Source organism: Pecten maximus, chromosome 3 (genome assembly GCF_902652985.1).
Source record: "Pecten maximus chromosome 3, xPecMax1.1, whole genome shotgun sequence".
Taxonomy (NCBI): Eukaryota; Metazoa; Mollusca; class Bivalvia; order Pectinida; family Pectinidae; genus Pecten; species Pecten maximus.
This window is the reverse complement of record NC_047017.1, coordinates 16833074-16905162: the sequence shown is the minus strand read 5'-3', so window position 1 is coordinate 16905162 and position 72089 is coordinate 16833074. Positions and strand designations below refer to the sequence as shown.

The following is a 72089-nucleotide window of genomic DNA, read 5'->3' as shown; positions in this document are numbered from 1 at the left end:
AACCCCCTATAACAACAAATACCCGCTACAACAGCATACACCCGCTACAACAGCATATACCCGCTACAACAGCATATACCCGCTACAACAGCATATACCCGCTACAACAGCAGACACCCGCTACAACAGCATAAACCCGCTAAAACAGTATATATCCTCTACACAGCATATAAATGTTACAACAGTATATACACCCTACAACAGCATATACCCGCTACAATAGCATATACCCGCTACAACAACATATACCGCTACAACAACATAAATTTGTGACATATTCCATATCTTCTTTGAAAAAGAAACTTCTCATAATATGGCTTCGATCCATCAATTCTGTATGAAGTACACTTATGATGGTGGAAAAATGACAATGCGCTATAACGGAAGAAACATCTTTGATGAAGGGAAGTTCACGATTGATCAAACGTTCTTGAAACTCATGTTATGTTAATTCGCCTTAGGGAACATACATCGTCCTAATTCAGCATATTTTATATAATCCTTTGAGATTGATGGATGGTAAGCACATCTGAAGTCCCGGAAGTTTGCCATTATCCTGACGTCAGGTTGAAATTCCCACATAAACATGTACATCTTGTTCTTCTGAAATCATCCAATAAAAAAAAATTTGACATGCGATAAAATGAAATTGAGGTTTTTTTTCTTGTTTCATCCCTTCGCGAGATCTTTCTTGAAAATAGCATGAAATATATTCAGTAATATTCAGAAGATAAATAGATAGATAATGTTGATATTTTGGACATGCACTTGAAGTTTCCATTTTAACATAACAATGTGAAACTATGTAGTCATCTCTACATAATTAAAACGTTAAAACTGCAACGTACAGTATAATCATTCAATAACTATTCAAATCTTATTTTCTCTTTCAGGCACCCCAAACATATATAACGTATTTAGATATAAATTCTGTTTTAAGTTAGACCTAGGTTATAGGCAAAGTTTATATTTTCTTTTTTAGTAGATTTATTTACATACGATTTACTCGGAAGTTTTATGAAATAATAATAATTTTTATGGATAGCCTGGTTATTTGACACTACCACCAACTTACCACATATGGTATATATGTAACATCACCACTGACAAAGAAACTATCCCTACATGTGTAACTTATTGAGATAAGAGATAATGATATGCTTATATATAATGAATAACTTCACATAAGGAACTTCTTGTGGACAGATGGTGTCGATATTTTTTTGATTTGTACTATAGATATTATGATCAATCGACTGGAAATCAAATAAACACTGCTCATTGAAATTTAAGCTGTTCGGGTGCGAAATCTGTCACGAAAGAAGTACTTGCGTTCGATTTATACCTACAAGCAAAGTTCACACATAGGGGATATATGAATTAGAATTTGTGATTTTGTGATTGGTTTTATTTATCTAAAAAAAAAAAAAAAAAAAAATTACTGTAACCGTTCTTTTTCAGAATATCAACATTTTATATCTTATTATGGTTACGATGATTGATCCCCGTTATTAAACTGTTTTATACTTTGTAACTATATACTTGTACAATGTAATTGTGATATATGACACTTGAATAAACAAAATTGATTGATATGATATTGATTTATTTGCTTCATCCTAACAAATAAAATCTGCACCAATAAAAACATTGCTTGATCACAAACGAAGTCACAGCATAGGCGATGATAAATTGATAAAACTGATCATAAACCTTTGTTAGCATTTTGATAATAAATTCATCTTAAAAAATCACAATCTATTGAACGGAATTGAGTATAAAAATATAGATTTTTATTTTAAATTTTTATAAAAGTAAACCTATCGTTTACAATATCTGTTTGTTAACAAACGTTAACAAATTTTCAGTACACGAATATCCTTTGATTGGGTTTGAGTTAGAATTACGGTTTAGTTTACAGTTCATTGTGTATTCTGTTTGTTTTCATCCAATAAGCAAACCATATGTTATACGAAAAAAAATAAAATAAATAGATAAAAAAAAAAATAAAAATAAAACCAACTGTAAGTCAATATTTGACAACCAAAAATGTTGCGTGTCTTTTGTTCAAATCTTAACATATTTGACGGAATAACTATGCATTAACGTTCATTGTTTTGCTTTCTATTGTCCTACTAAAGTTCTGTTTTGGTAACTTGTTCTTTCGTCTATTTTTAGATTATTCAACTTCAGTATGAGATGCTAGTATACTAAATCGTTGACCATATGGAATGGAGATGTCATCACACGTGTTATAAGTGTACCTTATTGAAGGCTTAATCCACAACTTAAAAACTTACTAACTGCGAACTTTCCTTGTCACATCGGCCAATTTCAGAACGCTAGGAAATGCAGGTAGTAAGATAGTACTGATAGAAAATGAATATACTTTTTGAATGACAAACAATTTCAAAAAAATCGTACTTGAAACGACATGCAAGAAATTTGCATCGTTTGACGATTTAAAAGATTTTCAATTTCATTTCATTTAAATGGTTCAAGTAAGAGAGCAGCAGCTGTTTTCGGTTTTGATAAGAATAAAGTATACATGCAAACTGAAAAGGTGATTCGATGAGTTGGCATACAGTATCAATTTAATATGCATGATGAATTTTGTCTCCCCACTACATTTGGCGAATCAAAAGCGATTGTGAGATCGGAATATTTTTTAGAAGAATTTATAATTCCTTTAGATTTTTTAAAGTTTGAATTCATTATAAATCATCTGCCGTCTTATTTTTTTTCTATTTTCGGTCTGGCAAACAGAATTAAAGTTTCGGGTGTGAAGTTTAAATTGACATTTACATGCTTAATGCAATAAGGTTACTATACAGATGTATTTATTGATATCCATCCATACATACACACAATCTGTGTTTTCATCTTAATGGCGCTGACACGACAGATTGCCGCATGCAGGCCACCTGTACCACGTCTAACTTCCGCTTACTTAGTGACCTCACACACGGACGTCATGATGAGCATATTATCTCGTTCAACCAGACTCTTGATCGCTTCACATGCTCGTGCGGACACAAAGAGTTTTGTTGATCGAAGCTATTACTACATCTTCATACATCATCTATCATTTGTAGCAATTGGTGATCTACAAATTGTCCAAAATAACATTAGCATTTAAATATTTTTTTCTGTATCCGGTTCTTACCCATGTATGTTATGCATGGCATGTAAAAATGAAATACAATTTTGTTTTAAACTTAACTAAACTGAAATGTCCAAAAACGTGATACAAAATCCGTTTTGTTTAAATTGAATGTGTTGATGTCTTCGACACAGGGAAGACAAAACAAGACTGTCGTGCATTCGATTCATTTTCAAAGTTCTTAAAATTCATCATGCTGAAAGAATGATAAATAAATCATAAACAGTTTCAATTCAAAAATGAAAAATACACGTCTGTATTTCTTATTTCAAATTCCGTACCTAGTAAATGCATACAAGGTTCGTGGCTGTGCCTTAAAAAATTATCTAATAACATGATCCTTTTCGGCTATTTAATTATATCTTCTGCTTGAAAGAAGAATGAGATTTGTTTAACAAAAACTAGGAAACACTACCTACAAAGACCATCCTTGAGATACCATACTCTACACTGTTAAATCACTACCATTCTCTACTCTGTTAAATCACTACCATTCTCTACTCTGTTAAATCACTACCATTCTCTACACTGTTAAATCACTACCATTCTCTACTCTGTTAAATCATTACCATTCTCTACACTGTTAAATCACTACCATTCTCTACACTGTTAAATCACTACCATTCTCTACACTGTTAAATCACTACCATTCTCTACTCTGTTAAATCACTACCATTCTCTACACTGTTAAATCACTACCATTCTCTACTCTGTTAAATCAATACCATTCTCTACTCTGTTAAATCAATACCATTCTCTACACTGTTAAATCACTACCATTCTCTACTCTGTTAAATCACTACCATTCTCTACTCTGTTAAATCACTACCATTCTCTACACTGTTAAATCACTACCATTCTCTACTCTGTTAAATCACTACCATTCTCTACACTGTTAAATCACTACCATTCTCTACTCTGTTAAATCAATACCATTCTCTACTATGTTAAATCACTACCATTCTCTACACTGTTAAATCAATACCATTCTCTACACTGTTAAATCACTCTGTTAAATCACTACCATTCTCTACACTTTTAAATGACTACCATTCTCTACACTTTTAAATGACTACCATTCTCTACACTGTTAAATCATTACCATTCTCTACACTGTTAAATCACTATCATTATCTACACTGTTAAATCACTACCATTCTCTACACTTTTAAATCACTCTGTTAAATCACTATCATTATCTACACTGTTAAATCACTACCATTCTCTACTCTGTTAAATCACTACCATTCTCTACTCTGTTAAATCACTACCATTCTCTACTCTGTTAAATCACTACCATTCTCTACACTTTTAAATCACTACCATTCTCTACACTGTTAAATCACTACCATTCTCTACACTGTTAAATCACTCTGTTAAATGACTACCATTCTCTACACTTTTAAATGACTACCATTCTCTACACTTTTAAATGACTACCATTCTCTACACTGTTAAATCATTACCATTCTCTACACTGTTAAATCACTATCATTATCTACACTGTTAAATCACTACCATTCTCTACACTTTTAAATCACTCTGTTAAATCACTACCATTCTCTACACTTTTAAATGACTACCATTCTCTACACTGTTAAATCACTACCATTCTCTACTCTGTTAAATCACTACCATTCTCTACTCTGTTAAATCACTACCATTCTCTACACTGTTAAATCACTACCATTCTCTACACTGTTAAATCACTACCATTCTCTACTCTGTTAAATCACTACCAATGCACCCAAAAATTCTAAAAGAGATCAGAAACAATATAAGTTCACCTTTGGCAGATATTCTTAACAAATCATTATCAGAAGGAAAACTACCCCAAGCTTGGAAAGAGGCAAACATAACCGCAATCTACAAAAAAGGATCAAAATCTGACTCGGGTAACTACAGACCTGTAAGCCTGACAAGCGTAATGGTTAAGACACTCGAAAAATTAGTAAGATATAGCATTGTTGAACATATGGATAAAAATAACTTTCTAAACCCCAAACGCTTTGGTTTTATATCTGGAAGGTCAACCCAACTACAATTGCTAACAGTACTGGAAAATTGGACAGAGATAATAGACAAGGGCGGGGTGCTAGATGTTATATACATGGATTGCATGAAGGCATTTGATAAAGTGCCACACCAACGTTTATTGAGAAAATTGTCAGGATAAGGTGTTAGGCTTCAGGTTGTTAATTGGATAAAAGACTTCATGCCAGCGAGTAATAGTCAACGGAGAATCCTCTAAATCGTACCCGGTAATGAGTGGTATCCCCAAGGGAAGTGTATTGGGCCCAATATTATTTGTTGTATAAATCAACGATCTACCAGAAATACCAGTGTCCCAATCGCCGCTCTTTGCTGATGATACCAAATTATACAGACAAATAAGCAATAGCGAGGATGTTAAAATACTCCAGAACGATTTGGATAATCTTCAAAATTGGTCCGACGAATGGCTACTGAAATTCCACCCTAATAAATGTAAAGTTCTTTCGCTTAAAGAAACTCAAAAATGAAAATACTATATGGAAGGATCGGGAGGAGAAAGAATCCAACTGGAATATGTTAAGAACGAAAAGGACATTGGTGTCACCATAGATGTGGATTTAAACTTCAAAACGCACATACAGTTAATTGTCAATAAAGCTAACAGTATAGTTGGACTGATAAGAAGATCTTTCGTGTATCTGGACGAACTCATGTTCAAAATGCTATTTAAAGCTCTAGTTATACCCCACCTTGAGTATGCTGCAAGTGTTTGGAACCCATCAAAAGTAAAAGATATAGAACTCATTGAAAATATGCAGAGAAGGGCAACAAAACTGATCCCCGGATTTAAAAATATCTCGTACCCGGAACGGCTACAACGGTTAAATCTCCCAACGCTACAGCACCGTAGGACCAGAGGAGATATGATTAACGTTTTTAAGATAGTAAATAACATATACGATAGTAGAATAACAAAAAACTTTTTCCAAATGGACAAGATGAGTAGAACCAGAGGTCACGATAAGAAAATATTCAAAAAGCGATGTCGTCTTGATGGAAGGAAACATTTTTTCAGTTACCGAGTTATTGATTTATGGAATAGCTTGCCACAAATTGTTGTCAATGCTGATTCTGTCATAAAATTTGAAATAATGTTAGATGATCATTGGAAAAATAACCGTTTTTATTCATGAATGTACAGGAACTAATATAAAGCCATTTAAAATTACATAGGAAATATTTATATTATACTATGTATTGATATTGATATGGATATAGAGGCTACAAGCCTGCGTCCATTATTTATGCTAATAAATAAATGCTAATAAATCACTACCATTCTCTATACTGTTAAATCACTACCATTCTCTACACTGTTAAATCACTACCATTCTCTACACTGTTAAATCACTACCATTCTCTACACTGTTAAATCACTACCATTCTCTACACTGTTAAATCACTACCATTCTCTACACTGTTAAATGACTACCATTCTCTACACTGTTAAATGACTACCATTCTCTACACTTTTAAATGACTACCATTCTCTACACTGTTAAATCATTACCATTCTCTACACTGTTAAATCACTACCATTCTCTACACTGTTAAATCACTACCATTCTCTACACTGTTAAATCACTACCATTCTCTACACTGTTTAAATCACTACCATTCTCTACACTGTTAAATCAATACCATTCTCTACACTGTTAAATCACTACCATTCTCTACACTGTTAAATGACTACCATTCTCTACACTTTTAAATGACTACCATTCTCTACACTGTTAAATCATTACCATTCTCTACACTGTTAAATCACTACCATTCTCTACACTGTTAAATCACTACCATTCTCTACACTTTTAAATCTTTTTGAAGAATGTGGGAAAAAAAGATTAATCTTGAACATCCAGTTCTTTAAAAACTGTAGACATTTTTAGGTCCAGGTCCAGGAACGCCTTCATTTTCCTTATAAGATAACTTTTATTTCACTGAAAGGCAAATGGCGATACAGGCAAGTACTATACTGGAGAATGTACTGAAGATGAAATCGCGACAATGCTGATTGAAATCATCTTTGTCGAGCTTGATGGCCAGATATTTGTACACTTAACAAAACAACTGTGCGGGTCTCCTTTGCTTTAGTTCCATATTAGTTTTAATTCACTGAAGGGCTTTTCAAAACATACCATGCCAAGCCATGATCTTAACATGCAATATAGAGTGGTCTAATTGAGGAATATATCACACATTCGTCTTTCATCCAGGACCCCTTCTCGATTCTCTCATCTGACTTGAAAAAGTATGGTTTCATCAATACACGTGGATGGATGCAAGTTTTGAATAATTTTTTTTAATTGATTATTTCTTACAATGTAACCCAAAATGTAAGCTTTCCATTAATGTGTTTTATAAGCGTGCTGATTCCATTTCTAGATAGTAACATGCCAGCTTGCCCAAAATGATGTTTTCACAGGTTAGCGTTAATTCTATATTCACGGATAAAGTATAAGTTTTGAGAGATGAAGATTGCTAAAGATTATGAATTTAATTATCATTATTATGATTTTTTTTGTGGAAAATGTTCCTTTTTACGATATATGTACGTTTGTCGTGTTCAGTACTATTGCTGTTACTCGCGAGGACGTTACGTTACCCGGATTCAAACATTTATCTTTATCATCATATTTTGCTCTAGTTTTATTGATTTTGGATTATAATTTTTTTGACACGTTGGTGTTAACTTTTTTTCTCACTATGTGTCTGTCCAACTGGATTACTAACAATAAAGTAAACACGTAAACATGACTGACGTCAACAACCTGAAAAAAACGTCATGCCTATTTAAAATTTGTATTGAGGCTGATACGGGATTTTTGATTAGTTAACGATTTTTCAATCCCGCAGTGAAGTGTCCACGTGCACAGTTTACTTCCTGGTAATATTAACGTCATAACATTAGAGTATACTAATTAACATGGACACCGGTCATATTTTTCCGTTTCCTTTTTCCTTTAATGAATATAAATGTAATAAGAATATTTATTTGTTTAATATATCAAATATGTTTATTGATGAATCTTACAAGAAAAATACCTATTATATTAGAATTCTAAGATATCAATTACATACTTCAGGCAAATTGCGTGTGGAATGTTAAATGTCTTACTCTACATATCTTTCATGTGCCCAGGTTTATAAATACCAGATTGTACATAGCATATCTGGAAAAACTCATCAATGTCTGGTTTTCGAGGGAGACAGTACGCAGACGATGGAGTACTCCTTAAGGTCAAGCCAAACTATGACGGTGAGAAAAAAATGAAATATAAAAACTGCATTCTACACACCAGAAGAAAACCAAAAAATTAATTCATGTACTATTTATTTGGACTGTAACTACAATTGCTCAAACAAATGTGTCTTTGTTTCACGTAGGTTTCTTTAAAATATGAAAAATACCACGTACAGAAATTGCGTCACAGCATTGTGATGGTGACCTGAATTGCTAAATAGCAGTCAGAAGGGTTTATTCAGGTACCAACTTTTTGGGAGGGTTACTATTACGGCAGAAAATGTGTACATGGAAATGTGTATTTGTTTCATGGATTTCTACAAAATATGAAATATACCACCAACAACAATTGTCTGCTAATGCCGTTTAAATATATTCCGTTGCAGACACGCTAATCGCACGTGAGGGAAAACAAGGTGTGAACTCTTATGACAATTTTCTTGAAATGTGACAATTTTAATCGCATCTACAACTCCACACTCCACGCCCTATCATCACAGCTGACAATGGAATCCAGCGTGCTGTATCAGGTATCATTATAACGGATCTATCGATTATCACAAATCGTTTGTCATGTCCAGATCATCTTTCTCTCTCCCTGGTAATACTCAAAATGGCGTCTAATCTGATATCTCGGCAGAGTTGCTATTCGGATGGAGACGTCTGTAGTATCAACATGTTTACATTAGCCATTCTGATGTGCTATCATGACGTCACATGGATTTATTTGTCTTTCTTGCAAAATATACAGAAACAATAACATTTTACATTTTTTTAATGGTTGTTAAGTGATTAATGTCAATCTTTTCACTGTCGTAGGTTAAAAAGTGTTACATTTTCTTCAGAATAAATAAAAAAATACTTATATACAGTGAAATCTGTCTTATAGTGACCACCTGAATTAAATGACTCCCTCTCATATCTGACCATATCCCCCCCCCCCCCCCCCCCCCCCCCCCAATGTTATTTACTATACTAGTTACCTGAACCTGGATTAAGAGACCACCTGTCATATGTGACCTTTTTCATTGCCTCCCTTGGAAGGTCGCATAAGAACATAAGACAGGTTTGACTGTGAAAAAAAAAAAAAAAATTTCATTAAAGCTATCTCAGAAGTGATCTATTTAACTAAGATTTAGATACAAATGTAAATGTAAAAGTAAACGTATAAAAGGTGGTTTTTCACAACAGGAATACAGAACGAAACGTGATTTGCTTGACAAATGATTTTCGATAATTTATATTCAATAACCAGCATAGCGATTCTAAAGAAATCAAAAAGTTCCCTTTGGTATGCTATTTTCTTGCTGAAAGCAAAGATGTCTTCATGCTGTGATTGTGGAAGAAAGCGAGTCTATTTTGAAAAGTGTGAGTAATTTTATGAACTATTTTTCTGCTGCGTCATGGTATTTAGAAGGTATTGCGTTCATCGATCGTAATACGATAGCGATGTCAGTTCATTGTAACGACGAAATCACCACACCTTTGACGAGAACACGTGAGTAACACAGTGAATACTTTCGATAAATATCAAATTATTTCTCTTGGTTGTAATTATTTATGTTTATTTATATGGTCAAATAGTACATCAATTCCACGCTTCTATAATTCTTTCCGAATTCTGATCACACGTGATCCAATAATGTTAGTCGATATTGACATTTCTTAGAAAAGTAAGTTAATACTGGAAATTATAGGGTTGGGACTGGGTTGGGTGATCAGGCGGTAGAAATCAGGCAATGTAACCTCAGATAAAAATCCAAGGTGAGGTATCCATCCCCTAACGATTAATTCATAGAAACTGAGATGACGGATAAACTGAGATGACGGATAAACTGAGATGACGGATAAACTGAGATGACGGATAAACTGAGATCACGGATAAACTGAGATGACGGATAAACTGAGATGACGGATAAACTGAGGTCACGGATAAACTGAGATCACGGATAAACTGAGATCACGGATTTGTCCTCTGCTGTTGTGGTTGCCACCTTGAGGGAGACACTTTACCCCCGTTGCTCTGGTTGATATGCAATTATCCTCCCCATATGTTATCCAGAGAAGTATCTACCAGCTACTACAATGAGATTCCCCGTCAAACTTGCCCTCGTTGTTCAAGGGGAGATAACTCCGCAAACAATAAAGTAAATATTCAATTACTACATTTATAGGCAGCTCCAGCTACAATTCTTAATTATCATATACCCTAATTTTACTAAGAATTATTGAATTATGGAGTTATTGCCCCTTTCATTCTGTCCTTTATTATTTGTTTTAACCATGCTAATTATCGTATCAACCCTTTTGGATTTCCAAACTTTTGACACTTGGCATCGTTGATGAGTTATTGATGGACGAAGCAGTTGATCAGATTTCAGTAAATACTTATGTTTTGAATATTTAACTGCATATTTGAAGATGTTATTCATATGTGTGTATTTCCCCAATCCTTTATGACGTCGCATGTCGTAACCGTGACGTACACTGTTCTTGCTAAACCATTTGTTAAAGGGAATCCTAATTAATGGTTGGATTGAAGCGGTTGATGTAAAGAATGCCAGCTGTTTTTTATATTACGTTCAAGAGTTAGACATGATCGATATTTACAACTCTTATTATTGGGGAAAAAAATAAAAAATGCATCGATATAACTGAGATGTCTTTTTGATGTCTCTTTTTTGCCTCTCTAAATCAGGATCCGGAACACTTTTTATACCATTACTCTGTCGGAATTGACCGAACCCGAAAACCAGGAATACCAACATTCTAAGGGTTAAATTATATCTTTTTTTTTTTTCAATGTGTCCCAGTATTCATGATTGTTTTTTCTTTTCGTGATCATCACAGCTCTCGTCAGAATAAAATATCAGAAGCGTCGTCTCATCAGTTTAGAGTTATATATCACTGTGTACATAATAGAAACGGCGATAATTCTACAGACTAAATTATCTTAATGACATGAACCGTTACGTTTGATCAAAAGCTGTTTGGAGTTTTTCAAATATCTGTTCCTTTAAAGGTTTGATAAAGGCCTGCTGATTAAATAATTTGCCAAGCAAAATCTAATGTTGTTAAACAAGGAAGTTTCTTTTTTGTGTTTTAAAATCAAATACAAACGAGGTATGTCTACATCAACCGGTGTTTCGAAAAGCAATAACATAAAATCATGGTGAGCTAGTATTTTCTATTTCTGTTTGGAAGCAGGGAATGCTATAATTTCACCATATATAACGTAGTCAGTTATATGTATATATGGAAAGGATGGGATCTTCTAAAAAGGTTAATAATACCAAAATGTAAACGAAATAAAATAGTATAAAATCGGCAATCTGGTTAAAATACATACTAAAGTAATATCACTTTACACTACATCATGAAGATCTGACGGTCGCCCGCGATAAGGTGCCATAATCAGATGACCTTTCAACCATCAATCACATCGCGACTGGTTAAAATTCAATTATCAAAACAAACATGACTGCGCCCATCGCAAGCCACCTTACGTCCAGAACGTTGTATTCATTTGACAGTTCATAATTTCATTTGATATAACGAAAATAGTAAGTAGTAAAATAACGGAGAGATCAGAGGTTTTTAAAATATTGTTTCGATTACCCCATTCCATCACTACAAGACATTTTCTGCCATTTTGCGCACACTGCCGAACAGGCATAAGAGAGACTCATTTTCATTGGCTGAAAAAGTCACCTGTACATGACCCTTACCGGCCACCGTCAGATCCTCATACTGTAGTGTCTCATAATGACATCTATTTTAATAAAAAAACTAAATTTGTAAAACAAGAGAAAAATATAAATGAAATATAGGATAACACTTGACCTTTGAAACCATTTAAGGAAAATAATTCTAGATGTTTGAGAAATGCAAGTGTCTTCTGCTTCATGAACGACACCGCCATATAAATCCAGGTTACGTGACGTTTTAACCAGGTACACGAAATAACTGTGCTACGTGTATCGTTTGCATCAATTGGAAGCATCGGAAGGGATGTGTTCAGAGGAACTAAGCTCATATAACTAGGTAGTTATGGTCCCGAGAGACCTTCTGATGCGAGTTTCTATTTAATATTTTGAAATTTAACAGGAAATAGCAATGCAATCCTAATTATGATGAAACATTTCGAGACGGATATTCCAGTTTTCTATCAAGAGATTTGACGCGTTGCTCTGCATGTAGTAACATGTTGATTTAATCTAGAAATATATCACGGAGTTTCAGGATTATTCCCTGACATAATAATCGGCCATACTGGTGACATCATACTCGAAAATTTCTTATTTATACCAGAAGCGATTGCCATGATATCGAATAATTGTTATGAACTGGTGCTTGTTTTTATTTAAAAATCCATTGAATTTTAAATGTTTTATAAAATTCCAACAATTAAATAAATACTGTATTTATCGGTTAACAACTACCGACCTACACTTAGAGCTGTAAGTACCGACACCGATGACAGTGTCGATATATAGGCATACTGTTCAGAATACACACCTATATTTCACGTTTTACTTTAAATAATAATATTCAAAATGTATCTTATTAATTAAGATATAGTGATAGTACAACCCCCTTCACATCTACATATCAACAATGATTTGGGAAAATTTTGATTAACTATGACTTCCAATCTGGAATTTGACATTTTGTCCTCTAGGATTACCAACGAAGGGGACAACCCAGCTGTAAGATGTCGTTTCGTATTCATAATTAGACAAATAAATTGATCAAAACATATCTGTAGAGGCTATTTAATTGTGACTTTTTTCACAATCCTTAGGATTCATAATTACTATAAATCTGATCTAAAATTATTGTAACATAAAACAGTTTTATCATTCCACATATAGTGAGATTAACGAGACAACTCCAATAACTCACACAGGAGTAATACGATAAGAAAAGGCTATTAATATATACATATGTAGGTTTAATAGAGAAATGTAATTAACATGTACATTGTAGGTTGACTATATAATGTAATTAACATGTTCAATGTAGGTTGACTATATAAATGTAATTAACATGTACAATGTAGGTTGACTATATAAATGTAATTAATATGCTCAATGTAGGTTGACTATATAAATATAATTAACATGTACAATGTAGGTTGACTATATAAATGTAATTAACATGTACAATGTAGGTTGACTATATAAATGTAATTAACACGTACAAAGTAGGTTGACTATATAAATGTAATTAATATGCTCAATGTAGGTTGACTATATAAATGTAATTAACATGTACAATGTAGGTTGACTATAGAAATGTAATTAACATGTTCAATGTAGGTTGACTATAAATGTAATTAATATGTACAATGTAGGTTGACTAGAGAAATGTAATTAATATGTACAATGTAGGTTGACTAGAGAAATGTAATTAACATGTACAATGTAGGTTGACTAGAGAAATGTAATTAACATGTACAATGTAGGTTGACTATATAAATGTAATTAATATGCTCAATGTAGATCTTCTATATAAATGTAATTAACATGTACAATGTAGGTTGACTATATAAATGTAATTAATATGCTCAATGTAGGTTGACTATATAAATGTAATTAACATGTTAAATGTAGATCTTCTACAGAAATGTTATTAACATGTTCAATGTAGATCTTCTATAGAAATGTTATTAACATGTAAATTGTAGACTGACTATAGAAATGTAATTAACATGTACAATGTAAGTTGACTATTGAAATGTTATTAACATGTACAATGTAGATTAACTAGAGAAATGTAATTAACATTCAAATAATGTAGTGTTAGTAAAGATATATGATTGATGGGTACATATGTAAGTTAAGACCTCAAATCAACATGAACATATGTAGGTTTAGTAAAGAAATATGATTACATGGGCAGATGTAAGGTTCATGAAATATAACTAATGTTTACATAGATTAAGTATAGAAATATCATCAACATGTAGATTTGTAAGATAAGCATGCGCAAGTAACATAATTTATTACATTTTTTTCCAGTGAAATATCGATAATTATTCATTCCATAAAAGTGATATTTTCACTCGTTAAAAAATTACAACTTTTTTTTATTTGATCAATCCAGACACTGCTTACAAACGGCCGAATGGAAAATTATAAGCTGACCCAGTGTATTTTGCTATAAAAATGTAATAAACAGAATATCTAACAGTTTTTTCAGTGATACTAAATATATTTCACCCGTGTGGCTAATATTTTGATAATTTTCACTCGTGCTGGACACTCGGGAAAAATATAAAAAATATTAGCCCCACTCGTGAAAATATATTTGGTATTACTGAAGACACTATTAGATATTCTCTATATAATTATGTACGTGTGAGAAATAAACGAAGACAAATGATTTACATGTACATATACATATAATCAACTTGTACATATATATGCTAAGCAAATAATATATAATTGACATATGCATAAAGTAAGGTTAATTAAGAGACTTCCACATACACCCTAGAAACTGTCATTCGTTTTGCTCAGAGAAGTTTAAAAGAGATCATAGATAAAATATGGTTCAATTTATGGAAACATACACATGTGTTTGTGTACTGACTGCACTATTAAAATATTAGATATCTAAGTGAGAGCGAGTTTATTAGCGGCCTATGTTTTCGGACAGCATAAAACCCATTTTTATCGTGGTGTAATGTGATATTCAATATCCACTGAAAGAATCCCATTTATCTAATGGTACAGAGCAAGGTCATCTTGTTAGGGGGCACGAGGCGTATAGATAGAGAAAAGGGAGAAGGGGAGGGGAAACAAATAAGCCAGGGAGGAGAAGAGGGCCTCAGATGAAAAGATGCAAGGAGGAAGGAGGAGGTAGAGGGAAGGGAAGAGGAAAAAAAAGGAGGTAGAGGAAGAGGCTTAGACTAAAGAGAGCGAGGAAGAAGATGACCAAACGTACAAATAGAGAGGAGAAAGATGAGAAAAAGGAGGAAGGGGAGGAGGATGCCACGACATAAAGATAGAGTAGATGAGGAGAAGAGGAAAGGGGAGGAAGGGGCGAAGGAGGAAAGGTGAGCGAGGGGGCGAATGAGGAGGAGGAAAGGGGAGGACTATGACTTTACTTAAACAAATAGAGAGATAATGATGAAAAAAGGAGGGAGGAAAGAAGGAGGCCAAGACAAAGAGGAGGAAGAGGAGGAGGAGGAGGAGGAGGAGGAGGAGACGACTAGTGGTTAATTTGTTTGCGATAGGAGATTAGCTAGCTAGATCCAGTGCTCCATGCAGATTGATCCAACGTTGTCGTCGACTTGTACCAATTAATTAGATATCAATACGGTAATTTTACCTGAAGAAACATGTTTTTCTTGGAAGTTCTAATTGGTCCTATCAGGTAGAACATTTCGGAAAGACAATATGTTGATTTGTATCGAGTGACCGTGCCGTAAAATAATTTCTTGTAAAATGAGTTTTTGATTATTCCTTTGTAATTTAGGCAGATAATTCATCTGTGCGTTGACTTGTCCCTATAAACGGACAGACACGCAAAGGATCAAATTAGTCTAACGGTGACATTTTGGATAGTTTTCCAACAGATAGGTTATGAATCATTTCAGCCAAATAAAAAACTGTTTACAGACACAGAAATGAAGTGATGATATGATAAAGAAAATTTCCAGTTTCTATATAACTTTTAAATTTAATATTGTATTTTGTCTCCGCATTCATTATACAGAATATTGATTAGTCATTACAAACATAATTACTCATTCAGTCTTTGAAAATTTATGAATAGGAGTTTTGCAACAAAGGTTGGTTCTTTAATCCTTATTTGAATGTAGTAATATTTATATAATTATGAAGATGCTTTGTCAGTTATGTTCATCAGTTAGACGGTGGATTTATTACAAACTGTATCATGCATGGTTATAGTTTTATGTGTATAACAATGCAAAAACAAATAATATACAGTAAGTATGAATATAATTTGTTCATTGTGCACCGCGTCCCCCATCTCAAAGCATCAGTCAGCACAAGATATTTGACATGGATGCAACAATGTTATCAACCTGAATGGTGAGAGCTATAGTGTGTGTTTAATGGTAGCAACAACGACTGATTAAGCGAGAAAGGCAAGAACCATCGATAACAAAATGGTTATTTGTACAAATGTTGTTTACAGTCACTAACACAGGGAAATAAACGAAAGGATGAATAATAAACTATACTGTATCAGGAATGGTTAGAGAGGGTGAATAATAAAATATACTGTATCAGAAATGGTTAGAGAGGGTGAATAATAAAATATACTGTATCAGGAATGGTCAGAGAGGGCGAATAGTCAAATATACTGTATCAGGAATGGTCAGAGAGGGTGAATAGTCAAATATACTGTATCAGGAATGGTTAGAGAGGGTGAATAGTCAAATATACTGTATCAGGAATGGTTAGAGAGGGTGAATAATAAAATATACTGTATCAAGAATGGTCAGAGAGGGTGAATAGTAAAATATACTGTATCAGGAATGAATGGTTAGAGAGGGTGAATAATAAAATATACTGTATCAGGAATGGTCAGAGAGGATGAATAATAAAATATACTGTATCAGGAATGGTTAGAGAGGGTGAATAGTAAAATATACTGTATCACGAATGGTTAGAGAGGGTGAATAGTAAAATACACTGTATCAGGAATGGTTAGAGAGGGTGAATAGTCAAATATACTGTATCAGGAATGGTTAGAGAGGGTGAATAGTCAAATATACTGTATCAGAAATGGTCAGAGAGGGTGAATAATAAAATATACTGTATCAGGAATGGTTAGAGAGGGTGAATAGTAAAATATACTGTATCACGAATGGTTAGTGAGGGTGAATAATAAAATATACTGTATCAGGAATGGTTAGAGAGGGTGAATAGTCAAATATACTGTATCAGGAATGGTCAGAGAGGGTGAATAGTCAAATATACTGTATAAGGAATGGTCAGAGAGGGTGAATAGTCAAATATACTGTATCAGGAATGGTTAGAGAGGGTGAATAATAAAATATACTGTAACAGGAATGGTTAGAGAGGATGAATAGTCAAATATACTGTATCACGAATGGTTAGAGAGGGTGAATAATAAAATATACTGTATCAGGAATGGTCAGAGAGGGTGAATAATAAAATATACTGTATCAGGAATGGTCAGAGAGGGTGAATAGTAAAATATACTGTATCAGGAATGGTTAGAGAGGGTGAATAGTAAAATATACTGTATCAGGAATGGTCAGAGAGGGTGAATAATAAAATATATTGTATCAGGAATGGTTAGAGAGGGTGAATAATAAAATATACTGTATCAGGAATGGTCAGAGAGGATGAATAGGGAAATATATTGCAGCAATAAATAGAGTAATACATATTATTACAGGGATGCTTAGAGAGGATGAATAGTAATACAGACTATTACAGGGATGGTTAGAGAGGGTGAATAGTAAAATATACTGTATCACGAATGGTTAGAGAGGGTGAATAATAAATATACTGTATCAGGAATGGTCAGAGAGGATGAATAGGGAAATATATTGCAGCAATATAGAGTAATACATATTATTACAGGGATGCTTAGAGAGGATGAATAGTAATACAGACTATTATAGTTGATAAGGAATAATAATAAAAACACTGGTTATTTGTTTTTTTTAATATATATTGATATACACATAATTCATAAAACATGCAAAAACATAACGCGTAGAAAGAGTTAATGTTTAATTACACAAGTAGACATTATTGTAATTAGTTATCGCTTGATTTGGGTTAAATTATTAATTATATTATAGATGGCACTGCATTGAAGGAGGAGGAGGAGGTATAATGATGATAATATTATGATAGTGATAATGATGATGATTGAGTATGTGCATCTGTGTGGAAGAAAGGACGGGTGAATAAATGTGTGTGACGTTTCATTTTGTATTTGATTCATATTGCAATGATTCCAAAGTAAATATATATATTTATATATAGGGTGCCGTAGATCTTGAGTTCGAGGCCCGGTCAGGGCACGAGTCAAAAAGTTGTCTTCCTTCGTCATTTGTGTTGCTAAGTTATATATCTATTTATTAGCACAAGGTATCATATACACTATGTGTTGGTGATCCGAAGATATAGATTTGAATTTCCTTCGTAGTTGTACCGAGAGAAATATATATATATATATATATATATATAAATTAAACATGTCGTAATTGAACAATCGAAAACTGTGGTGTTTTTGTGATTATGAAGACCATATATCTCATGTTATATAGGCATCGGTATATTTATTGAATTAAGATCAAAATAAAGAATAACGAAAATATCAACTCATGGAATAGTTTATATACAATTGTGACGTTTGATATGTTTGTATAGTTGATGAACAATTTAATAACAGTATTGAATATTAAGCATAAACATAAAATGCCAAACATTAGAAATTAAAAACGGATGCTTCATCATAACATACATATACTGAAATTAAAACATACAAGTAACTTTTGTATGTGATGTCTGTGTAGTTTTTATTTTACATACAAGTTTATATTAAATAAAAAGTGTTATTCAAAACAAACTGTATGGATAAAACTCTGTACAGTGAAAGCAATATACAGGTTACTATATCAAGAATATTTAAAATAGATTTTATATATTCGATATATTTGACAGTTTACATTGATCAATGGATTTAAATGCAGAAGGAAATTAATGTACACAGTCATATACAGCCGATTAATTCAATAAATTTCCCAGTATATCAAAGTGATATTTTCTCCATTGCAGCATTATGAATTTTATTAAAATAAATGTATAATCAGCCCTAAACTGGACGATTATCAGGCTGGCTACCGAGTACAGTCTCGATCAACCGACTTGAAGTAGGCGTTCTTTACAGTGGATTATAGACGTACACGAAATTACCCTTTCTCAATAATTGTATATAAGATGCAAATTTCTATGTAGATAAAATCTCCGTATTCACTGTCCCTGGAGAGAAACCATTGACAGCATATACCGTCCTACATCTGACATACAATACACGAGTTAGTGTTGTATTGTAGGCACGTTCCTTACCGCGAGAGTAACACTATTTTATAGCTCGATGTGTATCTACACCAAGTAATGCGTTTCATACTCATTACAGCAAAGTGGATAGTTTATTTAAAAAATCGACCGTATCTTATGGTTATAGTATCAGATGTAAAAGTTTGACAGATACAGTTCATAAACTACAATGCTGATCACATCAGGTATATGAGAAAGGACAATTACCCGTAGCGGGGCCACGCCCTTTCAGATTGTGGAACAGCCTCTTATGGCGATGTGGCCAATCACGCGGCGTCACCCGACATTGTCCTCAATCAAAAGCATTTGACATTGTAAATATTATTGCAGTTATCTCAACCCGTCATATCGGACTGCGCTGTGCCAGACGACTCGACATCAACAAGGAACTGTGATGATGGACACGGCACCAAGCCTCGACCCCTCGGGCCTGAGTCCCGACCCTGTTAATTGTGCGACGGCTATCCTTAGTGTGTCCACTCACAATGATAGTACTGGAGGAGGAGGAAGCAACGTTACCATGACGAGGGATGTTTCATCTACCCACAGTACCGACACGCTGAACGGGTCAGGTGATAACACACAAACTTCTAACCCTGCATCACCCTCTTCTGCAACCACCTCGGAACTTTTATCCGGAAAGAATCTGACTTTTTCTCCAGAACAGGTGGCATGTGTTTGTGAAGCCCTTCAACAAAAAGGTGATATTGATAGACTGGCTAGATTTCTTTGGTCATTACCTCCCAGCGAACTCTTAAGAGGTAGTGAGGCCGTCCTCAAAGCAAGAGCAACTGTTGCTTTTCACAGAGGAAGCTACAGAGAACTTTATGCAATCTTAGAAAGTCACGAATTCCATGATACCAATCATTCTTTTTTACAGCAACTTTGGTACAAGGCTCATTATATGGAAGCTCAAAAAATCCGCGGTCGACCACTGGGTGCTGTAGATAAGTATAGACTGAGAAGGAAGTATCCTCTACCGAAAACAATTTGGGACGGAGAGGAGACTGTATATTGTTTCAAGGAGAAATCACGACAGGCTTTGAAAGAGTGTTATAAACAAAATAGGTACCCCACGCCAGATGAGAAGAGAAATTTAGCAAAAAAGACAGGCTTAACGCTGACACAAGTCAGTAACTGGTTCAAAAATCGCCGACAGAGAGATCGCACCCCGCAGCAACAAGCAGTAACGGGGTATGTATATATCAGAGAATATTAATGTACTTTCAAGGTGTTATTTTCGGTCAAAACACAGTGCAGTATACCCGCGGTTGTTATAACATCATAAAAATTGCATACGCAATGCTGGCTACGGGAGAGTCAGTTCGGGTAATGTACACCTTTTATGTGTTGAAATATTTAAAAATTTCCTATCTAGATAAGCCCCATGTCATTATTTTATGAGCAATTTATTCACTTCCCCGGCACAAATGATATTAACATTAATATCATGTTTCACCGACCAGTATCAAATGTTGGTATTCTATTTTAAAGTGAATGCATTAATTTTCAATCGGCGACACACCGATAGTCTTGGTGTTGTAATTAACCACCTTAAATAAACCCGTTCCACGTAATAAGTGAGAAAACGGAAGGGCTAACCTATACTTTCCACACATTTCACAACAGTTCAAATTTCATTATAAAATTTCAGAAAATACTTAAAATAATCCAAATAAGTATACGCATGGAAATAAATCTTTCCTCTTATGTTTTACTATGTGATCACACATAAGCTGAATAAGAAACAACAGCTCGAATGAAGCGACATCTTCTTTGATGGTTATATTTAACTTGAAGATACAAAGAACAGGGATATAATTAAATCTTAATTACCCCGGCTTTTCTTTTTTTAGAGTGTTAAATGGCTTCCCGGTTTGAATTCGTTAAAGGATGTGAAATACATTTTGTGATAAGTATATGTTGACCCGGAAGCTTGTACATATAAAAACTTATAGTAAGATATGGTTTTAAACATTTAATATTCAACAATAGGGTGTATGAATACATCAACAGGAAACAAATAATTCCCAGGTACTTAAACTTACTTAATATGTTTTCTAACTAAATATCATCTCATCGTGACCATACCACATAAGATCGCGGAAAATGTCACAAGCATGCCATCAAAATTGATGACAGCTCACCATTTTTGTATGTCTGAATTATTTCAAATATGAAAACACTATTCACATGCTGACGTTTGATTAGCGAGGGAGTCTTCCATATTTTGAAAATTCGAAAATTCAATTAAAAGTAAATATAAGGGGATTTAATGGACTGGTGCGTACCACCACATCGCTCGTCTATAGCCGTCTGTAGCTTATTGTTGTTCTGTGCAAATTGGGGCTTATAAGAAAGACCTTCATATTAAAGAATAAAACCCAAGTGCCCGTCACTTGTGTCGCCGGAATAACTCTCATTGACAGAAAGTGGACGTAGACTTGGGGACAATTGTGGAAAGATATTTTGGTGATTAAGAATGAAAATCTAATTGAGAGGGAAGTGTGGAATGTTTTCACGCTTCAAACTAATGTCATTATGTGTTAAGCTTCGCCCATATCATCCTGGTGGCTAGTCAGGGTGAAGTACATACGGCATCTAAACACAACACGCTAATCAAATACAAAGGTATTTTAATTAAAAGAATTGATAAATCACTAAACCATCCTTTAATCAAGATACACATAAATATTTAAAATATCTCAGATGTCTACAACGTGGAATTGCTGGACTTATTCCAGATAACGAATAAGTATTTATAATAAATGAAACGTTCACTTATCTCGATAATCGTGTTACATCTGTCATGACCGTTATAACTGAAATATATAACACGTGAAATATATTTCAATACAATTCAATTGACTTTTTAACAAAACGTTAGCCGCATTTACAGGATTAGCGTTCAAATGCACCATTAACATAAATAATCGCTCAGTTTATATTTTGACATGGCCACCTAAAAAGATTGATGCAGGTTTAAAACAGTATCGCAAAATACAACTAAAACTTTTCCTGTGATTTCACCTACATTTACTTAATTTTTAGGAAATAATTGCAAATTTATAATGTTTAACGAAATAATATAATTGAAGTAAATATAAAAAGTGTAAAATATAATAAAAAATATATTTTTTTATGAAAAAGATAGCCCATATTTCAGTTAGTTTCATTAAATAATCAATGACATATTTTATAGCTATTATACTAAGTATTGCGATTTGAAAGAAATAACTATTTTACATAAATAGTTAATATACTCCGCAAAGATACAAACTATAAACATAATTATACTTAAACTGTTTGTGGAGATAACTACTTTCCAGATTTCTTTATAAACTGTATTTTTCTTTAACAAACTGTACATAATACAATAATACTTCCTGTGCTGATTTCTTTTCCCACTCATAGCTAGAAGATATTTATCGTATGTCATTACGTCGTTACTGGGGCGCTTTTCTTATGTTAATTATGAATCTGCATATTCCTTCAAGACCTTTGGTCCGAGTATCCGAAAACTACGAACTGAACAGCGTCGAGCTTTTCCACTTTTCATTATCTTTACAACAAATAAACTATTTTGCATTTTAGATTTTGTCAAATTATCTAGAGCAACAAACAAAATGTCTTTATATGAAAAAGGTTGACAATTGAAACGCCACCGAACCATTAAATTAACAAGTTACTGTTTATTTCAGGAGAGAAAATATTTTGCAACCTTATCCCTATCATGATGATCCTTCCGAGGTGTAATCACCCCACATAGGATGGTCCTTTCAGTGTTTAATTGTCAAAGCTTCGTCAGTTGCTCGGTCTTTTTGCTTCTCCCAAGCACCCCACCCGTGTAATCACATCTCTTTGTGCCCGGATTCATTTGCATACCTCCTGGCAAAACGCTAATGTGAAAAATCAAAATAAGGATGCGATCTAAGTCAAACTCAGGTGAGTTGCTCCAAGCTATGACCACCTCTTCCGACCTCATATTGAGGATAACGCCGCTTGAGAGCAATCGGGGACACGAGGAAATTATACCCGACATTTTCCATACTAATTAATTTGAAATATAATTTAGAGGGACAACAAGGGTATGATTATTCCCGCAGAGAACCCTGCCCCGTGTCTAGAGCGGAACAGCTTCATCGTGCGATGTCTTCAGCAGGAAACAGGTCATTCACTCAAAGCTGTTCATCTCCGACCATAATGAATCCTACCACACCAGTTTGGCCAGCAATTATTCGGTATTTTTTTTTCAAATTATAATTTGTTCACACACATTAGTGGTTTTTATTAGGTTTTTCTCTGAATGATTTTCGACTTTTCTCAGCTTGTTATATCTACAAAGGTTAATGACATGCTCTGTGTTTTTTTTTCATTTAAAAACGCCAACAAAATTGCTCCATTGAAATTGATGTTTCAGTCCTTGTTAGTTATTCATTGAAGTTTTTTTTATGGTTGACATAAATATGATATTACAGTCAACAATTGACTTCTTGTTAAAGGAAACTATTTCATCACAAGCTTTAATTGATTCATTTCTATTACTGTGTCAGCGTTGTAATTTTTTGACAACATTAATATAGATATCGATATACAATTAAATACGAGACAATTTACCAAATAAGGCGGTACTCACAAAAATACTATGTTTTCATTTATTGATATTGCGTACTGGCAAAACGAGAATAATTCATAATGATATTAGTTTTTCAATGATAAACTTTAACGTTATTCAGAAACAGATATAATAACCGTGTTTAGAATCATTAAATTGATTTCGTATATAACCTGATTTCTGATTAATCTGGGTTTATGTTAGCGACGGTGTACACCAGTCGGAGGCGGACTATTCACTTATTACACTGTAATAGCAGGCATCGGAGATCGATACCTACCCTACTCGCGGAAATGAAGTGGGTTAGGCTACTCGTTCTATCATAGCTATTAACACGCACATTAATCAGTAATCAGCGGGTAGAGGCTTGGCCACACCCCTTCAATTGTGTTACCGCCCAGTCTGACAGAAGCACAGGCAGCGCATTGTTATATTATAATTAACCATTTTATAATTACTAGAAATGGTATTATACTGATGTGGAACATCTGGAAAACAGGTTTAGAAATGTACATCATTCAATTCATTTCGAGATCGATCGGCCCACTAGAATGTTTACACTTTAACCATGTAACAGTTGTCCAATTTGTAAACAAGAATGGGATTTTCTGACAAAGTTAACATAACAAATCCTGATATGTTTGAAGGATGCACTTTGCAGTTGTTGTCGCTTTGACCCCATACTTGATATTGATGACTGGCGTGTATTTATAATATTAAAAACGATGACGAAGAAGATGCATATTTCCGGAAAGCAAAGTGTTGTGGTGTCATTTCAACATATGATTCACGCACAGTATCGTACTATATCCGTTACGGATATACAAATTGCCATTTTAAACAATGTAAAACTCTTTGCTTCCTTGAAATGTTGTTTTCACCTGCATGCTGAGGAAAAATGATTATTTAATACGTGAAGATAAAGAAGATATTAAAACAAAGAACATTTCAGTGTCCTCACTGAATAACGTGTTTGTGTAAAGTTATGATCATAAGTTCTCTTTGATAGTAACAATGTGAATATTACACCAGTTAAGGAGAGATAAGATGGATAGAGAGAAGAAAGAAAGGGACAAGAGCCAATTACGAGTAGGCTAATGATTTTCAAATTAATAAAATAAATGAAAACTTGATATTAATTTATAATACATAGCTACAAGATAAGGTAATTCCGCCATTATTGTATTATCTATTTTTTCTATCTAATTCCCAATCACAAATAGGGAGAATTTATCATATAGGCACAACATTTTTTGTTATTATTTAGGTTGGCAATTTTCTGTGATTGTGTTCGCTTTGTCATTAATTAGGTTAGATTTGTTAATAACATATATCTAATTTGTCAGTTAGGTTAGAATTGTCTATAATTAGGTTTGATTTGTCTGAATTTATGTTGGATTTGTTAGTAATTAGATTGGATATGTCTGTAATTAGGTTTGATTTGTCTGAAATTAAGTTGGATTCGTCTGTCATCAGACTGGATCCGTCTGTAATCAGTTTAACTTTGTCTGTCATCAGACTGGATTCGTCTGTAACCAGGTTAACTTTGTCTGTCATCAGACTGGATTCGTCTGTAACCAGGTTAACTTCGTCTGTTACCAGGTTAAATTCGTCTGTAACCAGGTTAAATTCGTCTGTAATCTGGTTAAATTCGTCTGTAACCAGGTTAACTTCGTCTGTTACCAGATTAAATTCGTCTGTAACCAGGTTAAATTCGTCTGTAATCTGGTTAAATTCGTCTGTAACCAGGTTAACTTCGTCTGTTGCCAGGTTAAATTAGCCTGTAATCAGGCTGAATACGTCTGTAATTATATGGGATTCGTTTGTAATTAGGCTAGATTCGTCTGTAATCAGACTGGATTTGTCAGTAAACATATTGGATAAGTCAATAATTAGGTTGGATTTATTTGTAAATAAGGTTGTATTTGTCAGTACTTAAGCTTGATTTGTCAGTAATCAGATTGGGCTTGTCCGTGATTAAACAGGCTTTTTCTGTAATCAGGTTGGGTTCCTGTGTAATCAGACTGTATCTGTCTGTAATCAGACTGGATTTGTCAGTAATCATATTGGATAAGTCAGTTATTAGGTTGGATTTATCTGTAAATCATGTTGGATTTGTCAGTAATCATGTTGTATTTGTCAGTACTTCAGCTTGATTTGTCAGTAATCATGTTGTATTTGTCAGTAACTTTGTTTGCTTTGTCAAGTATTAAGTTAGATATGTCAGTTATAGTGTTTGATGCGTAAGTAATTATAATTCAGTGATAAGGTTTGAATTGTCTGTAAATAATTTGAACTGAATCAGTAATTACACTTATTTATATACTTTTCCTGTAATGCTTGCCTTGCACTTTTCCAGTAATTTCAGTAATTAGGCTGGACTTTGAACAGGACATAAGCCTTGTGTTTCCTACTTGCTTAAACGATCCTTAACAAGTTCAGATATCTTAGAGGAAAAACAACAACTTTACAATCGAAAAGTATAGCACAAGTATCTGCCACTTCAAAATATAATAGAAATCGCTGTTACCAAATGTAACAAAATATTTGTTATCTTAAGTAATCTATAGTATAAAAGCTAGTGAAAATAAAAACAAAATACACAAACACTGATAATTCAACTCGATATTCATTTAAAAATGGGTGATCATTATAACATTTTCATATTTTGTTTTAAATCAAGATATGGACATTATCACAATTTACCAGTAAAACAAATGTATAATGGGTGTTTGTTACAGTCAACACAAAGTATATGAGATTTATTTCCCTGTTGAACAGCTACCGATGTGTATATGCGGCCTACAGTATCGTGTACGCAACAGCCGGACTTTATTTTCCCCGTTTGGGGGCCATCACCATGCATGGCTAGCTCGAGAGTATCAGGTGACATCAGTTGACGAGTTTCTGACAACCCACTGTCTTCGTGTTAATTCTCATATTTCCATTTCTTGATGGCAAACGTTTCGCGATTACTGAGATAAGTGAGTTTTGCATAATACTGACTGGGATGATTGTGGGATTCGATATTCATTTTCATACAGATATTTAGTAACATATGGTTTCCTAAGATCGTAGAAATACATTACCTTTTACGAGGAAATAAATAAATATGTAGACTTCTGGAGCTGATACCTACCACGTGCTACAATTTTGCTACATAAAATATATTATTGAAAAAAAAGAAAGAAAAAAAAAAATCAACACAACTGTGTTTCGCTAACGTTTTCAGGTCTAACGGCCATCTTAAGTCGACACATTTATTACAACGTCTTGGTAACCACATTATGATGTCATACATAGGGTATAATGGAAGGTGGTATATACAGATTGTTTGCAGAACTACGTTAAGGAAAATCCTTTTTCTATCCGTTGTACATTAAACAAACTTACAAAATTTGCAGTTTACAATTACTATTAAAAAGGGCAACAACTATTACTAAAATTGATAGCATTCAACTTGGTGTTAAAAATAAACAAACATTATGCTACATATAAATAAGGATAAGTTGGTGTTTAAATATAGAAGTGTTATTTTGTTCCTAAATATTATTTTTATTCTTCTATACTAAATACTACAAATAAACTTCTATACTTCGATTTTCTACAATGTAACTTTTTAATATCTGAGGTACATTTTGGCACCTTTCTGCTCAAGTATAGCTCAATACAAAATTTTAAGCGGACAAAAAAGCGTAGAATTACGAAACTTCGGCTTTCGTTTAGAATAGAAAGCATGATTTCTTATTTCCCAAATATATTTACGCTATGTTTTTATATATTTATAATCGTTGTGTCAGTATTAAATGCAGTATATTGCAACATAAGAAACTGTATCTATTGTACAATACTCACTAAGCAATAACAATCATGGAAAAAAATCCTATAGTTTTTGAAAATTTTGTAACATTATTTAATAAAAAAAAATCCATGACTGTATGGATGTTTTCCTGGATTTTACGGAAATTTTATGACAGGTACTATTCTCTGAAACATCTAGTGACGTCTTCGGCTTTATGACGTTATCGTTTGACCTGCCCTCATCTTCTGTTAGTGTTATCAATATAGGATCAGACACTTTTGGAATAATTACAAAAAATATATTTAGAAAAATAATGAATAAACTGAAAATCATAAAATGTGTCGTCATTGACATTTAACGGTTCTTGGTACTCAAAAGGCTGTCATTTTGCTTAATCGGTTTGAAAATAAACTATTTGGGTTGTTTGATGGACATTAAATCCTGCAGATCAACAATCTTTTTAAATTGTGATACTTATTGAAAAACACAGAGTCCAAAAGTAAGTCGTTCATTTCTTATGTTTGGCATCGGATGTAAAACTTAAGGTGTTAAAAGTTCAGCTGGATTCAATAATTGAGTGCTGCGTTTGCTCTGAAAATTAAATGTTTTAAATAGAGTATTCCTGGAAGTATTGTTTGTAAAGGACTGTTTAGAGATTTACAGTTTTGAAATAGTTTGGAGAGTATTGTCTGCTATGGAATGGTTCAGAAAGTATTAATCGCTATGGAACGGCCTGGAGAGTACAATCTGCTATGAAATGTTTCGGAGAATATTGCCTGCCATGGAATGGTCTGGAGAGTATTATATGCTTTGGAATGTTTGAAGAATATTGTCCGCCATGGAATGGTCTAGATAGTATTATATGCTTTGGATGGTTTGGAAAATATTACTCGCCAATGGTCTGGAGAGTATTATATCCTACGGGATGGTTTGGAGGAGACTAGTGTCTGCTCTTGAGTGTGTATAGAAAATATTGTCGGAATTCAAATGATTAATATAATAGAATTTCTTCGAAATATGACAAAATCCAGTTGCCTCAGATGTCTAACGTATTAAAGTTGGTATTCAAATACTGCTGAAATATTTTAAGGAGAGTTTGTTACCTTGTGCATTGGATATGTTACAAAATGCTGAGCAATTTCGAAGGAAGGTGTTGATCAAGATCTTAAATATAATTAATTATACACGAACAAGTGTATCGCCCTCGTAAAAATGCCAAGGGAATTTTGTTATGTAAATTTTACCGGTGGTTTTAGGGTTTGGTTATACAATGGCTGACACTGCCAGGGTTAGTAAAGATAGAATATGTATGTGAAGAGGGTATGTTTTGGTGAATATACTCAGGACGGGAATGTGAATGGAAGCGTGACGAAATATGAAATATCTGTGTTTTAAGGAAATAAGCGATAAGCAAACTTAAAGACTTGTTCCTATATTATAGACAGTTTCTGATTTACATTCTACAGCTATTCGTGTTGCTTCGAGTGCAAAACTGGTCTGTTCGCATCATAGAAAATAAACATTCCTTCATGAATAAAACCCAAACAAAAGACGTATGTCTTGTATATAGTTATCAAAGCTATTTAAATCATTTGATATTACACATACTTTTAAATATTTTGTCATACGAGGAATTTCTCTCGGCATTGTTATAACCTTCAGTGTTTTATATCAGTAAATCTCTAACATTTTCCAGGGATAACTCATTGGAAGAAATAATAAGTAATGCCAATATATACAATTAAACGATACTCTACGGTGGTATTAATTAATGATTCGGGTACATATCGAGATCCTTTTAAACCCCGTCCTTTTAACCTTACAGTACATGTCATTCATGGTCATAATAAGGACCATTATATTAATATATTGAAGTGACAGGTGACAAGCATTGTTATATCGTATAAGATTTATAGCTAGTGTCATGAGTAGTATCATCTATATCTCTCCCCACCGAATTGCTCGGACCATAACTCAAAATTATGGAATTTCAGAATATCAATATGAAAGTAGTAAACCTGTTGGATATTCATTTCAATTTGAAATAAATAAAGGTACAGAAAAAGATACATTTAGAAATAATTTAATCTGTAACAAAAGCATGAAGTCTATTTTCTTCCCAGTAAGATGTCAGGAATAGAAAACACTGATATTCTTTATCGGTTGAAAGAAGTCGTTTAAACCAAATAAATTTATAAGATCCAATTCTTTATGCGACACCAGAACCACATAACAGAGATACTGGGGTTGGAAAAATAATTATGTATACAACATTCCACATTCCTGTGAGAAGAATGATAACGAGTCTTAGTCTCCTTGTGTAGCCGTCTGGAGGTGATATTAGCCAGAGACAGACCACATCTACGTAAAACGTCGTCCCTGATAGGGGATTTAGGGCACCAAACCCAGGTACATGTGGTCGGAGATAATTACCAGAATCCAGTCCTATCATCGTGTGATTCAGCTCAACCTTTTGTTACCGAATTATTGTTGCATTGTAGTAATTACTATTGTGATGTACACAATATAATTTAAAAAATACAAAAAGCAATCTAAAATTGTTTCGATTGTGTTTCGTTTTAACATTTTTTTTTATTTTGGTATATATTGTCACGTTTATAAGTTTATTCATTATGTATATGAAAAATATTGAAATGTAAACACTTACTTGGTAACCAATATGAAAAAAAGTGGTAGGGCAAGTATTCTCATTAAGACATTAAACAGAACAATAACGTAATCAAACAGGAAAATAATCACTAGTTAATTATCACACTGTATGTCAAGTGGACTACAGCTGATAATTTTTGTATTACTATCAATAATACAGATAATTTAATTTTCGTTTTTTTGATCTATTAGCTGAGGTATGTTCTAAAACTCTTCAGTCATAAATTACCGTTGGTTTAGTTTAACATACCAATAAAAACCCTTTTATTTATATAAATTTTTTTAGTAAACGTTTTCCTTTGATATGATATGTTCGGAGTGTTATTACAAAAGTTTAATCCCACATTCGTTGTAGCATATATTTTACAAGTTCGGAGGCATATCATTATATTTGAAGTAGTATTTTTTTGAATTTTGAATTTTTTTTTAATTTTGAGTCATACATTTTACAGTTATTGAGACACTTATTAGCTGTGGTACATTTCATTATTTTTGAGTCAAATATTCGCTGAGGTATATTTTACGATGTTTGAGTCACATATTCGCTCAGGTATATTTTACAATGTTTGAGTCACATATTCGCTCAGGTATATTTTTCAATGTTTGAGTCATATATTCGCTCAGGTATATTTTACAATGTTTGAGTCACATATTCGCTCAGGTATATATTGCAATGTTTGAGTCACATATTCCCTCAGGTGTAGTTTACAATTTTTGAATCACAAATTCGCTGCGTTATATTTATAATAATAATCTCATATTGGATGTTCTGTGAGTGTTTTACAAAACCTCATATAAGTCTTCTTCATTGCTGCTACTGATCTGTTTTTGTTTTATTCTTAAAATGTGACATGGAAGTGCGGCATTTCGTTTTTTTAAGCTTAGAATTCGTTTTCTATCTAAAATTAAGGATGGTGATGATCTTACAAGGCTAACACGTCTGTGAAATATACCGACAATTTGAGTCTTAATGTGTCAGAAATTAAACCCCGGGAAAAAAGGAAATGTAACAAAAACAATCATTGCCAGGATACCAACATCAGTTGATTTTACGATACAAGATATTAACAGTTAAATTGCACAAATATTTGATTTAAATAAAGGAACGTTGGGCGACGATGGGTGGAGAAGGCCACCGGCAACGTCACTTTATAGCATCTGGCTGGTCCTCAACCAACTCCCCTGTCATCAAAATCACTTTGCTAATTATATTGACTTAGCGTTCTCTTATAGTATTCCCATCTATGTCATTATGTGACTTGTTGGCTTTCATCCATCCCATAATACTACAGGTGAGCGGTCGCGATGCCTCCATTTGGTGCCGATTTGTCAGGGCAAACACTCGTAACAATGACCGGGTGTGACCGTTGGTGTTGGCATTGGTAGGACCATTAGAGTACCGTGTCGGTCTTCAAATAATTAATAAAGTGTCGTTATAACATGGAAGGGTTAAAGTGGTGTTATCGATCAAGGCAGAAACAGAAAAAGCAATTATTTAAAAATTAAATCTGTGCAATAACGATTTGAAATCGTATTAAGGTATTGTGTCTAGTTTAAGTGAGACCATCTAGATACATTTAATTGTCAAGTTGTGATGTTTTCCTAAGATAGGATGGCAGCGATATTGTCTTTGAAAAGGATTAAATGAGCAGCTATCTCCAATAAGATGATGTGACGAAATTTGTTTTAATATCTAAGTAGGAGTTATTCATTTCAATGGAATCTCTTTTAATCCAAGAATTTATCTGTGTATGTGTTGGTGAGATAGTAAGGTAAATACGACTTATGTTAAATCATTTGTGTATATGTTGGTGAGACACAAAGGTAAATATGACCTTTGTTAAATGTTTAAATTGATAAGCTGGTGTAAATCGTAATTCTCATATTGACTCTGTGTTAACCTTTCACTAGTAATTTTCCATATCGTTACATTCCAATAAATCATTACAATCTTGCTTAATAATATTATCTTTCCTTTTGAAGTTGACTTCTTTTAGGTTGAGTTATAGTAAGTGTCCTTATCCTCAAATTGAGAACATTGCATTACTTGTTTGCTGGTCTTGTCATCCTTGTTCCTTTTAATGAGTATCCATATATCTTTTGTTTATATTTTGTCATCGTTATCGATATTGAATTCGAATTATAGTTTGGTTATTATGTCGTTATTATTTGTTGTTTTGAAATAAGCAGGAGACACTTTTTCAATTCATGACGCATAGGTTTAACTTCCATGTACATTTTGGATGGTGCCTTTCCTTTGCTCTTGTCTATCGATTTTGAAATCGAACATATGTAAAATGTCAGTTTTTATATGACTGACGATCTCGCAGTGGATACTGTGCTTCCGATATGTTGATATCTCTGTAGTTCTTGTTACTATCATCTGATATATTTATGTTCCGAATTATCTGTTGTGTTGTTGGATTATATTCCGAATTATCTGGTGTGGTGTTGGATTATATTTCGAATTTTCTGGTGTGGTGTGTATATCTATTAACGCCGTGTGGTATTTGTTTATTTGTTTATGGACCACCAAACGCACATGTTCCTGGTATATGTGAAGATTTGTTGATACTATGATTTTTAGAGCGCGAAGACAGTTTTGTATGTTCACATTTTACTGATTTAGGTAAGGCCAGGTATAGAGAGAAAATAACTTTTGAATTCTATATTTTCATTTGTTTCGACAAGGTGGTATGCTTGGTTCTACGTTATCAACTATCAACATACAAATATATGGCTTCCATTTTGGAGTATATTTGTACCAATGTAGAATGTAGATAACATTCTAAATTTTATATTCGACATATTTCTAAATTTATCTTTTAAATGGGGTGTTCACTTGTGTGTCTCTTGTTCAATTATCATAAATACGAAGATTTTATTTTGTGAAATGTTACATACCAATATGTAGCTGTATGTAATTATGTAGGTTTACATACCAATATGTAGCTGTATGTAATTATGTAGGTTTACATACCAATATGTAGCTGTATGTAATTATGTAGGTTTACATACCAATATGTAGCTGTATGTACTTATGTAGGTTTACATACCAATATGTAGCTTGATGTACATATGTAGGTTTACATACCAATATGTAGCTGTATGTACTTATGTAGGTTTACATACCAATATGTAGCTGTATGTACTTATGTAGGTTTACATACCAATATGTAGCTGTATGTACTTATGTAGGTTTATATACCAAGCTGTAGTTATATGTTCATATGTAGGTTTATATACCAAGCTGTAGTTATATGTACATATGTAGGTTTATATACCAAGCTGTAGTTATACGTACATATGTAGGTTCATATATAGGTTTATATATCAATATGTAGCTTGATGTACATATGTAGGTTTATATACCAAGCTGTAGTTATATGTACATATGTAGGTTTATATACCAAGCTGTAGTTATATGTACATATGTAGGTTTATATACCAAGCTGTAGTTATATGTACATATGTAGGTTTATATACCAATATGTAGCTGTATGTACTTATGTAGGTTTATATACCAAGCTGTAGTTATACGTACGTATGTAGGTTCATATATAGGTTTATATATCAATATGTAGCTTGATGTACATATGTAGGTTTATATACCAAGCTGTAGTTATATGTACATATGTAGGTTTATATACCAAGCTGTAGTTATATGTACATATGTAGGTTCATATACCAAGCTGTAGTTATATGTACATATGTAGGTTTATATACCAAGCTGTAGTTATATGTACATATGTAGGTTTATATACCAAGCTGTAGTTATACGTACATATGTAGGTTCATATATAGGTTTATATATCAATATGTAGCTTGATGTACATATGTAGGTTTATATACCAAGCTGTAGTTATATGTACATATGTAGGTTTATATACCAAGCTGTAGTTATATGTACATATGTAGGTTTATATACCAAGCTGTAGTTATATGTACATATGTAGGTTTATATACCAAGCTGTAGTTATATGTACATATGTAGGTTTATATACCAAGCTGTAGTTATACGTACATATGTAGGTTCATATATAGGTTTATATATCAATATGTAGCTTGATGTACTTATGTAGGTTTATATACCAATATGTAGCTTGATGTACTTATGTAGGTTTATATACCAAGCTGTAGTTATATGTACATATGTAGGTTTATATACCAAGCTGTAGTTATATGTACATATGTAGGTTTATATACCAAGCTGTAGTTATATGTACATATGTAGGTTTACATACCAAGCTGTAGCTGTATGTAATTATGTAGGTTTACATACCAATATGTAGCTGTATGTACTTATGTAGGTTTATATACCAAGCTGTAGTTATATGTACATATGTAGGTTTATATACCAAGCTGTAGTTATATGTACATATGTAGGTTTATATACCAAGCTGTAGTTATATGTACTTATGTAGGTTTACATACCAAGCTGTAGCTGTATGTAATTATGTAGGTTTACATACCAATATGTAGCTGTATGTACTTATGTAGGTTTACATACCAATATGTAGCTGTATGTACTTATGTAGGTTTATATACCAATATGTAGCTTGACGTACATATGTAGGTTTATATACCAATATGTAGCTTGATGTACATATGTAGGTTTATATACCAAGCTGTATTTATATGTACATATGTAGGTTTATTTACCAAGCTGTAGTTATATGTACATATATAGGTTTATATATCAATATGTAGCTTTATGTACTTATGTAGGTTTACATACCAATATGTAGCTTGATGTACATATGTAGGTTTATATACCAAGCTGTAGTTATATGTACATATGTAGGTTTATATACCAAGCTGTAGTTATATGTACATATGTAGGTTTATATACCAAGCTGTAGTTATATGTACATATATAGGTTTATATATCAATATGTAGCTACACGTACTTATGTAAGTTTATATACCAATATGTAGCTAGATGTACTTGTGAAGGTTTATATATCAATGTGTATCTTTAATTATTACTTCTTTAGTTCACAAATTCATAGCTTCGATCCATACTTTATTCAAGTTTTGTACACATTTGATTACGTTTTTATTCTTTGTGTATAATAACAACAATTCGATTCAACCCATTGTTTTTGATATCTGATTAAGCTTGTGTCTGATCCGGATTGGCAGTCCGACAATATATTTATCAATAATTGTATTAGTTTGCAATAGTACTGAACAGTTGCTTATACAGTTATAGAAGCCATACCGAGCTGACATTTGTAAAATCACACCATATCATTCACGTAAATATAACATTTCTAAACCAACACCTTTTTCCGTAAATTTAATCATAATGTCGTATTCTTCATTTATCCTAGATAAATATGAGATTGTCATTTCATATTAAACTTTTTCATGATATTCAATTGACATTTTTTAAAGGAAGCATAAAATTCTTCAGAAATCCGTTCAGACACAAAAGGCGTAAAATGGCCTACTGCTAACTTGACGAAGCAGAACATGTACAGCAAAATGATGGGTAGGGTTGAGTGGGCACTGAGAGGGAGTACACCTGTTAAGTAACACTCGAACAGAGTCAAGCATATTAAACGGCCACAAAACTTGGGCATAAAATTGCACAAAAAGTGTATTAAACTACAAATAATACAAATGTACACAAACTGTGTACTTTTCGCTCTGTCTCATGATCACATGTCGTCTGCAACGCTTGTAAAGATGATCACTTGAATACATCCATCTTGAGCAGAACTGTTGTATTGAATGATAAATGGGCCACGGGGTTATATCCATCGACCCTCTTTATATGAACAGGTTCAATATTAACTACCATGTTTTATTACCTAAATGAAAAAAGTAACATCTACATACCGCGGTGGACAGGTGCTCGTTTTCAATGGTAATTGCTTTAAAAATGTGTCACATTATCTAATTATAAAATAAAGATGATTTTAATATAAAATAATATAAAAAATGCATATAACACTTGTGGCACATATAATTGTATGTACCAATTGAATTTTGCTGGTTTGATTATGTCTTAATATACGAATTCTAAATACAATTAACTTTATCAATCACGTGTTGTTTATTTTGTTTTGTAACTTAAGTTTTAGGAAGACTACAAAAAAAGAAATTATGAAAATGCCACAAAAAGAACAAAACAAAATATATAAAAAAAACAAAAAGAAAAATAGCAACATTAGTGATTTTTAAAAATCTCATATGCATAAACATATTGATATACAATTATACCGGATAAACTGATATCTAATAATAGTATAAATGATTTTATTGAAACCAGCCTCCGTTTTTCGTTATGGCATAGCTATTGTCTAGTGATTTGTACTTTTTAAACGACAATGTAGTACTTTTCTTAAGTGTTTTTCATCACTGTTGACACCTTTTTTTTACACAAACATCCCCACGGCCAGTGTAAGTATACACTGTTGATAGGAGACAATGTGTTTAGATGTCCCCATAAACTATATCCTCGGGTAGCTGACGGGCCGTGGTGCTCGGACGGAGCCCTCCATCAGAGGAGGACTGGGGGATTTATCGGTAAGCCGATACTGGCCTGGCTAGTATCAGACCTTTATGTGTCTGGTTTTAACTACAGTATATCTAATTACAATTTACTGTCGTACGCTCATTACACATAGTCATTACATTGGTTGCTACATAGCCACAAGTACTAACAAATTTCAAATCTAAATTGTCTTAAAATTTTGCAATTTGGAAAAAAAAAAAAAAAAAAAAAAAAACAACAACAAATAAATAAATAATAATAAAAAATGTACAGATTTGTACACAATGTATAATGTAAAGACAGATTTTCATATGCCCCTCAAAAATAAAGAAATAAATCGGTAAGATTGAATAGATCAAAAATGTTCTTAATAGTTTTATTTCTTTGAATAACTGTTGGTTTAATGATCAATATGTTAAGAATGTGTCTGTATCGAGACTATTGGTCTGGTGTGTCTCGATACACGGTAACAATACTGTATCGAGACTATTGGTCTGGTGTGTCTCGAAACACGGTAACAATACTGTATCGAGACTATTGGTCTGGTGTGTCTCGATACACGGTAACAATACTGTATCGAGACTATTGGTCTGGTGTGTCTCGATACACGGTAACAATACTGTATCGAGACTATTGGTCTGGTGTGTCTCGATACACGGTAACAATACTGTATCGAGACTATTGGTCTGGTGTGTCTCGATACACGGTAACAATACTGTATCGAGACTATTGGTCTGGTGTCTCGATACACGGTAACAATACTGATTAACACAGTGGCACTTGATATTGAGTTGTCTAACGCTTATCACCAGCTACACACTAATACATTAATCCATTTAAAAAAAGAGCTCGTCGTTTAAACTGCTTTGTAAAAATCTGAAAATTTCTCTGACAATTCAGTGTTAAGCCGTTAGCGATGATACATGGACACAATGCATTAATACACATATATTGGGTGTCTACACTTCATTCACTGCCGTAAATGTATTATGAAAATATAATTGAACGCTTATAAATGAAAGTATTTTAATATCTCCGCCCTAATTTACATAGAAAGTTGTTCCCATTCATCACGTTTTACGATTTCAATGAATGGCATGGAGAGGTCCTACCGAGCCTGGCGGTAAAGTGACGGTCATGTTTTGTGTCTCCGGTCAGGTCCTGCCGTAGTCTCATTTAAACTCAATAATACCAGCGTTCTGTGACGGGGAATGTCTAAGTCATTAATTATGGACAAGGTGGAGTTTCGGGTTAGTTTTGTCCCAGATTGCTGCCAGGGTTTCCCCCGCCGAGAGTTGCCGGTATTGCCGTCATTGCAGTACCTTATTCTACATACGCTTTGTCTATGATGAACACTATGTGGCACCATGGGCTTACGACAATGGGCCAGGGGCTAGATGACAATGGGCCAGGGGCTAAACAACAATGGGTGGCAACAGGGGCAGTATCACCGCCTCCTCCTCCCCTCCCCGTACAAACAACCACACACTGCCAGCCTGATGGGGGTATCCTGTTGATCCTCAATTGCTGTCCAGCAGGGCTGTTTCACAACAATGGCCGCGCTCCATTCAGGGTAGACCCACATTAAACGGTGGGGGCAGCAATCCGTCTATCTTTTTTTTATTTATTTATGCAGGCATTGTGACTCTAAAACTTAAATAGTTTGTCGGGTTAGGGGAAATCGTGATTGTTTTTGAAGCCATTTAAAGCTGTGCTCAAGGCACTGTGTACGATAATCCTGGTACGTGGTGTAGCTATAAAGCTCAGGTTACGTAATTATCATATTTCCCTCATAATTTGTCATTTCCCAATTGATTTTAAGTGTAATACATTAACATAGACAAACTGGCGGGATCGGCATGGTCCTTGTCGCAGCTCAGACAGCCCTGTTGGGCTCTCGCCACAGCCAAGTGTTTTAACATTGGCTCCTTAGCGCTTACATTGCTATGATTGACTGGACTAACACGACACCTTATCGAAGGCGTAAACATGTTACATATGAGACTATGTGACAACATTTTCACAGCTTTAAGGTGATATCTTAAACTTATTATGCAATCCTCTGAATGTTTTAAACGACATTAAATACAGGAAAATCGAGCATCCGTTGAATATTATCCAACCTATAAAAAGTCGCACATAAGAAATGTAATATATTCCTTCGACAAACAATGCCAGTTGTCTTGTTACTTTATACTGCCATTCACCCAATACAATTTTGTGTTTAGGTTTTGTATGGTGCGTAAGGAAACTGTAATATTCCTTATATCATATTGTTGTTAATTTATCTACGTATTGTATTTTAGACGCATGTTTTGTCCCTTTGGTGCAGTTAATTTTTCTCTACCACTGAATGCGCTTGGAAAATAATCTGCTAAACCTTGAGATGCTATGCCATTTTCTCCAAGTTACATCCACGCAATACATTTTTTTAATATATATATCTAATTCGAGTGCCTATGAAATGAAGTATTTTATGTACTCACTGTGTAATATCAATTATACTCTATGTAACTGCAGTATGACTCTTTATACTGTGTAACATCAATTATGCTATATATAACTGCAGTATGACTCTTCAATATTCTGTTACTTTTGAGTTTAACTGAAAAACAGGTTAACAAAATATTCCTCAACTTTCTTTCAACGTAGGTAAATATCTTATATATACTCTATTCGCGCAGTGTAACTGGGGTTTTCTTAAAAAAATATGCTTAGACAGTGTTGAATTTTGAATTAAAATATCTTTCGTATTTAGTTAACTGGGGATGTTTATGTGCGCGCTGTTAGCTCACAAAGGATGTTCGCTGTTGTGTAAAATTCGCATTCGTGGTATTGAAGAGAATAGCACTTCCGTGAAAGCGATCATGTTCGTTATACATAAGTTTACACGTCTTCTACAATTACAGAACATTTTTAGACAATTTATATATGTCTATGTATGCGAGAAATGGCCTATATCATACATAGCAATATATACTCGTTGTGAAATAAAATCGCTGCTATTTTCCTACCCGGAATTTGGGTGTCAAAATTTAAAATGAAAATTATCTCATATTCGTTCGAAATCCTGTTATTATTTGGTTTCAGATAATTTGAATTAAATAGTTGAGTAAAATTATTGTAGGTTTAAGTAAGTGTGTGAAATGCATTAACAGCCAGTGTATCTAAAGTATCAGATTCATCGGGCAATGAATACTGTATCCTGTAGTACTATATATACACAGTGTCTTTAAAACCGACACAGTTGTATCGAAATACAGGTTTATGTTTCATATTTCAAATAAGTTTGAATATTTAATGACTACGGAATAAAAAAAGGTATTCTCTTCCCAAAGCACCAACAATAAAATCAGAGAAGTGCGAACGGCCTGTACAAGGTCAAAAAGCCTCGCTGGTGACAATGCTATCTTATTACAGAGAGACTTTGTAATGTACCATTACTCCTGTGGTTTTATGGTTAATATGCAACAAAATAGATAAATCTGTTTCACATGCAAATACCAAACAAACGGCATTATGCTAATTTTACGCACACGGTATCAAATATATTCAATATTTAAGTTTAAACCCCCAACGGAGAAATCAAACACTGTTTTACGCAATAAATGCATATTCATGAATACAGACTTTGCAATATTCTCCCTAGGCCCAAAATAACTTAAAGTTACATAGGCTGGGTTGGTGGGGGAGCGAAGTGTTGATTTCTGGCCTATTTAGAGTAAATGTCCAGGGTTAAATTTTTATTCTATTAAAAGGTATATATAGGTTAAAAGTAAATGCATGTAACTAGAATTGATAATTACCGTTGCTATTAAAGAAACATAAAACCTTCTGAAAGTTTGTCAGCATAGCGTGCTTGTTATATTTGGTTATATGTAGCTGTTAGCATAGAGCCTGTATATCAAAGGTTCTTTCTATTGTTATCACTCACGGTATGGGAGCTAGCATTGGTTGTATCATACCTTAAACAGATGTACGTAAAAGACAGTCCTGTGTGATCCTATGGCCGTCAACAGGCTGTTGAGCCGCATCACTAGCCGACCGCGATGAAGAGAGGGAAGTGGAGGACCTAAGATCCATCCCTGATAAAACAACTATCAATTTGAAGCTAAGTCTCATAAAACCACAAAATGATGATGGTTGACACTCGGGGACAATAGAATTAATTACCTTAAGAGGCTCCCCGCTCACACTGACAAGGCCTAAACAATATGCGTCTCTAGCAAATGAGCATAACCCATGGAAAGGCAGTTTGATTTGCCCAGATCTATATCTGATCTACCCTGGATTTGTCGGGTGGGTAGCATTCGCGACGCTATTCAGTGTGCGGTTATGACAGTGGCATTGTTAGGGACTGATTAATGCGGAAGGCCAGTAGAGGGCGATTACAAAAACACCACACACACCACAGTCAGAATATAAATATGAAAATTATCACGAATAAATATTGTACAGTGTAGGAAATAAATAAAACGTCATGCTTGTCCGAATATCTAAAGAGTTTTCAAATTATAAGAAACACTATCTTTATAGGACGATCACACAGACGTTTGCTTATGTCATGGTCCTTAATGAGTTTGTAAGCTAAGCGTACGTTAAGAGTGTGCTAAATACTGACAGATATATACAAACCGTACGAGACTGTTTTCCTTCACCGTACCCCCTCCATCGTACAAAAACTGTCCCCCTTTATCTGATAACTTCATGAACTTCAACGAGAAAAGATCATAAATGCGTTTTAAAACCAGTAAAGAATCTAAAATAACAAAAGTTCAACTACTCTAGATTTCAGGCTAAGCATTTTGGAGATTCTTGAATGTATATATGGAGAAATGCCTAAATGAACGTCGGGGATAGTTTTAAAACAGACCTGTAGAGATAGGAAAGCATAGTTTTCAGTAGTTAACTAAATAAAGCTGCATGGAGAGCAATGAACACTGAAATTACTCTGGTATAACTCACGGAAAATAACTCTGAAAAATCTCTGAAAAAAACCCCGACAAAGTCATCAGAGAAATTTCGGATTTCAGATAGATGCGTTTTATATCAGATTGTAAAATGTTCATAACAGCCAGATAAATATTGAATGAAATTGAAATATTTGTTATGATATACTCATCACAAGCAGATTGATTCGTACATGCTGCATATGCTGAAACTAAACTTTTTAGATAATATCATTCTGAGTTTTCATTAGCTGCGGATAGCTGCAAATATATCATATCGCCTTCTAATGCGTGAAAATTGCAGATATATTTTTGTAAGGTAAAGTAGATGACTTCAATTCTAAAAGTATTTTGATTATAATTTTGCCAAAGATTAAAACAGATCAGGCGAAGGATTAACCAGTAATGTCGCACACTTGGCTGGGCGGGCGAGTTTATCTTAGTCAGTAATGTCGCACACTTGACTGGGCGGGCGAGTTTATCTTAGTCAGTAATGTCGCACACTTGGCTGGGCGGGTGAGTTTATCTTAGTCAGTAATGTCGCACACTTGGCTGGGCGGGTGAGTTTATCTTAGTCAGTAATGTCGCACACTTGGCTGGGCGGGTGAGTTTATCTTAGTCAGTAATGTCGCACACTTGACTGGGCGGGCGAGTTTATCTTAGTCAGTAATGTCGACACTTGGCTGGGCGGGCGAGTTTATCTTAGTCAGTAATGTCGACACTTGACTGGGCGGGCGAGTTTATCTTAGTCAGTAATGTCGCACACTTGGCTGGGCGAGTGAGTTTATCTTAGTCAGTAATGTCGACACTTGGCTGGGCGAGTGAGTTTATCTTAGTCAGAAATGTCGCACACTTGGCTGGGCGGGTGAGTTTATCTTAGTCAGTAATGTCGACACTTGGCTGGGCGGGCGAGTTTATCTTAGTCAGTAATGTCGCACACTTGGCTGGGCGAGTGAGTTTATCTTAGTCAGTAATGTCGACACTTGACTGGGCGCGTGAGTTTATCTTAGTCAGTAATGTCGACACTTGACTGGGCGCGTGAGTTTATCTTAGTCAGTAATGTCGACACTTGACTGGGCGCGTGAGTTTATCTTAGTCAGAAATGTCGCACACTTGGCTGGGCGAGTGAGTTTATCTTAGTCAGTAATGTCGACACTTGGCTGGGCGGGCGAGTTTATCTTAGTCAGAAATGTCGCACACATGGCTGGGCGGGCGAGTTTATCTTAGTCAGTAATGTCGACACTTGGCTGGGCGAGTGAGTTTATCTTAGTCAGTAATGTCGACACTTGACTGGGCGGGCGAGTTTATCTTAGTCAGTAATGTCGCACACTTGGCTGGGCGAGTGAGTTTATCTTAGTCAGTAATGTCGACACTTGGCTGGGCGAGTGAGTTTATCTTAGTCAGAAATGTCGCACACTTGGCTGGGCGGGTGAGTTTATCTTAGTCAGTAATGTCGACACTTGGCTGGGCGGGCGAGTTTATCTTAGTCAGTAATGTCGCACACTTGACTGGGCGAGTGAGTTTATCTTAGTCAGTAATGTCGACACTTGACTGGGCGGGTGAGTTTATCTTAGTCAGTAATGTCGCACACTTGACTGGGCGAGTGAGTTTATCTTAGTCAGTAATGTCGACACTTGGCTGGGCGGGTGAGTTTATCTTAGTCAGTAATGTCGCACACTTGACTGGGCGAGTGAGTTTATCTTAGTAATGTCGCACACTTGACTGGGCGAGTGAGTTTATCTTAGTCAGTAATGTCGACACTTGACTGGGCGGGTGAGTTTATCTTAGTCAGTAATGTCGCACACTTGACTGGGCGAGTGAGTTTATCTTAGTCAGTAATGTCGACACTTGGCTGGGCGGGTGAGTTTATCTTAGTCAGTAATGTCGCACACTTGACTGGGCGAGTGAGTTTATCTTAGTCAGTAATGTCGACACTTGACTGGGCGGGTGAGTTTATCTTAGTCAGTAATGTCACACACTTTACTGGGCGGGTGAGTTTATCTTAGTCAGTAATGTCGCACACTTGGCTGGGTGGGCGAGTTTATCTTAGTCAGTAATGTCGCACACTTGACTGGGCGGGTGAGTTTATCTTAGTCAGTAATGTCGCACACTTGGCTGGGTGGGCGAGTTTATCTTAGTCAGTAATGTCGCACACTTGGCTGGGTGGGCGAGTTTATCTTAGTCAGTAATGTCGCACACTTGGCTGGGCGAGTGAGTTTATCTTAGTCAGCAAGGAAGTTGTTCGTGTCCTTCGATGAATTCACCTTTGGTACATCATTTCATTATTACCATTAACTTAATATACAGGCTGAATTCATCGCCATCTCTTCTGTCTTAATCAAAGGAAATTCTGTATGATTAAAACCCTATACAGTTACCATGTTATGGCGGTGTGTAAGTTTTAGGGAGCGACGGGACTGAAATTCTATAAAACAACACAGTCTTACTTTAACAGTGTTTGCTTCACAGTGAAACACCTTCATATGCTTTATCGACTGTGTTACGTCATCGTTCTATTTTTAAACGTATTGACACCGTAAAGTTTTGATTTGTTTGGTGTTATTAACAAACCTGGTGTGTTATAGATGATTGAAATGGCACATCTATATATTTGTCCACCGCCAACAGCACGACAAGGTGTTGTATAAACGACGTAAGCGGTTAATAGCTATATGTAAACAGTGCTGTCTCGACTCGCGGTGACATGTGCACCGGTGGAGAAATCACTAACATCCGTTGACTTTGGAATGATAACAATTGTCACAATCGTCAGGGAAAATCTTCCATTAGATGTACTTAATTAGAGCATGGCATATTCTAGACGTTCCCGATTACTGAGTCTCGGATATCACATGTTGATGCAGTAGGCAGTTTGTTTGAACAGAATTCCCCAATTTACCAGCGGAATGTAACGCAACTTTTGTTGCAAAATATCTCCACCGATTTCAATGTAATCTGAGTCAAATGATAAAATGAAAATTTTGACAAGGATGATTTCTCCGGAGGGTTTCCAATTTTCTCTTGATTTTGCTCAGCTTCGTTGACTGGAGGTGATAGGCACTTGTGTGTGTCGTTCTCCTGTGTCTATCAACGGTGTCGAATTTCCTTTATTGCAATCCGCTGACATTTTGTAATGATGAAAAGCTCGATGCGATGTAATTTGACTGATCCACGTAAATACTTAGTCCAGGTGTGAGGGCTGCCCGGTTGTCGTCCGAGATAGCTCGGTAGACTGCCACGCGGTCGTTGTTCGAATCTGCGCACCGACCGTTTCATCTCTGCACGTGCTGGTCGTACTGCTAATTAACAAAGGTAGCTGTTACTTGTCCAGGGAGCGCCTATTGAAGGCGTATCGTTCATGTGGCGCTGGAACTGATCGATTTCACAACTCCGACGAAGCTCTATGTAATCGCTTCTCGACACCAACGGCCCATATTAAAATGTTTTACAGCCGTTTATTAATTCTTATGATTCATGTTTCGATTTATAATACATTTGCATTTAGACATATTGATAGAAAAAAACATAATATCAAACCACTGTTTTTTTGTATCAATTATAATAATTCATTAGAGCAGATAACATCATTTTTATCAAGTTATAATAGGGCATAGCAAATATAGAAAGTAACAACTAAACACTTTGCATGTAAATAGTAAAATTAGTGTAGCATAATGTGTTTTCATTACCATTTTTAAAGCATCTTACCTGGTCGACTGAAGATGAACTATCGAGTTTATTTAGTGTTGTGTGTGGTTGACCCCGAGATTTCATACCTATAGCTTTTGGGATGTCACACAACCATGGCAAACAATTTTATGCTTATACATGCGTATAAACTTAAAAATTTTATAACGCTGGGATGGTATTGAATTGATGATAATATAGAATATGACAGACAGTGTACAACGTATGGGGGTAAACTCGAGAAAAAATACCTGTATAGATTGCAACCAACTGCCGGACGTGATGTGAATATATAAACACCGATTATATTTAATTTACTACGATGTAGGAAACATGTGTCGTCATTATACGCCAGACACTGTCGTCGTAACAGAAATGGTCCTCCTTTCCACCTTAATACAAGACATATATATTAATGTTTTTCTAATGGGAGATGTTTATCATATCAATATACGATACACTCGGTATGTTTAGTACTGACTTTGTGTGACATGACCAGACTACACACATTTATCAAATTAATTAGGTAATGATGAGTCTGAAGTTACTTATAAATATATACAGGTATCTTTAAACTGATGATTGCAAACAAAGAACATCCACCCAAAAATCTTTAAATCAAATTATTCATGTTCCATAATATATTCATAGTTGGATAATTTTTAACAAAAAAAAAAAAAAATAAAAAAACTAACAAACAAAACAACAACGTATAAATCAACAAGGAAAAAGACTCCATAACATATGTATTCCGACATGAAGTCAGTTCTTTTGTGTAACGTAAGATTAACATACACAACAGCAATTATCACACTTTTCAATAATGGACCCTTCCGATGTACATACGGTAAGCACTTGTAAAACTAGGTATTGTCACCATAACGGTACCGTGTCACCTGTTATACACATCGATATCAGGACCTGTTAGGCTTGAACACAAACACCATTTGACCAATTTCCTGGTCTGAGCTTCCGGGGTTATCTAACATGTAAATATTTATTGTGAAAACGTAATCGGTAAATATCTGTTCTTTGATTATGTGCGAATAGGACATGTGTGAAACGGGTATATATTCGGTGTATATCACACCTGTTCGAAAACTCCATAACTTAGACACAGGATTATCTGTCAGGTACGTAACTTTAAACAACTATAGATCCGGATCATCTGTCCGACAATATCCGGTATTGTACTAGCCTCCCACGTCGCCACGGAGTTTGCCTGTCATTCTAACTCCCGGCACGTGGCTATATTTTCACATCTTTACACTTTTATTTCTTTGATTGCATTAGCGGTTGAATCTTGTGTTATCCACATCTCTTAAGTTGACAGCGATATAGAGAGGTTATATGTGTATGTATTACGTACCTTGTAATGGTGTCACTTCATACAGAAACACACACAGAAAGTTGAGCAGCAATAAAAAGAATTTATCAAACATAGGAACATACTTAAAACAGAACAGACATATTATTTACAGCTATAACCTTGTTTTAATAGAGTACATTTCAAATGGAGAATTTGATCTTGTTGGGCATGTTGACCAGAATGATATATAGCTGTTTTACTTACCTCGGGAGAAATATACGTAAACAAGTACGAAGTCAAAAGGCGCTAATTTTCAAACCAGCACGTGCAGTATATAAGCCAATCAAACTGACGGAAACCATCAATAAATGATATATTTAACGCTGTATTTGGTAACATTGAAGTTGACTCATACTGGCAATTGCAGTAGAAGATATATACATATATTTATGTATACGGTTTGGAAAAAAAAATCGATAATTCTGATAACGGCAAATCACATATAGAAGTTTGTCTCGATTTTGTTGGACTCAATCCGCCCGAACTGCGAAATCTACTGAAAGAGAACACTTGATGATTAGAAGGGTAACAGAAATTGACGAACTTTCGGAATTCATGCAAATATGATAATGATTAAATCAGAAATACTTGATCCTTCTCTCCTTGATACATTGTCCTTGTTTTATTGGTATTAAATTACGACCCAAGGTTACATGTTTGTATCTACATAAGTTATGCGCAACACCCGGACATAAGTATTTTTTCTGACCCGGCGCCTAAACTTAAACATAGTTGTCGTTGTAACTTATAAGAAACAGATAATAAGGAACTTTAAGCATTGTAACATATCATAAAAACTCATGTGTTACAATTCATTCAAAATAGAAGATGATATGTGTGTATTTTTGTTGTGGGGATCCCCCATCGCTGATCCAGTCCGTTCTTCCTTATTTTTCGGGCACTTCAACAACTTTTCCCTAATATAAGTATATTAGATAGTCTTCATATTACACACCGACTGACCATGAACGACTATCGTTTACACATACCGCTCGAGGAAGAGGAAGTCATGCAAATACCAGAATTACGCTTGATGACCACTACCCTATCAATTGGTCAAGGGTCCTATATCAACTTATAATCACTTCAGTTTACACAAGTGAAATATGGGATACAACAGACACTTTCACAGTAGTATTATTGAGTTTATATATATATATGTACTAGTATTTTCAATCATTTGTATATTGCATTCTTTGTATCGTAAACTTTTGTTAGGGTCATTATCTACTTTAAAAAATCCCAAAAGAATAGATATATAAGCGCTTATATATCTGGATAATTGTAGTTGTTAAGATTGTCCAAAATGTCTATAATTAAAAAAAAAAAAAATATATATGGATGAATACATCATTTGACTTGATATTAGCTATTGTAGTTCCAATAGGCTTTGATATGTAAATCATAATGCATATGTGTTACTAGTGTTTTAAAATTTCATATTGAAAATATAATAACTGTACTAATGCTATTTTTACATATCCACGAGTTTGTTTACACTTCCGAGATGTGTTTACAGTTATTAGTTTTGTTTACTGAGTTTTGTTTACAATTCTGTTTCGACACTGATGCTACCCTGTTTATCAAAGACTTCTCTCTTTTCTATAGCCCGCTCGTGTTCGAGGAAATGAGAAGGTAAGGGGGTTAATTTATCGCTTACATCAAACTTTTGTGGGCTCTTTTATCGCTTACATCAGCCTTCTTCTGTGTGCTACTTTCACTTTCAATGTTGTAACCGAATCGGAACAATGATGTCTTAATGTTTTGTGTATAAAGTTTCAAATTCAATATCAATATTGAACTTTGAAAGAAAAATGATCTTCCATTTTTAGCAAAACATAAAATTTGATGTTTCGCCGATATATAGAGTGGAAGATTTATTTGTTGAATAGCATTTTTCCTATGCGTGTTGTAATAATGTTGTGTATATTATTTTTAAAAATCGAACAATTGCCAACAAACCCATAGTCAAGTTAAAAAAAAGTAACAATCTTTCAAACATGCAAACACATTTAAGTGATTTATAGTCAAGAAAGTCGTGTTATCATGATCTCTGGAAAAAGCATGACATCCTCCATATTCAACCACTCTCATACCAGTCATGACTAATACAACCATTCTCATACCAGTCATGACGAATACAACCATTCTCATACCAGTCATGACCAATACAACCATTATCATACCAGTCATAACTAATACAACCATTCTCATACCAGTCATGACCAATACAACCATTCTCATACCAGTCATGACGACTACAACCATTCTCATACCAGTCATGACCAATACAACCATTATCATACCAGTCATGACGACTACAACCATTCTCATACCAGTCATTACCAATACAACCATTATCATACCAGTCATGACTGATACAACCAATCTCATACCAGTCATGACTGATACAACCATTCTCATACCAGTCATGACAAATACAACCATTCTCATACCAATCATGACTAATACAGCCATTCTCATACCAATCATGACTAATACAACAATTCTCAGACCAGTCATGACCAATACAACCATACTCATACCAGTCATGACCAATACAACCATTCTCATACCAGTCATGACGAATACAACCATTCTCATACCAATCATGACTAATACAACAATTCTCAGACCAGTCATGACTAATACAACCATTATCATACCAGTCATGACCAATACAACCATTCTCATACCAGTCATGACTAATACAACCATTATCATACCAGTCATGACGACTACAACCATTCTCATACCAGTCATGACGACTACAACCATTCTCATACCAATCATGACTAATACAACCATTCTCATACCAGTCATGACTAATACAACCATTCTCATACCAATCATGACTAATACAACCATTCTCATACCAATCATGACTAATACAACCATTCTCATACCAATCATGACCAATACAACCATTCTCATACCAGTCATGACCAATACAACCATTCTCATACCAGTCATGACTAATACAACCATTATGATACCAGTCATGACGAGTACAACCATTCTCATACCAGTCATGACGAATACAACCATTATCATACCAGTCATGACTGATACAACCATACTCATACCAGTCATGACGAATACAACCATTCTCATACCAATCATGACTAATACAACCATTCTCATACCAATCATGACCAATACAACCATTCTCATACCAATCATGACTAATACAACCATTCTCATACCAATCATGACTAATACAACCATTCTCATACCAATCATGACTAATACAACCATTCTCATACCAGTCATGACCAATACAACCATTCTCATACCAATCATGACTAATACAACCATTCTCATACCAATCATGACCAATACAACCATTCTCATACCAATCATGACTAATACAACCATTCTCATACCAATCATGACCAATACAACCATTCTCATACCAGTCATGACGAGTACAACCATTCTCATACCAGTCATGACCAATACAACCATTCTCATACCAGTCATGACAAATACAACCATTCTCATACCAGTCATTGACGAGTACAAACATTCTCATACCAGTCATGACCAATACAACCATTCTCATACCAGTCATGACCAATACAACCATTCTCATACCAGTCATGACCAATACAACCACTCTCATACCAATCATGACTGATACAACCATTATCATACCAGTCATGACCAATACAACCATTCTCATACCAGTTATGACAAATACAACCAATCTCATACCAGTCATTGACGAGTACAAACATTCTCATACCAGTCATGACTGATACAACCATTCTCATACCAGTCATGACCAATACAACCACTCTCATACCAGTCATGACGAGTACAACCATTCTCATACCAGTCATGACCAATACAACCATTCTCATACCAGTCATGACCAATACAACCATTCTCATACCAATCATGACTAATACAACCATTCTCATACCAGTCATGACGAGTACAACCATTCTCATACCAGTCATGACCAATACAACCATTCTCATACCAGTCATGACCAATACAACCATTCTCATACCAGTCATGACCAATACAACCATTCTCATGCCAGTCATGATGAATACAACCATTCTCATACCAATCATGATGAATACAACCATTCTCATACCAGTCATGACCAATACAACCATTCTCATACCAATCATGATGAATACAACCATTCTCATACCAATCATGATGAATACAACCATTCTCATACCAGTTATGACAAAGACAAACATTCTCATACCAATCATGACCAATACAACCATTCTCATACCAATCATGATGAATACAACCATTCTCATTCCAGTCATGACGAGTACAACCATTCTCATACCAATCATGATGAATACAACCATTCTCATACCAATCATGACCAATACAACCATTCTCATACCAATCATGACTAATACAACCATTCTCATACCAGTCATGACGAGTACAACCATTCTCATACCAGTCATGATGAATACAACCATTCTCATACCAATCATGATGAATACAACCATTCTCATACCAGTCATGACCAATACAACCATTCTCATACCAATCATGACTAATACAACCATTCTCATACCAGTCATGACGAGTACAACCATTCTCATACCAGTCATGATGAATACAACCATTCTCATACCAGTCATGACCAATACAACCATTCTCATACCAATCATGACTAATACAACCATTCTCATACCAGTCATGACGAATACAACCATTCTCATACCAGTCATGACCAATACAACCATTCTCATACCAGTCATGACGAGTACAACCATTCTCATACCAGTCATGACCAATACAACCATTCTCATACCAGTCATGACTAATACAACCATTATCATACCAGTCATGACGAGTACAACCATTATCATACCAGTCATGAAAAGTACAACCATTATCATACCAGTCATGACAAATACAACCATTCTCATACCAGTCATGAAAAGTACAACCATTCTCATACCAGTCATGACGAATACAACTATTATCATACCAGTCATGACGAGTACAACCATTATCATACCAGTCATGACGAGTACAACTATTCTCATACCAGTCATGACAAATACAACCATTCTCATACCAGTCATGACCAATACAACCATTCTCATACCAGTCATGACCAATACAACCATTCTCATACCAGTCATGACGAGTACAACCATTCTCATACCAGTCATGACCAATACAACCATTCTCATACCAGTCATGACCAATACAACCATTCTCATACCAGTCATGACCAATACAACCATTCTCATGCCAGTCATGATGAATACAACCATTCTCATACCAATCATGATGAATACAACCATTCTCATACCAGTCATGACCAATACAACCATTCTCATACCAATCATGATGAATACAACCATTCTCATACCAATCATGACTAATACAACCATTCTCATACCAGTCATGACCAATACAACCATACTCATACCAGTCATGACCAATACAACCATTCTCATACCAGTCATGACGAGTACAACCATTCTCATACCAGTCATGACCAATACAACCATTCTCATACCAGCAATGACACAAATGTCAAACACTTGTACTATGAATGTTCTGCTATAAATATGTTAATATAACAAAAATCTAAATTCACAAATAAGGTTGAAATATTGCCCGAGTAAATGATATTTTCTATTTGTAAAATATGGCACCTATCTTTATACATTAAAAGAACATGTATATATAATCACACATATAACCTAATCTTGAAACACGAAAACATGTTTACGTACATGACTGCTTTATTGCATCATAAGAATAATTCTTTGTTTCTGAACACTAAAGAAAACAGACTTATGATTTTAGTAGTATAATTTAAGCCAAAATGAATCAATACGTTTTCCATTAAATCTCTAAAACATTCTGAAGAAAAACACAGACCATAAGTCAAGGTCGATAAAGGGGAAATCCTCATCTGGACCCAGGGTACACAAAAAGAATATAGGGGTATCATGTAACCTATGTTAATAGTATAATGATACATGTTTCTATAGTATAGATAAAATCTGTGTAACACTGTTGAGGAAAGGTTTACCAAAAATCATAGAAAATGAAAGAATAAACGGTATTGATGTTCTAAGAGACAATCTTTAAAGATATAATTACATTAGTATAGTAAAGCCTATCTTTCTCCCTCTCAGACATAAATGATTAGCCTTTTTCCTGGCACAAAAAAAGGGGGGAAAAAAAGAAAACAAAAATGTATTAGCAAAAGCAATCCTCATGTTATATCTAACGCTAAAAATGATTATATATTGAGAAACATCTGCACAATAAGTTATAATTTACATTGTATGTTGACTTACAATAAGTAGATTTTTTTTTTATTTTGGAAAAAAATGAAGTCAGGTATTACTTGCCGAAAGAATATTTTTACATAATAAAATATATATTTTCATTTTTTGTAAATTTCCTTACACATCTTTTTTTTAATTTTATCTGGTAAAATACCTCGGAAGTAATTCGCTATATGGTAATATGAATATTATAATATGGATCATGTGACTTTTGCAGGCAGATGATGCTAATTGATGTATCGTATTTCTCACTGGGGCTGTTAGTTATCGTCGTAATAATACACATCACAGAAAAATATTTCTTGACAACTTCGCATCCTACCATCCGAAAGAAAAAGTACTTATATCATAAATAATAACTAGACAGCGGTTCTAGACTTCATTAAAACAGCTGCTTTAAATGTATGGTTATGAATGTTTCGTATAAAGACATTTTAAGTCCCAACACATTGCAAACCACTGATATGCTCGCCCATAATTCTACTTCCGGTATAAAGTACAAGATGGAAACTATTCACGTAGCAAAACTTGTTATCATACACAGGCACTTTGGTAAATTATATTCTAAGGTGTTGGATTATCTGTAGAAAAGTGGCATGGTTTGAACTGAAATTATCTGTACTCCATTTTTATCTTTTTGTAGTACGAAATGATACAGTTTTTTTCGCCTTAGATGTTTTCCCATACATAGTATTGTATTAAATGATACAGTATTTCAACCTCTATTGTCTACTTACATAATTGATATTGCATAAAATATACAATTTGATCATTTCCTATTATCTATGGTAAAAAAACAATGTATGAAATTACACGATATGTCTTTACCTATGCTTCTTTCATTCATACATATTTGCAGCTTATTGACTATTGAGTGATGTTTTCACGTTTTCCCACCCTGAATCAATATATCTTTCTGCACACTATCTACACAATCTCTGCACACTGTGTGGCATTATATGTATGCTGTGAATGACACAATCGTTGTTGTGCATATTGTCTTAGTTCACTTTTTCAGCATAAGCGATATCGAAATTTCAATTTTCATATCGTTGTTTGAGTTTGTTTTCCTCGTGAAAAAGGCAAGTTTTCTATCACACTTTTTTATATTTTAAACGCTAGATAAAAACTACATAGAAATAGAAGGTAACACGTCATAATGGCCTCTTTAATCTGGTAGCAAGTTTAATTTGATACCAATAAACTGTGAAATGCATTTGCAAATAAAATAAACCAAGATTAAAAATTAGAATAAAATTTCCAAGATTCGTTGGCACATGATTTAAATTTTTTTTCTAAATTAATGTTTGAGGTCATCGATGAAATTTTGGTTCAGCGTTTGTAATATCAACAATTTCTCAATTGTCTAACGCATGCCATTGTTCAGAGCTTACAATAAATCGTTTGTTTTACGCCATCCTCATTATAATCACTACGTGTTAACTGTAGAAACAGATCGATAAAACTTACACATTAGGTTAATAGTATTACAAGGGCGGTATCGTACTGAGAATATACCACCTAAAGTACACCCGTATGTAACGGGGAAAATGATGGGGAAATCATAAACACATGTTCTACACTGTCCTTCTATTACAGCAATAACTAACGACAATAACATTTTAATATGACAGTATTAGAACCTATTGCACGAAATGACTCGCAATATATTATTGCATATTGTGTTAGGAACTGAGAAAATATCAAACAAAATTGTAGAAACATTAAACTTAATATAAACTGTAGACAAAATCAAATGGGGGAAATCTTAATCTCATCACAATCTGTAAACAAATGGCTTAGAGAGGCTTCCAAGCCTAACAGTAGAGCTCGATCACAAGTAACAAGTAAACAAAGTCATGTTTTTGGCTTTTTTTCTCAATGATATTGGAAACTGGCCATGGTGACATCACGACTATCTATATAATTTGCAAAACCCAACATTCGGAAATTCCACAACAAATATAAGCACGATACACACATGACTTGTATTTGTAAATATTTATAAGTACCCCCAACTGTCCTCAGTGGTCAGCTTATTAGTTTATACACATACAGCTAATCATATGTGGCTTGTCCTCTCTATAAATAGGAGAGGCTAGAGTTTACTGGTGTGGATTGTCACAGTGATGTTCACATCCATAATACTGTATTTAATGATACAGTATTTTTCCGTCTTAGATGTTTTCACATACATAGTATATTGTATTAAATGATAAGTATTTTTCCGCCTTAGATGTTTTCTCATACATAGTATTGTATAAAATGATACAGTATTTCAGCCTCTGTTGTCTACTCACATAAGTAATAATGCATAAAATATACAATTTGATCATTTCCTATTATCTACAGTCAAATAACAATGTATGAAATTACACGATATGTCTTTAACTATGCTTCTTTCATTCATACATATCTGCAGCTTATTGAGTTTTCACGTTTCCCCATCTTGAATCAATATGTTACTGTACATTGTCTACACAATCTCTGCACACTGTGTGTCCTTTTATATACACCGTGGATAACACAATCGTATACGCACCGTACATGTTGTGTATATTGTCTGAGTTCACGTCTTCATCTTAAGCGATAACGAATTTTCGATTTTCATTTCAACGTTTGACTTTGTTTCCCCCTTTTTAAAACTCAAGTGTGCTATTTAGAGGTGGCCAGCATTGTCATACTGTAGCATGCAAACAAACGCAAACAAGCTGATTGTTTTGAAGATTAATTAAATGTCTGGAGGATAAACGAAATATATTTATCAAAGACAAAATTTATAAACATAATGAAAATTTAAAGTGGAAATTAACCATAAACCTACATTTTCGCGTACTCAAATTTAAGCTTGAAACAGAACAATTGTGGCACCGGCATTATTTCTCTTTGATAACCATAGACTGAAGTTCACCGCGAAAACGTTAAAATAAATGAACCCCTAAAAATGATTCGTTAACAGTGTTTTTGTCATTTTCGTAATTATACTTGTTGGTGTCGGGATTGCCAGGTTATAAAAACAGCCCTGATTAAATTGGTGCACGATTCACCTCCAACAGATTAACTATAAACTGTAGGGTTTTCCTATTTATTATTATCTTATACACTGTATAAGTGTTTAGGTTTGAGTTAGTTCAACTCATTTTGATTGAGGTTAATATAATGCATGCAATCATAGGTTTGTACACAATTATGACTAGGAGAGATTTCAATTTCTGGTGCCTTTGTACCATTAAGTAATATCTGTTTTGTTTCAAATATGATTATTTGCTAAAGTATCTGTATATCATCAATGATCTGCAAAAAAAAAAAAAAAAAAAAAAAAAATTAAAAAATTTAAAAAAAAAAATGAGGTTCCAAATAAATGAATGTTTCATAAACGTCACGATTACATTATTTATGTAATTTTGAAAACATTTAACCAAGTAGCTTCCAGTTATGTAGCCTAATGATTAATTATTTGCTTTGAATATATGTTAAAATAAATAGACCCTTCTTCTAAGAGCATAACTAGTAATCAAATGTGCAACAATAACTTTGTCAAAAAAAAAAAAAAAAAAATACAAAAATACAAAAACAAAACCAACGACATTAGCGCTTTTGAAATAATTGCAATGGTCGAGTCAGATGAAATGTCCTAATAGCAACTGCGTGTTAAATGATATATATGGTAAAATATATTTTCACTACCCATGGGCGTTAAGAAATAATGAAGCAATAACCAAGGTATTGCATCTATATCCTAACCAGTGTGAGATGATTTCTGCCAAAAATACTACACGTGCGGAAATCATGTGTAGCATATACAAATATAGACATAAAAAAGGCTAAAACTTTACTGAATTACCCTACCGAAACTATTTATATGTCACGGCGGCCAGACCCGCTTAAATGTATTGTTTCATATTCAACTTCAAAACATGTTCTACAGGATGTTGTTGCGAGGTTTATATAAGAAAATGTCATTGAAGTGCTTTGAGAGGGTTCGCAAGCCTACACAACGTAAACCCATTCAGTCGATTCCTGTTTCCTCATTCTCTTGCCGGCACAATTGCCCTTGTCCGGTGGTCCTCGTTTAGAAAACACACGCCTACTCCTTGGCCCCCTTCGACCCCTCTAGTCCCCTTGTAGCCCCTCACAGCCCATCAGGGATCAGCGAACCTGAGAGTAGACAAACAGGAAGATATTCACCATTTTTCAGGATGCCTAGTGTGTTTTAATTAGTGTAATCATTGTGTGAGTTGTCGGTCTGGCCACTAGAGTGGATGTTCTCCTCACACGTTGTCCCGCTCATCAGCAACGTCACACGCGAGTCTAGCCGCACACACACCTCTTCGCCGCGACCCCATTAAGCACAATTTGTCATTGTTTAATTCGCGTTTGAAGTGATTGTTTCCATATTTTCGTTACAATTTGACTTCGCCCCAATTGCCAACTGACGTAATTATTTGTACAAAGTGCTTAAGAATTTCCCCTATAGCAATTTGTGTAATACCGTGAGAAAATTCCCGAGCGTGGCCTACGTTGTCTTTCTCTCTTCAAATAACAACCTCAAAGCGTGGCGTATGTAGCGTATATATACCTACTCTCTAAAATAGAAACCTCTTAGCATGACTGATGTGTTTTCTCTCTATCAATTACCTACTCTCTCTTCCTATCAATAACTATTCTAAAGCGTGGCTTTTCTAAACACTCTCCCTGCAAATAAAAACATCTGAATATGGCCGACGTGAACCGTCTATTCATTAGAAATAAAACATCTGAACACGGCCGACGTGTAATGTTTTCCCCTGCAAATAAAACATCTGAAAACGGCCGACGTGTACTGTTTTTCCCTGCAAATAAAACATCTAAACACGGCCGACGTAAACTGTTTTTCCCTGCAAATAAAACATCTAAACATGGCCGACGTGTAATATCTTCCCCTACAAATAAAACATCTGAAAACGGCGGACGTGTGATGTATTTCCCTGCAAATACAACATCTAAACACGACCGACGTGTACTGTCTTTCCCTGTAAATACAACATCTAAACACGACCGACGTGTAATATCTTTCCCTGCAAATAAAACATCTAAACACGGCCGACGTGTACTGTCTTTCCCTATAAATAACAACATCCAAACACGGCCGACGTGAAGTGTTTAACCCCTGGAAATAAAACATCTAAATACGGCCGACGTGTACTGTCTTTCCCTGCAAATAAAACATCTAAACACGGCCGACGTGTACTGTCTTTCCTGTAAATAAAACATCTAAACACGGCCGACGTGTAATGTTTTTCCCTGCAAATAAAACATATAAAAACGGCCGACGTGTAATGTCTTTCCCTGTAAAAAACAACATCTAAACACGGCCGACGTGTAATGTCTTTCCCTATAAATAACAACATCTAAACACGGCCGACGTGAAGTGTTTTACCCCTGCAAATAAAACATCTAAACACGGCCGACGTGTAATGTCTTTCCCTGTAAATAAAACATCTAAACACGGCCGACGTGTGATGTCTTTCCCTATAAATAACAACATCCAAACACGGCCGACGTGAAGTGTTTAACCCCTGCAAATAAAACATCTAAACACGGCCGATGTGAAGTGTTTTACCCTGCAAATAAAACATCTAAACACAGCCGACGTGTACTGTCTTTCCCTGCAAATACAACATCTAAACACGGCCGACGTGTGATGTCTTTCCCTGCAAATAAAACATTTAAACACGGCCGACGTGTACAGTCTTTCCCTGCAAATCACAACTGTAAATAAGGCCGACGTGAACCGTCGTTCACTACAAATATAATCATCTGAACATGGCCGACTTGTATTGTCTTTCCCTTCAAATAAAATCATACGAATTTCTCCAAACAAATAACATGCTTCGAATATGGCCGGCGTGTAACTGTCTCTCTCCTACAAATAACCTTGAAATACAGCTGGCGTATGCTCTTTCCATCCCGACGAATAATGACCTCTGATCACAACCTAAGTATGTCTCTCTGCTAACACAACCTTCAAAACAACCGACTTACACTTTTTCTCCGCGTAAATTACAACCTTTGAACAAAGTTTGTACAGTGTCTGCTCCTAAATATATCAATATCTGAAAACGACAAACCTGTACTTTTCTATCGAAAAATTTCCGAACACGCCCGAAGTACACCTGGTGTCTTTACTATTATTCTGCAAATAACAACCTCCAAAAATGACTGACGTACACCCCAATCTTATGAACTTCAAAACGCGACACTGACGTACACTCCAATCTTATGAACTTCCAAACACGACCGACGTACACTCCCTTCTTGTGAACCTCCAAACACGTCTGACGAACATTCCTTTCTTATGAACCTCCAAACACAACTGACGTACACTCCAATCTTATGAACCCCCAGACACGACTGACCTACACTCCAATGATTTGAGGTTCATAAGAAGATAGCGTACGTCAGTCGCGTTTGGAGGTTCATAAGAAGATAGCGTACGTCAGTCGCGTTTGGAGGTTCATAAGAAGATAGCGTACGTCAGTCGCGTTTGGAAGTTCACAAGAAGATAGCGTACGTCAGTCGCGTTTGGAGGTTCATAAGAAGATAGCATGCTTCAGTCGCGTTTGGAGGTTCATAAGAAGATAGCGTACGTCAGTCGCGTTTGGAGGTTCACAAGAAGAGAGTCTACGTCAGTAGACTCCCTTCAGGACAGTTTTGCTATAATGATTAACTCTCTATATCGATGTTCTAAAGAACAATATTGGTCAAACACCTCACTGTTCTACAGGGCAACATTGCTAAAATAATATACCTTTTAAACTTAATCTCCTCCAGGGTAATGTTGTTTTAAAATATAGTCTCTAGATAAGGGCAGTTTTGTTATAAAATTGTGTTTTCGTTAATATCCCCCTAAAGTTTGATTGATAATGCTATTTTACTTCCTTGGGGGTGGGTCAGGGGAATCTTAACCCGATGCTTGCCGAGTGTTTGGCAGCTTAAGTATCTTACCCTGAGGGTTGAGATTCCCCTGTCTCACCCCTTAGGGAGTGAATGATTATTTTTCTCTTACCCTGTTTACCCTCTTATGTATCTAATATAGACGTTACAGCAATGCAAGGAAATACTGACATGACGTGATTGAATTGTGGACGTGGCGTCCTTGTATTGTCGCCGTGACGTCGTGGAATTGTCGATGTGACGAAATGCAATTTTAGCTTGTCTCAATCTAAGGTTAAACAAGAAAATCTCACACCGGTAAAATTGCGGATATCCCTGTCCAGTGTAAAAGAAAATGATATATCGCATATAATACCACCTTTATTGTTTTTTTTTCTAAAATGATACTGCTTGCATACCGAACTAACGAGATACTTTTCTTGTTCATTCAACAGAGATCTAATGGATGACAGTATGAAGCACAACATGCACCACCACCACCACCATGGCCACCATCAAACACCGCAGCACCACCACCATCATCACCACCAGCAGATGTGTGGCAATGCACCGATGATGATGCCACACGAGTACAGAGGAGACATCGACATGTCTGCTAAACTTATCGAGGATATGCGCACGAATCTCACATCGATGCCACTGGTGAAAAACGAGCCCATTCCACCTCACTACCTCTGTGCACCTCCGCCGCTCGACCACCACCACCGCTTGCACCATCCGGTACCACCTGTATGACCACCAACTCCCGGAACCACATGTATGTTGTAAACACGTAAGATATACTAAGATATAGAATTGTCCTTTATAACAAACATGTGCATCCGGAGACCTACTGGACCACCCCCACATAGCGCCGCGTGTAGTGGCACTGTACTGTCTCGACAGACTTCGCCAGTCAATGTGTTGTACAGTACACGCGGACGGGCAGACACATGTTTGTTTATGGTTCGGACGTTCGGAAAGAGTGTGTGTTAACTGAAGCTTCTGTTATGTCTGCTATGCAGGCGTTAACGTGTTAGTTTCTGGAGTTAAAATGAATACAGACAGTGGAACCTTATGTCCAGAGGACAGTTGTCCCGCTTTAGATGTTGTTTATTTTTTCACTGTGTTGCTATTTCCCAGCATATGTTGTGCTATGTTCGACGATGGTGCTACATTGGTCATCCCCCAAAAGTTGATTCCACGCAACAAGACGCTTCAGACTCATTTGTTAAAAAGTTCTCATGTCGTCTGTGGACAATAATTTCATCCGACATTGGCTTCTGATGGAAGCTCAAGATAGGAAACTGTATCACTTTTATCAGTGCAATCCGTATTGACAAGTTTTATATTATATTCAGTTTTTCACGGAATGGAGTACACTATTGACTTTGTTTGTAAAGTCGTGACCACGTGACCGGTGTCTGTATATTACAAAATGGAAGCGCAGGCCACAATAATTTATTGACTTATCTGAAGAGAAATCAAAAGTCGTTTCTGTACGTTGTACGGTGTGATTTATACTCAGTAAACCTTTATAACATGTTTATGTCATATTGTCAGATCAAAATGTAAATAATATGTGTATTAAATCAAATTATCTAAACATATATATTTGTATTTTCGTTCTCTCTGCCACATCATGGACACATCTCCAATTTGCTCGATAAGAGGTGTGACATTGGAGTTGCACATTTACTCTAGCTTTCTAATTATGTTTGGATGAAGGTAACGTGGAAACAATGAACCCCAAGTCTGCATTTTAGAAGCTGCAACGAGAAGGTTCATTGCTATTCTTGTCATACGAACCTGTCTTAAATGTCACCTGTATACTAACTATCTATAAAATACAGAAAGTCTAAGATAGCAATAAGAATAATACATGTTGGAGAACAGATATGGGATGTTGCAAGAATAGGAAAGTCTAACCACATTGCATATTAATGGAAATAAATGACGAACAAAATCACAGTAATCAGGGCCTTGATTATAAGGAAATATTGAAAATCGAGCTTGTCAATATAACTATGGACATAATGTTCTCAAAATGACATTTTTGTTTTGCTAGATTACCTCAATCAATTGTGAAACAAAAATAGCCATGGCAACCATATGATGCGATTGGTTGTCTTTGATCTACATCTTGAGATATTACCTACATCAAACACAAACCTGGTAAGCGCAATGTTATGTCGTCAATGTGTTGGAAAGGGTCTAACGTAGCAATAATATTCTATGCAATCAGTTGCATTGTACAGTGTAAAACAATTATCAAAATACAATACTGTTAGACAAAATTGTATCTTTTATATGTAAATGTCAAATGTTATTATTTACTCCTGGTGTAAAAACGTGTCTGCCTTGAGAAGCATACCAAGGAATCACATCTTTTGGTCTAGAATTGCAAGATGGGTGTCGCCGATGAAACAAAAGACGCTTGCTCTCCCTGAACACTTTGTCATATTTGCCTTGCACTTTTTTCAATGATCTCCATTTGAATTTATACTTAATTCATATGCTCGTGCTGTACACTTGGTTTATAGAAATAGAGTTTTTTAATTATTGGTATTCTTTTTCAGTATTCCAAAATAAAAAAACACAGATTCATCAGAAGAATATGTTCATTTTGTAATGATAGATCCAAAATTTCAAAGGTGCTGTTGTTTATTTGATTCTAACTTGAGATTTAAACGACAATACTTGTAAATATTGTTTTAGATAATTGAATTGGGAGACAGTTGTTCAATATAATTAAGGCAAATGCTAGGATAACTATAAAAATAATCTTAACTCCCTTAGATAATGTGTTTACTCTATTAGTAAACAAACAATTGTATAATACGTATGATATCGCACCTCTGTACCGGGATATTCAAGTAAAATGACAAAATATCTGTTAAGTTAAAAGATTAAAAATTCTGTTAAAATAAAATAATATAAAGGGGTAAATTTGGAATTTCTATTAAAGAAATTGTGTCTTCATTTGGATAATTAGTGTTATAGAATGTATTCTACAGACTATTTAAGATTTTTTTTTCATATTGCGGAATTTTCCTGAAATGATACGTAATCTCAGATTAAGTGTTAAGCATTACTTCGCTCTATAGAGTAATTACGTGAGGGAATTATAGAATTTGTATTAGAAGATTTTCATCCTTGGTAAACGTATTGTTCTTTGAAAAATACCAAAATATATAATCTAAAGTATCACATAACATAATAATTTTAATACGCAATATGTTATAAACAATATAATTGCGCTTATCTTTACAAGATCCTGTTAAGTGTTATAACAATCACAATTTGTTGAATAATTTCGTTAAACTGAATACATTATGCTTACAATTACGTCCAAGAGTACAGTAATCTTGAAAAAATTTAAATGTTATGTTTATTATAATTTTGAATGTGAACAATATGAAGTGTTTAGATTAATATATAGTCGAACCGCGTTATCTCGAAGTGGGTGTGGAGAATGTTATAAAAAAAATTTCGAGATATCCAGAGTGTATTTTATACAGATTTTTTTTTCTGTCGGAACTGAGGTTATACTTCGTGTTACGCACGGACTTCCAGTAATCAGAGCTTGAGACAACGAAGTTTGCCTTTACACGAATGGTCTTTTACTTACAGGGTCGTAATCATATCGACAATAACAACCCTTCATCAGCGAAATAATTTTGAATTTTCATTATGATCATAAACAACAATACAGTGACATCCACAGCGAACACCGTGTAAAAGGATCAATAAAAACAATTTAATATAATCTGTATGAATATAAATTATAAATTTATATTTTAATAAACCATGAAAATGTGGTTGTAAAAATAAAGCCAACAGATATTTGCAGTTTCTGACAATGACTAGTCATAATTATACACATGTGCCATACTCGTACCTGTCATAAAGTGTGAGAAACCAGGATCCAAGTACACAGCATCACCTATCTTCTCCATACATGGTTAATGGGGCGTACAACTCATACTGATAACTGATGGAAGATAAACACCCAGCCTAATTTAATAATTTATTCTTAAGGTAATATCCACAATAAAATATCACTCTTCCTCAATAAAACTCGTCACAAACAATGTCAAATCTCCATAATAAAGCCATTCATGGATCGGAATGATGAAATAACCGTTGAATTCCCATGCAAGTTCGTTAATAAAGAACTGTAAACTATGACAGGGGAAAGCGTCACTGGAGGTATGGTTAGTAACGATTCAGCAGGTAGGTCTTTGCATTAGGCTGAAGATTGATATACAACAATATTTCATATACATGCCAATATATAGTGAAAAAATATTTCTAGTGCTTTTTGTTTTTATTCACTAACCGCGACAGAGATATTATAATTTGAAAGGTCATCTTTCATAAGAAAATATCATATATCATTTTATAAGATGACCAGGCATTATATGACAATATGGATACCGCTACTGCTACGCCAATGATAAGCCTCATGAATATTCATCAAATGTGTTGAATACACAAAAATGCTATATTTGTCAGTGAGGTCAAAATCTGCAACAGTGACACACGGAATGAAATGTGTGTTTATTTCGTAATTAAAAAGCTAGTTCAGAACTGTATATCACAATATATACCCGATATGGTAATGAACTGTCACTGAGTGTTACTAAAACAGATCCTACTTATTAAAGCGACGTAATTAGTAATTATACAAACATTATCCGAACTTAATTTTATTTCTAAAAAATCCTTACAATATCAAGCTGCAACTTAAAAACACAGCATAATGTATAATATTTAAACTTAGCCTGAAGATACTATAAGCGTAGAAAAAGGTATTTGTTGTATGTAGAACTCCGATACTAAATATATATATATATATCATAGCAACTCAACTGAAGAAGGAAGATAACTTTATGACTCGTACCCTGACCGGGCCTCGAACTCACGACCTACAGCACCCAATCGCCTAGCCAGAAATACCCGCAGCTTATACCGCTGCGCCACGTCCGTATATACGTAAGGAGTTGATACTCTCTTTTTTGGAAGTTCAACATCTGAAATCTCAGAAACTGAAACAGGGTTTACAAGTACAATGGTAGTCTGAATAGTCAAGTGAAGAAAAAGAAACGACCACGAATGATGTTTAGATTAAAAAACTAATATTAAATGACTTATATCATGATATAATCCGACCTAATCTCGATGTAATTGACTCATACCACGATATCTTTATCCATTACCCCGATGTGGTAAAGCAATTTCATAATAATACACTAGTAGTGGATTAAGAATTCCTACTGAAGAAATAACGAAAGCAAACACAAACAGTTCATACAGAAATGATAGAAATTGAAATTTCAACTTTGCAAAATCGCAATAATGTGGAGGAAAATATGAATCATATAAACATTTACGCTCGCAAAGTAAATCTAGGTCAAATTCAGGAAATGGCAGGTCTTCAAAATGAGAAACAGGTTGTATTATTTATACAATTATCACTGTATCGTGTTACAAACATACACTTTCAAATGATGTTCATATGGATATAGGACGATGGTATCATAATATTAAATATCAGGATGAGAAAAAGACTGAATATTCGACATAAACCACGTCACTTACTTTTAATCGGGAAATTGAACATCGACGTTACCTCCTCATAGCCCGAATTGGTCTGTTACCTTACCTGAATTTTATGTTATATCATGACCACCTAATTTCAAGGTATTTAGATAAAAAATAATACATGTCGGTATTAGCCACAACTCAGAAAAAAATAGCTTAAACGACTTGACATTTCTTAACGGAGTTACCATTTGACTAGATAGGCATTTGCTTCCCCCGCTTCCCCATCACCATAATTATTCTCTTTGTTTCCTCCTTAAAGAAAATCTTATAAGTATAATAACACAGTTACGATAGTAAACAGGATACTTGATATAAATAAAGTACAGGGAGCAGTTTACAATATGACAAAAATAATAATACAATAATACCAATCAGAAGGATTGTACAAAACAAAACAAATAGATATTTGGAGTCTTAAGTTTACCGAAACACTTTACCATATCAAATTTTAGAGGTAAAGTAGGAATACATATACAGGTAGCATATCGCCAAAAGCTAACAGTACGTTCATGTAATCATTTGAAACATTGGTTTGGCATTTTTGAAATCATAACTAACCGATACCAGTCGAAAGTCCGTACTGATTGCAAATTTGGTCACCAGAGAAGTGTATTTCTCCGGCGATCGTCAGCACTGATGGTAAGACAAGCACACAAATCAAGGAAGAGGTTGAAATGCAAAACGTCATCTCTTTAAAAAGATTGTCTATCAGATGACTACTTGCTGTCAATAATATTATGTTTGCAGAAATGGTAGTGTTTTCATAATGTATTGAGAATAATTTGTGATTAAAAAAACCCACAAAACTTTTCATAAGGGCACTGTCGTTTTTTTATTTTTAACACACCGGAATATAATTTGTATAATTTGAGTCTAACTTTACTGTTATGTTAAAGTCACATAAACAATACAATCTACAAGAATGTCATAATTACCCCCCTTGTTGGAAACTCCTTTTGTTTCTAATAAATTCAATATCAACAGTACCGGACATTTAATTAGATCCTCGAAAGTATCTTAATTGTGCAGTAAACAACGAACATTTTTATGTTTAGAAATGTCTTTGATTTAAAGTGTTATCTACTTACAAAGATCTTAAATAGTTCATTTGCTAACTCTTAATCAACATTTATTGTTTAAGTAGTAAATTATATAAACAAAAGATAAATCAACAGAGAAAACTCAGGACAACATTCATTTGGAAAATAAACAGTTTTTATACAACGAAACTGATGCAGTATTAAAATTGTTTGCTCTGCATTGGTATTGGCATTGGCATTTAAGGAAATATTAGTCAACAAAATATTCTAATGATAGAGTACTTGAGACAACATTTCATCAGCTGTTGCTATGAATATTGCGATATTTATTTCTCACTATCTTCACAAACTTAACAAACAGGGAATTCTGACGTGCAAAAGTAACCATAATTCTACCTCAAAATCGACAAAAAGCAAGCATAATATGAAAAAAGATATATTGAAAGGTACCAGGAGAAAGAACCAGGTGTTCAGGAAGGGTTAGCGTCTTCTGTTTCATCCCTATATCCGCCATACGATTCTAGGTTAAATACGGGTTGAACCAAGCATTCCCTAAAAGAGAAACAGTGTGTTGACAACGGAACATCAAATGCTAGTGCTCTTAAGTCAGAGAGTATAGGTCAGAGTTCATAGAACAACTGCCTGAACATTTTGATGGACATCATGATCAAAACGATATATTAAATCATTGGTCTCATAAAACATCAAATGATGAAAAAAAATCTCAAATATTTAAGTATATATCCGTTTTGTCTAAAGCTGGGAAATGGAGTTCTCCTTGCTGACAGCCTACGCAAAATACCAATGCTGAATACGAGCGAAAAGATCCAACCCAGAAGATCCAATAATTTCAGTAGGCAATGGAAGTCTTCCTTCCTTGACCTCGATTGTTGTAACAGTTGTTACGACGAACCATACAATTTCCCCCCCAGCTGCAGCATTGGTTGAGGTACTCATATATGGAATCATGTGGCATTACATCAAGGTTAACTTCAGGCAGGCATAAAAAGAAAGATTATAAAAACAGTGTTGATTGAGACAAAAGGCGGCTTCGGATAGGTAACATTAAGTTAGCTTAATTATTTGAATATTTAACGGGTAAGACTATGCAGATGTACTTTAAAGTTCTGTTGAAATGCAACATTTAATTGAAAATTATCGGATTTATTGATTAATTGGTTTTGGCACCTCCCCATCCAGATTTTGGCATTGCATTCGATCTTTTACAAGTTTTATTTTGGTCGCCTCCTGTCATAAACATTTTAAGCCCTTAGCATCACTGACGAATCCTAGAACGATGAAACAATTGTACGGTGCTGGTGTAACTATCTTTTGTGTCTTTTGTACAATCCTTTGAGATTGACTTTGCGGGTGGATTTTTCGGTCATCGAGGTTTTTCGTAACCTACTTATTATGCTGTAAATCATTCGAATAGTGATATGGTTTAGAATATAAATATGTACGTAATGTTTCCTTTGAAATGCAATATTGAAAATAAAGCAAAATTCATTCAAAAATATCAAATATATTAAATGATGGGTCGTCCCATCCAGATGTTAGCATTCCAATTCAGCTATTTCGAATTTTGTTACTGGTCGCCTCCTTCCTTCAACACTTTCGGCCCTTAACATCACTGAAGAATTCTAGAAGAAAGACAAAGTTGCATGATGGAGTCCAATTCAGTTTATCTCTACTCTATCTAACTCTCAATTTGTTTTAAAAGGTGTTAATATCTAGATATAATTTTAGGTTAGGCGATTAGAAAGATATCTCCGGATATGAATTCCCGCTTCTCATTTTCTTATTTTAGTTAATATCAAACGAGTTCAGCAGAGCCATAAGTGTATCGGTTACAAATCCAGAACGCCGAACCTAGTTTCAAACCCCCTGATCTTTTTCACCAGAAACCCTTCAAATCTCTATAAACGTTTCATCGGCTCTACCATTTGACCTCGAAGGTATTTAGGGAGATCAATTAACTTAATGAGGAGAAGACGCTTACCTTCATGAGAACTTTTCTTATATTTCTTTTACTTTTTCACGATTCTATAAATCTGTATGAAAAAATACATCTTAACGGATGATATGTAGCAATGAAAACGAAGTATGAATGTACAGCTTCATGAAATGGTGTGGGCACGAACGTAACAAAAATACTCCGAGGAAGATGGAGGTCATCATTTTTACTGTTTATCACTTCTAATTTCGCGTGGGATTTATTTTCGCCATAATACGCGAGGAAAGTCAATCACGAATTCAAATCCTTAGCTATTATTTGTATCAAAATAACACCTTTTAATGGCGACCAAGCTATCGGCTACCGATTAAGGTTTCTTACAAAATTCATGACACTAATAGCTCATTATTCCAGAATTTTCAAAAGTCATTTCTAAATCAACATTCGCGAAATCATGTATTCGTGAAAATGACTGCAGATGTAGGTTCGCGAAATAAAATATTCGCGAAATCTAAGTGATTTAAAGTATATAATCACCATCCATACCACTATCTTGAAAACCGAGAGCGTTGGTCCATTTGAGGCTCCTTAATTAGCGCTGGAAACAAAGACGCTGGTCGTTAAATGTAAGATCCCGGATGTATAAAAAGGAACTCTCACGTGATAGGCCACAACTTAATCGGTAGATGAGATTTGACAAAATATAAACGCATTCGTTGGATGTTAATGAACAGGATGTTTGATATTAGATTGCATCTAGAATTAAAAGGTGTGAGGAAAAAACATAATCAATTACGTCATTTACTTGGAAATTCACATTGTATTCAATCAATGTAATTTGTATGCAAAAGATGTATATTCCAAATAAAATGAATGTATAGTGATGACATATATTTTTATGCATCTGCTGATTTGGACAAGATATTTATCAGGTATGTGACTGAGGGTTTGTAGGCGGTAAAGCATTGTGTAAAAGGATATGTTATTTTCTTATTTTTAAGTGTTTTGCCTTTAGTGAGAACCAATGAAAGACCCGGAACCAACAAGATTATTAAAGAACCACACCCACTAGACAATATTTATGCCATTGAATCTGAGTGCCATTTTTCATTTAACACGTCATTTTTTTTTATTTTTGAAAATATTGATTTATAAGGCATGCAGTCACTTTGTTATAAAACAAAATCCCAGTTCTACCACCTACCGGAGGTGTCAATACCTGTTAACAGTTCTAAAACACATAGTTTGCGCGTGCTCACTTAACTTCTCGTATTTAACGCGTCTCCGAGGACGTACGAGAATTGGTGTATGCAAAGGCGTGTGACGACTGCCGATTACTACAGGAAGATAGCGACAGTGTGTTCAGGATACCATGGCACCAGCAGAGTAGTGAAGATCGGCCGGAAACGAGAGATACAGGAAAGCATATTTGGTTTGAAAGAAGAGCTCTAAATGAACGAATATAGAACTCTATCTCCACATCGGCATGTGTAATACGGCACCTCAGTCTGCGACGGATGCTGAGCGGACAAAAATTGGTGTGCGAATGGTCTGGCGGGAATACTACGTCGATTTGACACTCAAAACCATACCGGCAATTTGTCGTCACGTGTCCGGTAACTGTGTAACACAGATATTGCGCAGATACTTACATGACTTCGTATGGGACTGAAGAGATCGGGTAGAAAATGTTATCGGAGCTCGAGGTTGTTATCCAAATATCTAAACATTTGAAAACAGAACGCCACATACACAAAACGTTAGCGGCCTATGACTACAAGATGAAACGGTGATAAGGCATTTAAGCGGTTCCAGTTCTCCAAAATTGTTCTTCCTTCGCCCGATCTCCAGATAGGACGACAAAAAGGGTTTGAATTATTGTCAACGATATTGTCTAACGCGTATTGTCGAGATCGCGTTTCTATCAAACCCCCAAAACACAGCTTGTCAACAATTCGCTAAATTATGTCAAATTAGTTCGTACCGATAATTGTCTCATTCCGGAACCAAAGATTCATTTTTTTCTGAAAAACCAGAACAATTTCACTTCCGCGTAAAATATTCCTCTTCAAGCTTTTATTTCACCACAACCTAGAAAAAAAAAACACCCATGTTTTGTCATAACATTAAAAATTCAAAAAGCTTAATTTGATCACGGTTCCAGAATATCAGTTATATTACATTTTAACCAGTGAAATATCGAAAATTATTCATTCTATGAAAGCGATATATTTTTCACTAGTGAAAAAAATATCACTTTTTTCTGACTTAACCAATCACAGCTTACAAACGCCAATGGGGAAAATCAAGCTTTGCATATAATGTAGCTTTTCGTCATATTATATAATATTATAATGCAAGATAGAATACACGTCCCGATTTGGCGTACATTTGTGAGCCGTTGACAGGGGACCGAAATTATTTCTTGGTAAATTTTGCTATAAATATAATAAACAGAATATCTAACAGTATCTTCGGTAAAACACACGTGAAAAATATCAAAATAGTAGCCACACTCGTGAAATATATTTGGTATTACTGAAGACACTGTTAGATATCTTCTATTCATTTCACGAGACGATCTTCTTATCTCGTTGTCACCATTTGGAATAACTGAAGGAATAACTACTGTGTGACCATTAACATAACGGAGCAATGAGTATCACTACATGTAACAGAGAAAAGCTGAAATCGGAGCACGGTAACGTAAGTAATATAACAAAGATATATGGTGAAATAAACCGCATAATGCATACATACATTCATACATAAACCGTTTGATATAATGTACATACTTGAATCGCTTAATATTATACATATATGAACCGCATGCAATACACATACATAAACCACATCATATATACATATATAAACTGCAAGAAATATACACACATGGACATCATGATATATACATACACGAACCGCATGAAATTTACATGCATGGACCGCATGTCATATACAAAAATGAACAACATGATACACATATACATGACCATCATGATGTATGCATACATGAACCGCATCATATGCTAAGGTTTGACACATACTTTATTTTGGACGAAACAAAAGTGTTCAAAACAAGAGGAGAATACTGTTTTTATACCGCAAATTCGATAACAAGTGTC

At 34.6% G+C, this 72089-nt stretch overlaps 1 protein-coding gene across 2 annotated transcripts; it reads left to right on the top strand.

Moving 5' to 3' along the window:
* Positions 1-19862: 19862 nt before the first annotated feature.
* On the top strand, positions 19863-61967 carry LOC117323378 (homeobox protein SIX3-like). 2 transcript variants are annotated; one of them, XM_033878556.1, is made up of 3 exons: positions 19864-20737; positions 48749-48775; positions 60813-61967. In XM_033878556.1, exons 1-3 carry the CDS (start codon positions 19938-19940, stop codon positions 61111-61113), a joined length of 1128 nt encoding a protein of 375 aa, XP_033734447.1. In that variant the 5' UTR covers positions 19864-19937; the 3' UTR covers positions 61114-61967. The 2 variants fall into 2 exon arrangements, with proteins under 2 accessions (XP_033734448.1, XP_033734447.1); XM_033878557.1 differs by lacking the exon at positions 48749-48775 and having other exon boundaries at positions 19863-20737.
* Positions 61968-72089: the final 10122 nt, after the last annotated feature.

What these genes read in the sequence shown, in the direction of transcription:
- LOC117323378 (XM_033878556.1), top strand. Translation starts at nt 19,938, where the DNA reads ATGATGGACACGGCACCAAGCCTCGACCCCTCGGGCCTGAGTCCCGAC. An exon ending in CAGCAACAAGCAGTAACGGG is followed by an intron (nt 20,738 to 48,748) that starts GTATGTATATAT and finishes TCTTTTCTATAG; the next exon opens with CCCGCTCGTGTTCGAGGAAA. An exon ending in GTGTTCGAGGAAATGAGAAG is followed by an intron (nt 48,776 to 60,812) that starts GTAAGGGGGTTA and finishes TTCATTCAACAG; the next exon opens with AGATCTAATGGATGACAGTA.